Here is a 72,089-nt window from a genome sequence, read left to right as displayed (position 1 = left end):
GGTCAGTAGAGTGCCGGGCAGCGGAGTACTGGGATGGCTGGGCAGGCTGGGACTCTGGGGAGCTGGTGACGAATTGGGCTGAACTTGAAGATCAGGGGGAGGAGGGACCTCTTCAGTAGGTAACTGAGGGAAAGGTGCACCCCTACTCTCCCATCTGAAAAATGCCATGTAATGGGCAAATTCACGATCCTGCCTCCAATATTTAGCCAGTTGCTCCAGGAACTGTGGATCCTCATTAAAGACATCCTTAGTTACACCAAAGTCTTTAGATGAAAAGGGTAGGCCGGGCTGGTGGCTATCGGCCATGGTGGACAAACTCAGCAGCAGACCAAAAACAAAAATGAAAAAACAAACCTCTGTCCGCTGGGTCCAGACGGGTCAGATCATTCTGTCACAGTACGAGGCAGGAGGTTTTCGGACCCAAGTGCAGGACAGAGGCCAAAGTAGTGGAAATGCAGAAGGTTTATTACCAAAATCCAAGAATAAACAGGAACACGAGGAGAACGATATACTCTGGGAGTTCACTAGGATCAAACACAGTGACATACAACAATGATCTGACAAAGGAAATGAAAAACCAGGGGAGTATAATACACAAAGACACAGGTGAATTCAACAGATAATCAACACAATGATTGGCTAAAAGACTAACAAGACAAGGTGGAAACACTAGGGTAATCAGGGTACTGGTGAGACAACACAGGTAACAACAAGCAACAGAGGAAAACAAGGGATCAAAAATACTACAAAACAAAAGCACAACAGAAAATGTCACAGATCGTGACAATAGTATGATACAACTATTAATAACACATGAATATGTGGCCACTTTACTTAAAGGTCTCAAAACCTGGTTATAGCATATTATTGACGTTTATAAGACATTATTCCATTTAATAAACATAATGGTTATAATGCGTTATGACACATTACTACATTTCTATATGTGCCTTTATAACTGACTAAGTGATGGTAGTTATAATGTGCTGTTCCATTGAGCATAATAACGCATTATGACTAGCAGTTGCATTGCATTGCATTGCAATGCATTAGAAATGTGCTATAATGCATTATATAGACGACCTTAATATAACGTGTTACCAAAGATTCTATCACAGCAATAATTGTTTTCTATGTACAGCTCTGTCCCAACTTTTGTCACATTTGCCATTGACAATGAAAGGAGAATTGACGTCATGTGTCTGAGCAAATCGGCTTAAAGGACAACTTTATTTTGTTTCAACCAAGGTTCATGTTTTAGGTTGTTATTAGAGAAAGATGAGTGTTATTTTTTTTCTCATTTGCTGCTTTCTTTAGTTTTAGGAATTTTAGCTTTTTTTGACAGGGGGGCGGGGGCATTCGAGCATGGGGCGAAATATGTATAAATATGAATATTTTGTTACATTTCATAGCGATTTCTTTTTTTTATTATTTACTATTGTCCTACTAGACCCCTAGAAATTACATCTAGCCACAAAAGATCACGGGATCTACTGGATGTGTCAAACTGACTTATTGAGCCTATGACACAGTGTGGCTTCCCCCCCAGTAGGCTACCTTTCAGTAGATCCTGTGATCTTGTGGCCAGATGTAGTTTCTATAGTAAATACAAAATCACACCCGTGTCACAAACATACATAGGTTAACGTCACAGACATTGCTGTTCGTTGGAGTGGTTGCACCACTCAAAAAATAAATCGCTATATAAAAGTGCAACCAAATACATATTTTGCCCCATGCTCGAATGCCCCCACCCCCCTGTCAAAAACAGCTAAAATCCCTAAATGAAAGAAAGCAACAAATTAAAAAAATGTAACACTCATCTTTTACTTTCTCTAATAACCTAAAACATGAACCTTAGTTGAAACAAGAATTCATACATTATGAATAATAACCAGCAGCTTCCGTATCTATGTGTGTTTAATATAAGGGGGTCCCCGCGGAGGTTGGTGCGGTGGTCCGCGGCAATGTTCCCTCTAATTTGTTTTCGGTCTGAGTAAACACTCAAACCTTCTGAGCAGACATCAGAAACTGCTGAGCAAACATACATCACCTTGACACCAACTAGCCAAACATTAAATAATGCGAAGTGAGCGCCCCACACTTCACACAGGTGTGATTTTTTTATTTTTTTGCCAAATGGATTTTGGGAGTGAATCAATGAAGTTACATAAGGCTACGCAATACAAGTTACAATTTTCTTTTTTTAATATCAAGGTGGTAGGCTAGCAATTTTAGGAGCCTTTTCAGGCTGTGACCCCCCAAAGTATAAATCATATTTGAACTGGGGACCCCCCACCCAGACAAGCAACAGAATGGTTCCACAGATAAATGTTGTGAAATAGCAGATGTACAAGGTTGTTGTGAACTTGTAGATTGGCTATTTGCACAATATTGTTGCCTCCGTCTTATATAATAATAGGGCTGTCACTGATGACGCTCTTCTTCTTATGCTTAATAAGATCTACTACCATCTAGATAAACCTCAAAAGAAACGATATGCTCGGATACTCTTTGTAGACTTCTCCTCTGCGTTTAACACAATGAGGAAACTGAATATCAAAACAACTAAGGAGGTCATATTTGACCTTAGGTGCTCATGCACACCAGGACATAGTCATTGGCGGGGATGGGGTAGTGTTTGTGGAGGAATACAAGTACTTGGGTACAACGCTTGATTCCAAGCTGACATGGAATTCCAACACTCATTCCATCTATAAGAAAGGTCAGCAGAGGCTGAATTGTATGCGCAGACTGAGACAGTATAACGTGGAAAAAAATGTTATGGCACTTTTACATCGATCTTTTGTGGGGAGTGCATTGACATTTTGTTTTTTTGTTTCATGCTATGGCTCATTATCATTGGTTAATAAGAACAAACTTAAAATCAACTAAAATCATCAACATGTCCAGCAAAATAGCTGGGGTACGATTTGAGAGTATGACCTCAATGTATGAGACCCGGGTACTCAGGAAGGGGAAAGCTATTACTAGGGACAATTGACCGATTCCCTAACGGGTCTCATGGTCGCAGCCTACGTATTTCCTGTAGGCGGAGACGACACATCTGCGGTTTCCCCGCACCAAGCTTCTACTACAGTGAATGGAAAAGTGACCTGATGTTAGTCTGCCTCAAACGTTACTCTAGCATTACAAAGATGCCCAGAACAAAAAAAAAAAAAACAGAATGTCAAAATATCTACCGCGGTGGCTGAGAACAGAGCCATTGAGTAATGGTTGAGACAAAGCAGTGAAAGGTCCTGAAAGATACATAACGTCAGTCTTACCCAATACCCAATCTTTCTGATTTAGGAACACAAGGCTGCTGTACTTTATACCTCATACTAAGCATTAAAGTATGAGGTATAAAGTACAGCTGTCAATTGATTAAAATATTTAATCACGATTAATCGCATGATTGTCCATAGTTAATTGCGATTAATCGCAAATTAATCGCATATTTTGTATCCGTTCTAAATATACGTTCTATATACCTTAAATCAGTGGTTGTCAAGATTTTTCATATCAAGGTCCATTATTTATTCTGCATTTGAGCCACGGACCACCATTTGATGACATTTAGCCTTCCAGACCCAAACTAAAGAACTGTATTGATGTTGGTAACATTAGGAGAGATAACAGGCCAATGTTGATCAAAATAACCACCATGCATCTGTTGTTAATGGAGCTCATAGCTGAAGTTCAGGAGCAGGACCACACCTCCAATGCAGCTACCTCCACCTCCAATCAAGCCACCTCCAATCAGGCCACCTCCACCGCTATATTAATAGCCCATCTAACCTTGGCTCTCCCCTGTTCTCATTCTCGTCCCGCACGACAAGCGAGAGAACACTCACAAAGTACCACTCATAATTTAATTATTTAATTATTCGATCAATCATCAGCTATGGACCAGGACGACGTCCTCAGCCTCGCGGCATCAGACGAGGACATATTCGGTCCAAGCTCCGATAACGATCAGGAAACGCCTCATCCCAGCCCAACGACAACCAATCTGGCGTCCGCCGTTCACATTCCCCCAAACTCCTCTCTCCTCTTCCGGCAGCAAAGAAACGACAACACAAGCTCCTCCGAATCCACTTCAAACCCAGAGGCACCGATCCCCCCGCTTCTCAACAGAGAGCCGCTCTCGTGCACTCCACTCGTAGTTCTACTCATAGTCACCCCGCACCAGCTAGTAACGTATCCGACACTGTTATTTCAGATTGGACTGTTGTCTCACTACAGAAAGCTCTTAAAGCCAGAGGCATTCATTTCCACCGCTCTGATAACAAAGCTTCACTTTTCCTCGCACTCACGTCCAATAGTCCACCACAACACCGTTCTCGTTCCTCCCATCGTTCACTTCCTGGTGACGTCACTACGGCCACACCCCCCGCTGCCCCTGAACGTCATGACGTCACCACCCCCTCCAACACCATGCACCATTCCCAGCAGCATCACTCCCAAGCCATTTCTCCCACTAGCATTGGCCCCCAAATGTCCAACAGTTACCAGCCCCAGTAGCCGGCCACATTGCCACGTTAGCGCCCCCCCCGCTGCCCGCCAAGTTCGCGGACATCAGTCAGCCTCAGCAGGGACCGCCGGCACCAAGATGCCGGCGCCCCCTGCTGCCCGCAGAGGCCGCAAACAGCAGTCATCTCCAGTAGGGGTCGTCAGCACCGAGATGCTGGGGCCCCAGCCATTGGTGCTCTGAGCCTTCCGTCAGCTTCCACCGCCATCAGCAGCCTCAAATGCCAGCACCGGGATGCCAGTGCCCTCCGCCACCTCATTCCAAACTCTCCGGACGGACGAAACCACGATAAAAAAACTAAATCCAACCGATCCAGAGAGCTCTCCTCCATAGAGTTCACGTATGCTTTTTCCCTCTTCAGAGATGTCATTTGTACTCTGTACCCCGCTCGCCGCCAGGAACTAGACGACTACATGCTCATCGTCACAAACCTCGCTCTCCGCTTCGGAGGGGACGGTTTCTACAAATACCACATCCAATTCGCCTCCGAAGCCGCAGCCCGTCTCAGCCAGTTCAATGAAAACGTGTACTGGGGAGTTCTAGACAGCGAGCTCTACTGCCGCACCGGAAGCTTCACTTCCCTGCACTCTTTGTCAGGCTCCATCGCACCCGGCTTTCATCTGCACCATTCCAGCTCACGTCAACCCATTTCAAGGCCCGTCTAAGGCTTCCAACTCCCACGCTTCCGCCCTCACGCGCCTGTCAACAGCCCTTCCATCCACCCTCCAAGCACCGATCCCCCCGCTTCTCAACACTTCCGTCAGTCTATCTTCCGCTAATCCAATCATTAACGGAGTAGATAAAAAAGGCAGACCTACCTTCACGAAAGGAGGAAAACCCATCTGCAACAATTACAATGACGGAGGTTGCGGGATGTCTTCTTGCCGTTACCTCCACGTCTGTACTTACTGCGCCGGAGGCCACGCCTGCCCAGGCTGTGCCCACAACCCCATTAAGTTTGGTAAGCACCTCTCCACACCGGTCAATATTTCAGCGCTCGCAACCGCCCTTCAAAATCACCCTGATTCCGCTTTCGTCCAGTTTCTCATCCGTGGCTTCAGCGAAGGTTTCCATCCCGGCATCATAGCAGAACCTTCATCGTCCTTCGAATGCAAAAACCTCCAGTCCGGCTTACAGGAGCCGGAAGAGGTGCATCGTCTCCTCGTCAAGGAAGTAAAAGAAGGATTTGTGATCTGACCTTTCCACCTTCCTCCATTTCCCACCTTCCGCCCCCTTGGCATCACCACAAGAAAATATTCTGGCAAAAAACGCTTTCGACCTTCCTTCATTTCCCACCTTCCGCATCAGCCCCCTTGGCATCGCCACAAGAAAATATGGTCAACTGTGTCAAACGCCGCTGAGAGATCGAGGAGCACTAAGGCGGCATGGGTACCAGAGTCGGCTGTTAAAATGAGATCGTTGAGAACTCTGAGAAGGGCTGACTCTGTGCTATGGCCAGGTTTAAATCCAGATTGAAATTTCTCATGCAGACCGTGGGACAATACAAATGACTGTAGTTGAGAATATACGACTTTCTTCAAGGCTTTAGAAAGAAAGGGGAGCTGAGAAATGGGTCTGAAATTTGACAGGATGGAAGCATCAAGATTGGTCTTTTTCAGTAATGGGTGTACGACAGCATGTTTAAAGGTGCGAGGGACAGATCCGGAAGTGAGGGAGGAGTTAATGAGGAGGAGGACGCTGGGGCCAACAGCACCAAAAACCTTATGGGTTCAAACTGGGAGAAAGTGGCAAGACTGGATGGGGTGTCGTGGGTCGAAAGTGAATAGGTTGCCCTAAGGTCAGAGATTTTGGTAATAAAAAATGATTGAAAATTAGTGCAGAGGGCAAGGGATGGGACAATTGGAGGGGCATCGCGGAGTTTAGTGAGGGCGTTGAAAATATTAAAAATAACTTGGGGTTTATGGCTGTTAATGGTGACGAGATTGGAGTAGTAGAAGGATTTGGCAGCTTTCACTGCTTTTTGGTAGTCGGAGAGACAGCCTCGTTGGATGTCCAGGGACTCAGGGAGACATGGAGTTTGTCTTTGCACCATTTTCGCTCAGCGCGTCTGCTGAGGCGTCTGAGGGCGCGGGTGGAGTCATTTAGCCAAGGCTCGTGGTGTGCTTTGGCACGTTGTTTATGGCCAAAGGGGGCAACGGAATCCAAAATGTCGGTGCAGGTGGAGTTGAAGATGGCAAGAAGGGCATCGGTACTGAGGGCACAGATGGAATCCAGGGAGAAGAGCAACGAGGAGTTGAAAATCAGGGAAAACTGAGGAGCGGTTAAGGGGTTGATGTTGCGAGAGAGACGAGCTGGGGGATGGACATCAACTACAGAGCATGGGATGGAGGTAGTGAATAATATGGGGAAGTGGTCGGAGATGCAAGGGATTGGAAAAACATCTAAAACAGAGATGGAGAGGCCGAAAGACAGGACAAGGTCCAGAGTGTGGCCCTTTTCATGTGTGGGACCGGTGAAGTCTTTGACTAGGGGGTGTGATTCACAACAGACATGGACGTTGGTATCACCACAGATCATTATGTGGTCATATTTCTCTTCCTTATCCCTGAAAGGAAGTATCCAAATTCATTTAAAAAATCCTTAGATTTTGGGGACCGATAGACCAGGGCGAAGAGCACCGGGGGGAACAAATTCAGCTCGAATAACTGTAATTCAAAGCTGGAATAGGCTGTGGCTGGGGTCAGTCGACCAGATAGATGGGATTTGTAGACTGAGGCGAGCCCACCACCCGTGCCTGATGGCCTTGGGGAATTAAAAAAGGAACATTCAGGGGGGAGGAGATCAGGGAATTGTGTGTTATCCCCAATTTGTACCCATGTTTCAGTAACGAGCATTAAATCTAAATGGCGGTCAGTAAAAAGGTCTTTCAACCAGCGAGTTGTATGATTAATTGATCTGGTATTGAAGAGAACCATTCTGAAAGTGGAGGTGACTGGGCTAGGTGGAGCTATAAATCGTTTCAGGGGTCTGAGAAGGTTTGTTATAATTTTAGGTGGCCTGCAACTAATTATTGTTTTTATGTTACTTAAATTGCATAGGTGAGCAGTGGCATTGTTAGACGGACTGGTGTAGAAAACGGGGGCTGTGAGAGTGAACGTAGATGTTGGTCCGAGCCCATTGGAAGTTATGGAGAGTAAGGCGGAACTAATGTGATGTGAGCCGGGACCGGGGGGGCGTCAATCAGTGGGGGACAAGACGGCACTGTTGTGGTCAAGTAGGGAGCGAGCAGGTGGCGGCTAAGGGCTATATTGGACGCCAAAGCCTGGCTACCCCGTAAGTTCAGGAGCAGGACCACACCTCCAACGCAGCTTCCTCCACCTCCTATCAAGCCACCTCCAATCAGGCCACCTCCACCCCTATATTAATAACCCATCTAACCTTGGCTCTCCCCTGTTCTCATTCTTGTCACCCCTCCGCCCCACCCCTTTTCTCATCCTACTCCCCCTCTCTCTCACCCTCCTCCTACAGGTTCCTGGCGGGGGTCCGACGTGCCCGGGAGCATGCCGGATCCCCGAAGCTTCCCCACCTCGGCTCAAATCCCAGACGCCGTCGATGGCCCGTCGCGGGCCATCACCTCGTGGTGGTGTTCATGATGATCATGTCCTTCCTGTCATCAATAAACCTGTTAAATGTTTTCATTGGTGGTGTGGTCCTTGATAGTAAATAGCCACTCGCTCTGCATTTGCCAATGCTTGTTCAACTTCTTTCTTGACTTTTATGTGCAACACGTGTATCTGTGAAATGGCCTCTACTTGGTATGTGGGGTATGTGGGGTATGTGGTACCTCAGCTCCAATGTATGCATCATGAAATGAAAGCCATCATTCAAATCATCATCAAAGTCCTTTGCAATAAAATGGGCGAACGATTCCGTGATTGCCTTTGCCCTTGGCGAGTTGTGGGGAAGTTCTGACTGGAAAAACTGTGTAATAGCCGTGTCTTCTTTTGTGTTGTTGTGGGCGTCGCCCTCTAGTGACTGCTCGGTAATGCCACGCTTCCTCTGCAGATGCGTTTTCAGATTAGTTGTGGCGCTTTTGTATGGAACGGCTGTTCGACAAAGATTACAAATTGCCTTTGTTTTGTCTAGTTTCCCCCCCCCCCTCTTATGAAATCCGAAACTTTTCCAAACAAAGGATTTAAGACTGGACCCACCGCTATAAATAGTCTCTCCTGCCTCCATGCTGATACTCGTGTGTGGTGTTTTCTTTCTTGTTGTGTATGCTATTGCAGTTGCTCATGCAGTGTCGCCGGTGTCGCTTCTGTGTTCTGTCGCGTAGTTGCGTGCTAGTCATAAGCATGCGTCACTTTCCTGCGCAGGAAGTAGCAGATCTACAAGTTGTCTACCCATCGCAATGCACGGTGTTGTGGGCTTGTACATCTGTGTTTTTCCCGGAGTTACTGCAGTTGAATCGATATATAACTTTAGGATCGAACCAACGTCCGATACAGGCGCTATATGGACCGACATACGTGCATCGATGTACGTAGTCACATTGTTAATGTTAAAATCGATTATCGATCCATATCGATATTTTTTGACACCACCTTTGTGGGAGGGAACCTTTGTGCTACATCTTTCATGAAAACAGAAGTACGTCTCAAGTAATATATAGTCACTATGGCCCTCATTTATCAACCGTGCGTACGCCAAAATATGGGTGTACGCCGAAATTACCGCAATTTTCGGCATTTACGATTTGCGCCAACGTTTGAATTTGAACTTGAGCCAAGACAAAAACCACGTCTGGTCGGGAGCTGTCGTACGCTTTGTCCTCACCTGTTTTTCTGTCGTAGAACAGCGGAGCAGCATTGTTTGACCAGCTGAGAGGCTGTCACAGGCATCGAAACATATGTATTCACTCCTAAAATGTTTATATAAAACTGTATAGGTATGTATATGGGCTAAATGTAAAAAAGAAAAAAAAAGTAAAGGAATACATCAACGATGTGTCTTTGTGTCATATGAAATTAGTAGGAGATTTCCAACTTTACAAGCAAGCAATTAAAATCGCGCATTTAAAAACAATGTTGCAAGTTACTGTAGATGCGTAAGCCATTTAAACAGTGTTTTGCATGATGAGCGCATACATGCGAGGATTTGGTCTGTTCTGAAAATATTTCCATGACGGGACGTTGGAGAGTATAGTGCAGCACTGCAGCTGCGGAGAGTCCCAACATGGGTAGCCTACTGTAGCCTAATCTACAGCAGGCCGATGTCTTTCTGGAGTTACAGTATGTGCTATCTCCTCCTCGTTTAATAAACCCGACGCGTCGCTCGAATGCCAAATGTGCCGTGCCAGCGCAAGTGGGAATGCATCGGAGATAGTATAGGCTAAGCCAGCCTGCAGCCTACCACCACCACCACCACCACTGTCCAGTGCCACATAAGGCTACGGTTTTGGCTGCAATATTCATATAATTGACAGTTGACAGCGAGGCAATTTAAATAGACTGAACGTGCAAACTGCATGGTCAATTGAGTACCACAGACGAAAAACAGTCTAAGTCCAAATTTCAGACTGACCCCTCCACGAAAAGGCCTCGTTGTCCTGAACCCTTATCTATCATTTATATATTATGGATCAATAGTGTGGACTTAGACTGTTATTCGTCTGTGGTACTCAATTGGTCACGGTGTCACGGACGGACCACAGTGATAGAGAGACAGACAGGACAGGAGATGCACCTTGCAAAACAGCAGCGTGTGTGCGCGCCTATTTGTTATATAATTCATGGTTCACAGGTTCAGGTTTTCGTTCACTAATATATCTTGTTGTATATTAAATGAATAAAGACTTTAATAATTGAATATAGGCCTACAACTAACAACACAGTGACAGTTGCTTGCAAATTGCGATATGTGCGTGCGTGCGTGCGGGGGGGTGAGGCGGGCAGCAAGGGAAGCGAAGCAAGAGGAGAAACAGACAGGGTAGTCCTACAGCTTTATTTAATTCATGCAGGTTTATTTATTTAAGATACAACAAGTTGCGTGTGCGTGCGTGCGTCTGTGTGTGTGTATGGGAGGGGGGCAGGGGCAGCAAGGCAACTTAGGCAAGCGAGTGAAACTTTTTTTCTTCCTGTAACCATGGTTTCCAGGTCGTATTGCAGTTGTTCATGTCGCAAAAACGAGGGCGAGGCTTGATTTCATAGGGCGTGCCAGATTGATTTCAGCCGTCACATTTCTCACTGCTAGGAATGAAATTAGGAAGGATCAGGTGTCTGCGATCACTTTATAAATGCCGACCCAACGTGGGTGTACTACGAATCCTACTCGAATTTGGGGCAGAATTTACACTCAATTGATAAATGAGGGCCTATATGTTGTCTCTCCTGTAATAGATAACATTTCTAGATATGCTAATTTTAACAACTTTTCAGAGATATATAAATAGTCTGAGCTGTATCCCACAGATATATGATCAATAATAAGAGAGAACCATCAGTTTGAAGTAGAATGCTCCATTCAGATTTTGAGAATTGAGCATTTTATTTTTTATTTTATTTAATTTTATTTTTTATTTTCCATGTTTGTTTGTACTGTACATGTGTTTCTTTATTTTGCTATTGTTTTCTTTGGATTTTGTTCAAAAGATAATACAAATGTAAGTGACCAAAAAGAAAACACGTTTTTTGCTTGTAGATTGGCTATGTTTATTCCAACCTGTATGCAAAGTGGCCCTCTGGAGTGAGTGTGGAAAGTGGCCCTCTCCACAGTACAAGGGTAGAAAAATGTGCCAAGCAGTCCAATTTAATAGGAATCAATAGCCATTTTAAATCGGCAAAAAACCTTTTATGGCACATATAAGTACTAGTAGTATACGCCATTTAAAAAGACATATCATGGTTTGGACATCAGTTATACTTTGTTGTGCGTGGGTGTCGTGCAAAAAAAATGCTGATCTACGACAACAACAACACATTGCAATTCAGCGCAGTGTGTTTGTAGATCACACCTGATCGGTGGGCGGAGTTTTCCCACGACAATTCGGAAGGGACGATGAAAAATTTTTGTTTTATTTTCTAGTTAGCCTCCCTCTAGTCTACACTACAGCAGTGTGCCTACAGCGTGTCTTTGTCTTTCTCTTGTCAGTGATCCAGCATGATCATCACGGTAAACGTGAGACAGAAAGTTGCTGCCAACCTACCAGCCAGAACTTTCGAAGCAATAAAGCTGCTGCATCTCCCAGATGAAGTTCTGCAGCTAAGCTTCGATCCAATGAAAAGCAACTCATGTACTTCCTGGAAGATGCTGCAAGAGAGAGATCCTTTCACCTTCAGGCTGACAGCCCATTGATTCGCCGTGATGAGCATAGCACCTTTTGGACGGTGTTTATGCATTCGGTTACACATTTTTCCATTGTCAGAGCCAGTGATGGCGAAGAATGGTACTCATCCGTCAACCCAACAGCCTACTACTCCCTATGAAGCAGCTGGTGGACGGCGAAGATGTTGTGGTGATATTGTCGTGAGCTGACGAGCCAGGCTAACAAGCTGACCTGGATGCGGTCTGCACCTTCCTGACTGGGACTAGGATGTGTAACTCTAACTGAATTTGATGTTACTCAGGTGCGAGAATAAAATTGTGTTAAAATAAAAATTTAAAAAGAGGATTTTGGAGTCATAAAATCCACAACCAAGACTCATCAGAAAAGGATAAATGCATAAAGGCCCAAGAAGTACACAGTACAGAACCAACCCTAAGGCATCTTAAACCCAGAGAAAACAAAAAGAAAAACAGAATAAAATAAAATAAAATGTTAGGTTACTGACCCTAATATGCCACAAGGACTCTACAGAAAAGGCCGCAAATCAAAGTCCTCATTAAGACCCTTGGGGGCTAATGTCTCTAAAGTGTAGATCCAAAAAGCTTCTCGTTTGAGTAATAATTTGTTGATATCCCCACCACGTCTGGGCAGTTTAACCTGCTCTATACCCAGGTATCTAAGAGTTGAAACATTGTGTGCTGCTCTAGTGAAGTGTACCGCTACTGGGCTCTTGGGATCATGGTTACGGATGTTGGATCTATGCTCTGAGATCCTAGTTTTAAGGGGTATGTTAGTTTTGCCTACAGTATATAGGCCAAACCGCAAGGGCACTTAAGCATATAAATAACATTGTTGGTGTTACATGTAATCAGTCCCTTAATATTGAAACCTTTGCCCATGCGGGGATGAGTTCAAGTGGAACCGTCCAGTCCCCAGGTCACATCCATGTACACTCTGCTACGACTTCATGACCTCCTCGTGGCAACCTTTCAGATCAATGTGTTTTTTTAAGGAAATGCCAGTGATGGTTTGACCCTGCCCATACTATGAGGCATAATGAGTTCACAGGTTTCTGAGAGGGCTTCCCAACTCACTGAACTCCAACACAGCACCATCTATGTCCGGGAGGAATCTGCATAATTTTTTGGCTGAACGTGAACTGAACGTACTGTATTTCTGTTTGATGAACGTCATTGTGAACGCGTTCATTTCTGGCGTGTGTGAAAGTCACTTTCTCACGTTCAACTTCGTTCAAGAGTGAGTGAGCCTTTCAGGCGAAACCTCCGCTAAAACACACCCTAACCACTCCTTAATATCTAGCGGAAAACCCACCAATAAGTCCTTATCCAACACAAATTAACTAATCTTTCTCAGCCGTACAATTTCACTGGAGTGCGTAGAGCGCATATGCACGTAGACAGCAGACACATACAGTCCTACATGTCCCAACCCAAACACTGAGGAGGTAAAGTAAACGTGACGTTGTTGTGATTAAACATAATGTAGAAACTATAGTAAAATACGCACATCACTTAGTGGAGGTGTTGGGTTCAAAAAGTGACATAGGAATAGAGAAGGGAACCCGCACACTCATATGCTCCAAAAGATTAATTTATTGACGACGTTTCGAGACAAGGCTCTTCATCTGGTCAAACTCATTAAACATAATGTGCCACGAAAAATAGCTGTCCAAAATAGCTGTCCATGTCCATACATGATCGCCTCGTTCGGCCAACAAAATATATCTCCCTCCCTCCACAGAAGCGCAGTGATGCCTGATTTATTCTTCGTCATACACGTGTTCCATGCTGAAAATGGCTGATCTACAAGCTCACAACGCGTTGCGTCCGCGTTGTGAGCTTGTCGATCAGCTATTTTCAGCACGTGGAAATATGCAGGCTGTGAGAACCATAGAGTATATAAAAGGATAGAGACTGAACTGGCGTGAAGCTCCGCCCCCCCAGCTATTCATGTCAGTGGAAGTTGCTCAGTGGCGTTTTGAAGCACCCGGAAGACTGCCGGAAGTACCGTCTCAGAACATCTACTTCCGCATTTGACCACCAAATTTTGGTGGTCAAATGCGGAAGTGCAACCGAGCGCTCAATGTTAAAGCCCAGCTGCACGGGGTTTCCCGGTCATGAATCCACGGGTCCGCCTGTAGTCCCTCCTCCTACCACTAGGGCCCAGAGCTTCAACGTTGAATAGCCTCACTGGCCCCTTGGTGAGAACTGAGACCCTTCACAATAAAAGCATGCAGCTTTCACAAGTTGGCCTATAATAAAGACAAGGAAAAGGATTAACCCTTAGAAGAGCAATTGGCGTCTTCATCAGAATTCCGTAAATGAGCAATGACGCCAATTGGCGTCTTTCTCTTTTTTGATTAATCTAAACATATTAATATGCTCCGAAGCGCTGTTTAAATTCCTGAGCTTATATTCCAACTACATTACCCAGAAAACCCGTGTCACGTGACACACGTGTACGTGTTGCCATTGGAAGCTGGTCCCACCCCCTGTAAACAGTGGGGGCAGAGGGAGTCTTCATAGTTTTCATTGTTTTGCCTGTTTTGCCGTCTCGCCCGAGCGATTTTCTAGCAGAAAAAGTTGAAAGCAGTACTATTTATTTGAGCGAGTTTTGTGGTAGTAGTATTGATCCATACGCGTCCCAGTCGCCTTCTCCAGGCGGAGTAGCCCTGGTCCAGTGCTTACAGCGAGACTCGCTGCTCCCTCCCTCCTTTTTTCATTGTCTCCCCATCGTCGTCCGATGAGCTATACCGGGAAACCATTGAAGAAGACGATCAACCCGGAATGTTTTGAGGTAATCTTATTGTAGAAAATGCCCTTCTATAGTGATCAGAAATCATAAGATGATCGCTACAAATAGATGCTTGGATAATTACTACTACTAGTCAGATCATGACGCCAGAATGACTCACCACGATGGCCCCCAGCCATTAGCCAGCACCAAAGGTGCTGGCTAATGGGGGGGTTGGTGTCGGTCGGTGCATTGGTGCTGGCTAATGGCTGGAGGGTGGTGTCGATCGGTTGGTCGGTGCAGTACAAATGTATCGTAGCAGGCATGCACGCATGGCAGTACAAGTATTTTATATTGTAGCGTGCCTTATAGGCGATCTGATCTTTAGAGTAATGTTCGCTCCTTTTATTTACTGTCTACAAAGACGGAGAACAAACATGCATCGTTTACTGAAGCAACGCGTGGTTATAATGACCTTGCTACAAGGATCGGAGGGGGGGCGGGGAGTGAAGCTAACAGTAGCGTATTATATAAGATCTGTATGACGTTTCATTGACGTCTGAGCTTGCATGATAATCGCATTCATTGTATATTGTATACAATCATGATTGTACATTGTTTAGTGTGTCTCCGTGTGATGATGATGATGACGATGATGTCAGATAGCCTACGTCCCCCCCCCCCCCCCAACTGGCTATTGGCCGGGCTGACTACAGCTAAATGTTTATTTTTATATATTTAGAACTGGCATCAGATGAGGAGGAGGATGATGATGATGATGATGATGATGATGAAGACGAAGAGTCAAGACTGCGATGGAGTTCTCCGACACTGAACCGGATGCATTCATTCATTTCAGTTGTTGTTTTTTTTAAATTTAGCCTACACACACACACACCGTCAAGAACAACTGGAATGCAGTGGTTTGGGGACACTGGGGAGTTTGGGGACAACTGTTTTGTATGTAGGCCTATTTATTTTCTGTAATATTTATTATAATTGTATTATGTTAGTAGTCATAAAAAATAAAAGACGCTTTTACAATGAGTTAGACCTGTCATGGCTATTTTGTTCACTATTCTGAGGTTTATGGTTTGACTAAGCGAGTTTCAACTGTGATTTACTCTGTAAATCACAGTTGTAACGATGGTAACGATTGTAACGATGGTAAGAACCCAATTTTTTGTTATAATACAGTATACATTCAAGTCTATATTTTGATACATATCATGGGCACAAAGTCATATCAAAACAATGTCCTTGGATGTGTTTTTTATCAAAACTGTTTCTTCACAACAGGTTTTTGAGATACATGCATGAATAGACAAGGTACTGGTAAGACTATGTAAACATGGTATATATCAAAATGTGCGTTAGAATGTCTAATTTTACCCCAAAAAAGAATTGAGTTTATATGATGTTCCATTTCAGAGCTAGGGTTAGGTCAGATTGATCATGACTGACCATGCTATTTATAGATGGCAAAATATCTACAGTGGTACATGTGAGAAACTTTTTATTTTATTTTAATTGAACTAGACAACTCACCCTTTAAAATGAGATATTGCATGGCTATGTACGCCCAGCAGAAAAAAAGTTATTTAGAAAATAAAACTTCAACCGGGCATAACTTTTTTTGTTGTCCTAGAAACACTACCCAGTGTAAATGCAGGCTCTTTTAAATGGCTTCCAACACAAAAACTAAACATTTTATCAACTCAGTTCATTTTTTTCCTGGAAGCAGACAAGCCAAGCTTTCTCTGAAGGTCTTTCGTTGTCACACATTCACAACAGAGAATTTTCAATAAATCATTCAAAAACGCCATTCTGCCATAGAGAAGTCCACAAACTATATAGAAATCCTTGAAACTCTCAAAGAGTTAAGAATTAGGTGGCCTTTCACATTGCATATGAGCAATTTTTTTCTCCAAAATGTATTTTTTTTTAATATATAATAAGGAATTAATTTGGATAATGGTAATGGAGATATTGTAGAAGTTGTCACTTTATTAATCCCCCAAGGTTTTTTTATTCAATAAAGTGTGAGGTTCTATATGGCTATGGGCTGTGGTAATAATAATAATAATCGTCCAAATAACCGCCCTTGTCCAAATAACCGCCCATGGGCTGTTATTTGCAAACATGGTCAGCCTCATTTATATTATTATATAATAATGCCTCTCCAGTGTCTCCCCAGTGGCTGCAGTTTCTCCCCAGTGCCTCCCCAGTGCCTCCCCAGTGTCTGCCCAGTGCCTCCCCAGTGTCTCCCCAGTGTCCCCCCGAGTGCCTCTCCAGTGTCCCCCTGAGTGTCCCCCCAGTGCCTCCCCAGTGTCTCCTAAATAATGGCCCTGTGCTGGCCGGTGCAAAAATAAATAACAGCCTACTGCAAATAACGGCCTGGTTCCTTATAAACGCTCAGGGTCCGAATCGATTTTGCATATTAAAAGGGGAATTTCTCCCTAAACCTTTTTTTACAAAAGTAAGTTGATAATTATGTATATTGACCAAAAAAATATATTAAAAAATAAATACAGATATAGGGGAGCTGAAGCAGCAGAAGGAGCTGGAGCTGCTCCTGGAGGGGTCTAACGTCAGCTCATGTAGACCAGGAAGAGTGCAGTGTCAATGTAGCCTATGGAGTGTTGAATAAAAGCCCCTTTGACCTCGTTGTATAAATTAATGGAGGAGACCAGGCATGTCCTTATTTCTGTATCATTTTATTAAAGACAAAAGCTTAGTTACCAAATTCATGTTCAGTCCACTCCAGCAGTGCTAGTCATCCTGCCGAGCTGAACCTCACACCAGCGGTGCTGTCCCGCAGTGCCCGATCTTGATCTCTGCCTGCTCCCTGTCTCTGTCTCTCTTCCTCTTGCTCTCGCTCTCCCTGTCTCTGGGAGACCAAGCTTATGTATGGATTTGCGTAGCCTATGCGTACGCCTGTGCATGTATTGTACAAAACAGTGCGCGTGGTGTGTGAGCACGTGCACGCAGATTCTAAACATCATACTGAACAGGTGACCATTTCTAATTTCTATAGGATGTCAACACAGTGTCCCATTGATCACTATGGCCCTGCGTGTGGTGTCTCCCCAGACACAAGTCACAAGTACAGAGTACCATGCAGTCACCTGCATGCAGTCATCACTATGCACAGTATACTGCATACTGCAACAGTAAACATTAAACAATATGGAATATTACATGATGTGGTTCCAATACACAACATCAACAATGCATGTAGTGTTGCTGTCACATCATCTAGAACAGATGTAAACAAAAAACAAAAAACAATTGCGCGATTGAATAGGAGTTCTAGCGTTAGACCCCTCCAGCAGCAGCTCCAGCTCCTTCTGCTGCTTCAGCTCCCCTATATCTTTATTTTTATTTTGTATTTGTTTTTGGGTCAATATACATAATTATCAACTTAGGCCTACTTTTGTAAAAAAAAGGTTTAGGGAGAAATTCCCCTTTAACAGCCCGGGCTACTATTTGGTAATATACGGTAGTTCATAAAATAAATGAACTTTCCCAGCACTGCCAGAATATGACCTTTAGAGTGTGTAGGGAAATCAACGTGTTGTTGGAGACCAAAACTGTCCAGGCATGAAATGAAGTCCTTAGTGAGAGCATGATTAATATTGTCCATATGAATATTTGCATCACCTACCAAAATTATATTTGATGAGAGTGAACAAAATTGTGAGTGAGAAATGTAGTGAATTAATCAGTGAAATCCTTGTTTGGTTTGGGTGGGCGGTATATGTTGACTAAAACAGTTGGAGTGGGTCCATTTAGTTGTATAGCCACGGACTCGAATGAACGAGACACTGGCACGGTGACAGCTGAGACCTTCCAAGTCTCGCGGTGTAATATTGTGAGACCGCCTCCTCTGCCGGTGAGACGGGGTTGACAGGTGTAAACAAACCCAGGAGGAATAGACTAATTCAACTGAGAAAAGTCATCAGGATGTTGCCACGTCTCCGTTAGACAAAGAAAGTCGTACTTGCGGTTGAGGAGGAGGTCCTGCAGTAGTTGTCCCTTGCCAGTGAGTGAGCGGATGTTAAATAATCCAAATTTGACGTTGGACTGTTGGTTGGAGAAGCAAACGTTAGCCGACCTAGCCAGGTGAGCTAACACGCTGTGATCCACCTTCCTACGGATGGTTCTCCGAGGGTGACGGCGGGTGGAAGACCAGATGGAGTTGATAACAGTGGAGTCATCGATGTGGACACTTCGTCCGGCTCCGCGATGGATGTACCTCCGATGAGGAAGGCAGGCGTTGTCCGGGAAGTGGTGCAGTACAGGCGGGGGAGCAAGCCGGTGGAATCTAAACTGGAGGAGCTCCGCGCTCATATATTTGATCAGAGATGACGCTGGATATATCACTATGGACAGGATAGTCCACAGGAGCACAGAGCTCACAGGGAGTTTGTAGATCCACATGATGCACGGGCAGATGTACGTTCACCGAACAGCAGTAGCAGTGGCCAGGTAACTCAGGTGAGTAGAACGCCAACACGCTAACCATTTAAGATGGGGCCCACCGCTATAAATAGTCTCTCCTGCCACCATGCTGATACTCTAACTCTAACTTTAGGATCGAACCAACGTCAGATACAGACGCTATATGGACCGATCCAGACATACGTGCATCGATGTACGTAGTCGCATCGTTAATGTTAAAATCGATTATCGATCCATATCGACATTTTTTGACACCACCTTGGTGGTAGGGAACCTTTGTGCTACATCTTTCATGAAAACAGAAGTACGTAGTAATATATAGTCACTATATAGTTACTATATGTTGTCTCTCCTGTAATAGATAACATTTCTAGATATGCTAATTTTAACAACTTTTCATAGAAATATATAGTCTGAGCTGTATCCCAACCATTCTCTAAAGATATATGATCAATACTAAGAGCGAACCATCAGTTTAAAGTAGAATGCTCCATTCAGATTTGGAGAATTGTGTTTTGGCATGTGGTAACACACAGAAAGCTACCACAGATGCAATGCTATCACATTTTTCCTAGCACTAGGGATGTATACCTTCCCAAAAATCACTATGAGAATTATTTAGCCCATTGGTACAGATGACCCCAGATTTGGGGTCCTGGCTCACGGACTGGAATGAGGAACAACAGTAAAAGCCTATAGGAATATGTGATGTAACATGTATTTTATTTTTCCATGTTTGTTTGTACTGTACGTGTGTTTCTTTCTTTTGCTATTGTTTTCTTTGGATTTTGTTCAAAGATTAATACAAATGTAAGTGACAAAAAAATATATAGCTGATCTACAAGCTCAAAACGCATTTTTAGCTTGTAGATTGGCTATGTTTCTTCCAACCTGTATGCAATGTGGCCCTCTGGAGTGAGTGTGGAAAGTGGCCCTCTCCACAGTACAAGGGTAGGAAAATGTGCCGGCAAAAAACCTTTTATGGCACATATAAGTACTAGTAGTATACGCCATTTAAAAAGACATATCATGGTTTGGACATCAGTTATACTTTCTTGTGCGTGGGTGTGCAAAAAAAATGCTGATCTACAACAACAACAACACATTGCAATTCAGCGCAGTGTGTTTGTAGATCACACCTGATCGGTGGGCGGAGTTTTCCCACGACAATTCGGAAGGGATGATGAAAATAATCTTCTTTATTTTATTTTCTAGTTAGCCTCCCTCTAGTCTACACTACAGCAGTGTGCCTACAGCGTGTCTTTGTCTTTCTCTTGTCAGTGATCCAGCATGATCATCACGGTAAACGTGAGACAGAAAGTTGCTGCCAACCTACCAGCCAGAACTTTCGAAGCAATAAAGCTGCTGCATCTCCCAGATGAAGTTCTGCAGCTAAGCTTCGATCCCAATGAAAAGCAACTCAAGACCTGGAAGATGCAGCAAGAGAGAGATCCTTTCACCTTCAGGCTGACAGCCCATTGATTTGCCGTGATGAGCATAGCACCTTTTGGACGGTGTTTATGCGTTCGGTTGCACATTTTTCCATTGTCAGAGCCAGTGATGGCGAAGAATTGTACTCATCCGTCAACCCACCTAACAGCCTACTCCCTATGAAGAAGCTTGAACTGGTGGACGGCGAAGATGTTGTGGTGATATTGTCGTGAGCTGACGAGCCAGGCTAACAGCTGACCTGGATGCTGTCTGCACCTTCCTGACTGGGACTAGGATGGGTAACTGTAACTGAATTACTCAGGTGTTAAATGGTGTTAAAATGGCAACAAAAAAAAAACAATCAACTGGGACAAATGACAGGACATCAGGTTTACACCATCATAAACATCAAGTGAAACAGATCACACAATCAGAGAAAACAAAAAGAAAAACAGAATAAAATAAAATTAAATGTTAGGTTACTGACCCTAATATGCCACAAGGACTCTACAGAAAAGGCCGTAAATCAAAGTCCTCATTAAGACCCTTGGGGGCTAATGTCTCTAAAGTGTAAAAAAGCTTCTCGTTTGAGTAATAATTTGTTGATATCCCCACCACGTCTGGGCAGTTTAACCTGCTCTATACCCAGGTATCTAAGAGTTGAAACATTGTGTGCTGCTCTAGTGAAGTGTACCGCTACTGGGCTCTTGGGATCATGGTTACAGATGTTGGATCTATGCTCTGAGATCCTAGTTTTTATTTATTTATTGTATTAAGGATCCCCATTAGCTGGTGGCATAGCACCAGCTAGTCTTCCTGGGGTCCACACAAGAATAAACATTACAGTAGACATACAATTACAAATACACATTTGTTAAAGTCAGTATTCAACTTACATTAGTTAAGATAAAAAAAATAAAAAAAATTGCTAAGATTACAAGTTAGAGCATGAAAACAAAAAAACTAAAAACACACAACACTTCACTGTATCAAATGGAATTTTAGATGCTAAAAGTTTTAAGGGGTATGTTAGTTTTGCCTACAGTATATAGGCCAAACCGCAAGGGCACTTAACCACGTAAACACTATACTTAGTGAACTAACTTTCTGTACTTAAACACTATACTTTTGTTATTGTACAGTGAAAATAAGACATTGTGGCAGCCCAGAAAATATTAACCCATTAACACTAGCACGTCGAAGCGGTCTTAATGACCAATTTTGAAATTTTGAAGTGGATTTTCTTTGCCCATGAAGTCCTGAGAAAGTTCCCCTTGCATGACTTTTTCTAAATGTTCGATTCAAATCATCATCGTTTTTTTTCCATCTGAAACATTTTGTAAATATGATTTTAGGCATGCTTATACCTACTATATCTGCACTTTTTCGGTCAAATTGACCGCTGTCCCATTTTCTCCCCCGCAAGCAGTGATGTTCACACCTCCCTCCCGGCTGGAGACGGCCATTGTTCAAGCTAATGGGTAATTTGCATTCCAACTACTTCCACATGTAGGCAAACTTACATTACGAATGTACTCACAACATAGACTAAATGTTGTTTTAGAGATTATTTTTGTTATATGCGGTTTGCAGAAATAACAATGTCTGACTTTATTTTTCCCGAAACGGAAAAAAATATATGGTGAAATATGGTGTGTTGACTGACTGGCGTATTGTTTCCACCAAGCGCATAGCTCAATAGATATAAATAAATGTTGACTATACACGCCATTTTTATAGCATAATTATGTAAGGTGGTGATGATAAAAATAAATCAATTATCCTGGAATAATAAAGTTTATAGCATCGTGACTACGAGCTGTGCATGGTCTAAATGTTTTGTCAGTCAAAAGATAACAGTTCTGTCCGTCCTTCTTTGTCTGTAAACTTCCACGCGACCAGTGGAACTGATTTGCACGCATCACGGCTCTCTTTTTTTTCTCTCTCCCTCTCTCGTGGAGAGGGAGAGAATATATTCATGAATCCAAGTAACTGACGGTGAGGTATGCGGAAGTGCATTTTAGATTAGATTTTAGATTAGCTGTAGCACTACACTGCTATAAACCTCAGCTGCTGCTGAGATGCAGACCTCTGGCGTTGGCACAATCAATCAAATATATATTAATTACATTGATGCACCCTTGCCCCTTACCCATACACGTGTAGCCTATAATGTCTCCCCCTCTATATAAAAATGACAATATATAACTCTAATGTCGTATTTCGTCTGACTGGGCAATGCGCCTGGCTCTGGCTGTGGTATTTTATTGGCTCAATACAAAGTCGGACAGTGTTTTATCCGTTCCCAAACTGTGTTGGACCCCTGTTACCTCCTGACCGAGCTGACGCACCCCCAACTCCCAGTATTGTATTTGTTATTTGGTCTAAAATGATTTTTATATATAATCCGTTAATCACACAATCAAAGACCAAATAATTTGCAGGCAGTTGGCGTTAATTACCTCGCGCTGCGCAAGGGTATTCAATATAGCGCTCACACCGTCAATATAATTATAGTTTGGTAAACTGAAATGAAAAAGAAAAAATAAGTCGAGTTGTCCTGTCGAGTTGAAACGCTGCCTTGAATTAGTTGGAATGTGACAATTAGAAGACAATGGCAAGTCGTCAGCCCCCCCCGCCGCGGGGGGAGAGGTGTGAAGAGCATTAGAAGAGATGCAGGGAGAGAGTGGCCAATGGAATTGCACGAAAAACACGGTCATCATGACCGTTAGCCGTCAGAGTAGTAGTGAGTTTTGTTCAGACACGATAGTGTTAAGACCGGGAATGCATCTGTCACCTTAGCTTTTCTTTTTTTAACTAAAATCTTTGCTTCTGGGGGTCCCTGGAAGAACATGTTTTCAGATGGGGGTCCCTGGAACTAAATGTGGAATGCACTCCCCGTTGCAGTCAGAACTGCGGCATCACTCCCAATCTTCCGCCGCAGTCTGAAGACCCACCTTTTCAGACTCCATCATGGCCCATAGCACTTATCCTACCCCCTTAGATAGCACTTTTTAGACTTTGATAGCATTTGAAACAGACTTATAGCATGTCATGTAGACAGCACAATAATTGCATTGTATATAGTCATAGCACATCATAGTAGCCTACATATTTATAGCATAGTATAGTATATATTCATAGTTAATATGTATAGTGTCATTATATAGATATGTTCTAGTTACGTTCTTAGCTTACGCATGTTTCTTGATAAATGCATTTTATATATGTGATGTATTCCCATACTTTTGTTCCTGCCTAATGTAAGTCGCTCTGGATTAAGAGCGTCTGCTAAATGCCTAAATTGTAAATTGTAAATGTTTTCAGATGGGGGTCGGCGGCCAAATACAGATAATTTTGGAGCTCCTTGACATGGAAAAGTTTGAGAACCACCGACATAGAAACTTCTTTTCTTTTTTTTCTTCTTTTCTTTTCTTTTTTTTTTTTTAGAAAACTGTCATGATTTAGAACAGGGGTTCTCAACCCATGGGTCGCGACCCCTCGGGGGGGTCACCAAATTATTTTGGGGGGTCCCCAAATGATATTAAAAAAAACAACTGAATGGCTGGGAAATGGAAATTAAGAGTTTACATAGTACACATACCCGGCCAAAAACGTTGAGAACCTCTGATTTAGAAGACATTTGTAGAATATGGTCTCAGGTCTTAATTGGTTAAAGAAAGAGCACATGAAACTTACTGAGGTGTGGCTGGTCTTCAGCTTCCGGTTTAATAGAAACGTCTTCAGCTTCCTGTTTAATAGAAACGTCTTCAGCTTCCTGTTTAATAGAAATGTCCCTGGCTAAGTCTGGAGAGTTCATCTTCACCTGGGAGTGATGCATCATGGGTATTGTAGTTCTTATGAGTCTGGAGAGTTCGTCTTCACCTGCAGTCTGGACTCCGGTCTGAAATAAAGTGAATAAGGAAGGAGTGGGAAATTGGTTATATTGTTTTTTTTTTATTGGCCTAAAATATTGCCTATATACTTACATAAATTAATGAATCCACTTGCTGACCGGCTGTCGGTATTGAGCAATATATTTTATAGGGGTTCATATGTGACCATACCATTACCTATATAAGGCAAAATTGTCACGTTTTCATTATGCTTTAAGTAGCATGTGACGTGTCAAACTAGGAGTTGTCATGATATCGAGTTCATTCCAAGCATTAGTTTTGCACAAAAAAACACTCCTGGCGTCTCTACTTTCGGGGTGAGTCATCCACTAGTCCCCAGAGACAGAGAGAGCGCAAGAGGAGTGGTCACTAGATGGCAGTAGAATAGAGTGGTATTTTATTATATAGTTTACTGAATATTTCTACTTGTTTCTACTCTAGTTAATACAGTCATGTGTGAGTATGGTTCTAACTCCCCTAATGAGGGGAGAGAGGGGGGCTATAGTTGTTGAGTACTTAACAACTTGAGTACATATGGACAAAGTTTCAAACTTCCCTAATGAACATTCCACAGGAAGAGGCAATCACAGCTCATGTTATAACATAATATATAACAGTTATACTCTATGTGGTCGGTAAATCATAAGGTGAGCTGCGGTGTGCGCTCCGCTCAGTAGGATACAAGAGCAGTGACTACACAGATGTGTGTGGGGAGGCTAAATTGGGGAGAAAGGGTGGGGGTAAAAATGTATTGGCTACTGCAAATATTATTTGCAGATATATTTGCATAGGTACACTTACAATGTTTCATTTCTACAATGCTGTGCATTTTATTTCTGCAGGTAAAGTATAATGCAATATATTGAACAGGTCAAACCAATCAGACAAGTATTAATCTTAATGAATACACATACAAATATGTAGCCCAGTCTACAATTCATCCCTTAATTCATTTAGACTACTGGCTAAAATTCATGTAATATATAAATAGGTTAAAACATTTAAACATTATTCTAAATAAACCTGAATGCATATGGTTTAAATAGGGACAAATATATGGAAGAAGCCATGTATTAAAATAGGAAACTAATTCACAGTGCTTTGAGTTGAAACCTTGAAATTAGTGCATTAGGCCTTTAATGCATGGTTTGTTTGCATTGTACATTGCCCAGCACATGGTGTGCAGGCACACAATCTTGTTAGCAGAAGTTGTGTCAATCTCGTTTTCTTTTGTTTTTGATTTGTTCATGCTTAATTGACAGCCAATCGGGAGTCCAGTCTCAGGTGGAGGTGGGTTCTCAGAGCCAGCTAGGGAACAGGTGTTCTAAATCAGCCCAAAAGCCTCTAATCAGTCATTCTAACAGAGACAGGCAGAGTGAGAAGTCAGTTTGTTCAGTTGATCCTGTGTGAAGAGAAATAAGTTTGTAACCTTGGTTGACGACCAGTTATCCTGTTTGGTGTGAACTTTATTGATCTGCAAGAGGACACTGGCAATTGTGAGCATCACAGTGTGTTCCATTGGAACACACTGCCCTGCTGAAGAGTGGCTGTCTCTACTGTTTCTTCTTCCTGAGTGTTTCTTCTGGAGTTTGTTCTCCTGGAGTGTTTCATCGCTGCTGTTCCCTGTGCTGCATTCCCACCATCACGCAGCTAACCCTCACCATTCCCCCTCTAACATATCCCTGGACTCGTGAGTACTGTACATGAGCACGTGCACTTTTATTTTATGCTTGTGAAACAAGTGAAGCGGCCACTACAGTTTGTAGGCCACAACGCACCCAAGCCACGACTCAGGCCTGCAACGAGGGTTCGGTTAGGGTCACTAAAGAACTTTAAGTTGCAAAGTCAGGTGTGTGAGTGTGCGAGTAGGGCCCATAACTGTATGTGATCTGTTGTTTACCATTCTGCAATTATTCACATTCTGAATCCTTTTTATTTTATATTTCATACTGCATTGAGAAACATTCATTGTGTTTTGGTGTAAATAAATACCCCTGTCTATGCTAGGTATTTAAAACACATTCAGTGCCTAAGACGTCATGATCTTGTTGTGTCATAGCTCACAGATAATTCATGTTTGGTAATGAAACAATTCATGTATGGTAATGATATAATTCATGTTGGGTAATGCTTGTTTAAAAAGTAGTTAAAAGCTTGTTTAAAAGGTAGTTAAAAGCAAGTAAGAAGGTAAAAGCATACTTAAAGGTGTATAAGGTAATTATATTCTGTAACTTTATTTAGAGGCATCGTCTACTGAATTAAAATTACATAAGTACAGAGTTAAAAAGTTAATAAGTTAGACTACAGGTAGTCGCGCCAGTTCATTAAAACGAACTCAGGCCCCACCCAGAGTACTACTACACAAGAAACCTCATAGCTACCTGGGATGGGTGTTACAAATATATTAATCAAACCAATGCATTGGAGGAAAAAAAACACTTTAAATAAATTAGTAACAATTTAGTCATTTCTATGTTCTATTGATTGGACATAACAGCAACAGAGTTCAGTCAAACACTGATTCCAAAAGGGAGAACACAAAAAATAAGTCCTTGCGGTCTTGTTTCCATCCAGGCCTTATGTAATCAATTCATAGACATGATGCTCTTATCATCATACATCACTTTCCATGCTCAGCCAATCAAATCATCACAAATGTCATTCGGCCAATCTTTGGCGTCTTCACTTTTTCTGCCCTCACTTTTTATCCTCCATATGTACTTCAGCCAATCAAATCATTGTGTTTGTGTTCACACAAAGACAAAGCTGGGCATGAGGGGCTAGCGCCCATCAACAAAAAATCAATATCAATAACAACAACAAAATATATCATTACAGGAAATAATAAAACACTATATGTACAGAGTGGGAGAAAGTTAGGATGGGGGGGGGTGATCGCCTGTTTAAAGGAGAAGTGATAATTTCCTCTTCATTGGACTTGCTGAAAGGTGGTTTTCCAGGTATGTTTTAAAAGATGCAAGTGATTGCATTTTTTGAGGGAAGGGGCACTCCACGCCTGGGTGGCCGTGCTGTAGAAGGATAATTTACCCACATTTGTTTTGAAATGTAGGAGCAGTATAATAATCCATAACATTGTCCTTGTCTATCGACCTACCTACGAACATGACACCAAGAGGTAAAAGTCATTATTAATTTGATCCTCCCAGCAAACTCATTAATAGTGGATACTTTATTTATTTTTACCCCATGGTGTGAATGCAATGGTGTCTTAGCAAGTGACCGAGTTATTTAAACTTTGGTCACACCGTTTACAGTGGACATCTTTTTTTATGTCCTGTGAGAACTGTGGACACGAAGGTGTCTCTTCAGATTACTTGAATCGTTGAAACTCTTGTTAAACTCTTTTCACAGTTTCCACAGTGTGGACATACTGGTGTGTCTTCAGGTTACTTGACTCACTGAAACTCTTGTCACAATGTTTACATTGGAAAGGTTTTTCTCCAGTGTGGACACGAAGGTGTTTCTTCAGATTACTTGAAACGTTGAAACTCTTGTCACAATGTTTACATTGGAAAGGTTTTTCTCCAGTGTGGACACGAAGGTGTGTCTTCAGATGACTTGAATTGTTGAAACTCTTGTCACAATGTTTACATTGGAAAGGTTTTTCTCCAGTGTGGATACTCTGGTGTGTTTTCAGGTTAGATGATGAGGTAAAACTCTTGTCACAATGTTTACATTGGAAAGGTTTTTCTCCAGTGTGGACATACTGGTGTCTGTTCAGGCCACCTGACACTCTGAAACTCTTGTCACAATGTTTACATTGGAAAGGTTTTTCTCCAGTGTGGACACGGAAGTGTTGCTTTAGGAGAGATGAGTGACTGAAACTCTTGTCACAATGTTTACAATTAAAAGGTTTTTCTCCATCTCCAGTGTGGACACACTGGTGCTTCTTCAGGGAACCTGATTCACTGAAATTCTTGTCACGCCATTCGTCATCATCATCTTCACTGGTCTCCTCCCTATCATCACTGACTTCAGTGTCAGATTCAAGTTCAACTTCAACCTCAGAGCAGTGGGAAGATATGTCTCCTTCATCATCATCATTTTCTTTTTCACCTTTCACTGCTAGTAATGTCAACATTGACCCAACAGGCTGCTCTGGTCTTTGAAGTAGCTCCTCCTGTTCCTCTTTAAGCTCCTCCTGTCCCACTTTAATGTGTGGAGGCTCGGGTTCCTCCTGGAGCAGACTGGGGCTCCTCTCCTGTTCAGGAGAAACCTCCTCTTTACACACAACCATGTGTAGGATGTCTAGGAGCAGAAACATAACATGATGGTCAACACTGGATTCCTAATGTAAATCCATTCTCCTTCCATGGTCCATGTACAAAATGAGCCATTACCTACCACGATAAGATTGACTAAACCAGTAAAGGTTATTACTGTTCTGAAAGATTTTAGCAAAATACATTGTTTCTTCTGGAACAATATTTTCTAGTTTGCCATTGTTATTGTCCAGTGAAAATAAGACATTGTGGCAGCCCTACAGAACAGAAAATATTAAGGCATTAAGACCGGGAATGCATCTGTGTCACCTTAGCTTTTAACCGTTATTTTAAACCTTTCTTTAGTTTTGTTGCTTCTGTGGGGGCCCCCTAAAACTAAATGTTTTCAGATGGGTGTCGGCGGCCAAATACAGATCATTTTGGAGCTCCTTGACATGGAAAAGATTGAGAACCATTGACATTTATTTTAGAAAACTGTCATGATTTAGAAGACATTTGAAGAATCTGGTCTCAGGTCTTAATGGGATAAAAAAAGGAAGAGCACATGAAACTTACTGAGGTGTGGCTGGTCTTCAGCTTCCCGTTTAATATAAACGTGTTCAGCTTCCTGTTTAATAGAAACGTGTTCAGCTTCCTGTTTAATAGAAACGTCTTCAGCTTCCAGTTTAATAGAAACGTCTTCAGCTTCCTGTTTAACAGAAACGTCTTCAGCTTCCTGTTTAATAGAAACGTCCCTGGCTGAGTCTGGAGAGTTCATCTTCACCTGGGAGTGATGCATCATGGGTATTGTAGTTATTATGAGTCTGGAGAGTTTGTCTTCACCTGCAGTCTGAACTCTGGTCTGAAATCAAGTGAATAAGGAATTACTTCAGCCGGGGGTGTGGAGTTTTATTGGCCTAATATTGCCTATATACTTACATAAATCAATGAATGGTTTTATATGTGACCATACCATTACCTATATACGGCAAAATGTCCAAATTTCGTTAAGCATTATGTTGCATGCAAACAACACTCATTGGGCTAAAAACGGCCATGACCGTCATCACAAATGTGATGAGGTCAGCACATTTTGGGCACATTTGGACAAGTGGCTATTGCCGTTTTTAGCCCAAGGAGTGCTTTTTGTGGATGGAATGGATTCAGAATCCTTGCCTTATATAGGTTGTTAATGGTATGGTCACATATATCTTCCTATGAAAAACAATTGCTCATCACCGTCAGCAAGTCGACTCATGAATGTGTGCATATAAACAATATTTCCGGCAAACCCGTCCCACTTTAAACAAAAGAGGCCTGTTGGCTGCCAGACTACTATGGTGTTAGCCCAACTCTCCAACATGTGAATGTGGAGACAGGGGCGCTGCCTGGTGGACAAAAGTGGGGGGATAATTTTGGGCATGTGGTCATGTTGACGTCAGGTCCATTTGGGTGTCCACAGAGAGAAATTATTATTTAACCAAATGGACTCATTGGACTTTAGTTAACATAACTAACTATAATAATTTCATTTAACAATTATAAATGTTTTCACAATACATTGTTTTATCCTGCTGTTCTTATTTCAATATTATTAGCATAGGCTACACTTGTATTATGGCTTCTGTAATATTGGCATGATTGAAAATGAAGGCTCTTCTCTCAATTAATTTCTAAGAAAAGAAATAAAGGTTGAAACTTGAATGGTACTTTTACTACTTTTCTGACTTTAAGGGAAATTCAAGCTTTAGTGCTTTTCATGGTTTCGTCCTCAAAGTAGCTGTTTTTGTGTTGACTTGTGGTTTTGTTTGAAATGTTTCCTACCCATTCTACACATACTGTGAAATAAAAAATTCAATCAATCAATCAAAACAATTCAGCATGCATGCATAGATAGCAGCCACAGTTTCAAGTAGCCTACCTATCTTGTGCGACTGTGATTCCCCAAACAGAAGCTTTTCACTTTTCAGCACTTCATTAAAATCCAACTCAGTCAAGTCTTTGTCTATGTGCAAGAAAATCTAGAAGAAAATCGCTGCAAGCAGGAAGGCAATAAGCAATAAGAATAATATGCACAATAAGCCATAGAAACATGGTAGACTAAACTTGAGAAAAAGAAGACCATGGAATTGTGACAGGGTCATTTTTTTTATAGTAGGGGGCAGGGTTCTTGAAGATTCATACACTGAGTTGGCGGTGCCCGCATTTGAACCCATGACCTTGTGCTCCAAAGGCGGTAGCTCTACCTACTGTGCTAAAGGTATCCAGACACAATAAAAAATTGCCATAGCGCCCCCCCTTTGACCTATTGGAGTAAGACTGCTTTCAGTGCTATTTGGCATGACCCTCTACCATACTGTACAGTTTCAAAAGCATATTACGTTGTATGTATGTATTAGGGACAAAAGAAGAATTTTCACAAAACAGCAATTTTCATTGGCTCATAAAAACTTCATTTTTTCACTTAAAATAAATGTACTACGATTTCTTGTTCGTATATGTCCAAAGTTCACGTGTAGAAGTTTTTGTGCATTTTGATCAAAGATCCTGGTAGGAGATACATTTTAACTTTTTTTCATATAATTAAAAATGGCGGGTGATCTAAACGTCAGAGGTCAAAAGTCAGAACACAAAAGTTGTTCGGCATGAGGAGACACATATGTTTATCAAAGTGTCATTGCCAATGGTCAAACGGTTCATGAGATATGCACGTTCAAAGTTTGCATTTTCAATTGAGTGCTATAGCGCCACCATTTGGCCAATAGTCATGGGCTTCGCATAGTCACCATTTGGCATGGACCTCTACCAGATTCCCGCGTTTCACGAAAACCGACTGCACGGTTCAGTCAGAACTGCTATTTTTGGCAGAAGAAGAAGAAGAAGAAAAAAACAATAATTGACCAAAGTCACTTTGTGACTTCTTGGTCCCTTAATAAGTGACCAAAGTCACTTTGTGACTTCTTGGTCCCTTAATAATTAAATAGCTGAAAAAATAGCATTTTGTCCCTTCTGACCCCCCCTCTGGCGCCCCTGTGTTGAGATTATGGGATTCATGCATTAGGGAAGAAATCACACTTACTTCAGTTTACAAAAGGAACAATGGTGTAAAGTGAATAAGGTGAAAGTAAAAGTAACCAATGTGTTTTTAATGTTCCGCCTCAGTTCAACCAGCAAGGAGTGCACAGTGCAACCATTTCTGTGAGCGTAAATTGTAACAAGTAGGGATGGGAGATCATATTTGATCACATAGCCAGCCTTTATTTGACCTCGGTGAGGAGAGTGATCTAAGTAGGGCTGCTCAAATAATTACTATTTTAATTCAGGATTCCAACAAGAGTGTGTGTGTGTGTGTGTGTGTGTGTGTGTGTGTGTGTGTGTGTGTGTGTGTGTGTGTGTGTGTGTGTGTGTGTGTGTGTGTGTGTGTGTGTGTGTGTGTGTGTGTGTGTGTGTGTGTGTGTGTGCGTGCGTTAAAAAGTATATATTTTGAAGCATTCCATGTAACAATGATGCTCTTTGTTTTGTCTTGTGTTTTGTTATGAACACCCTCTTTTGCCGCTCCTTAAAAGCCCAGTGAGATGTTTAGTTCAGATCTAGCCCAGATGATTGAAAGAGTGCCACCCTTTGGTCAACAAGAAAAGTACAACCAATAAATCTAATTGGAAACACTTTGGTTTCAAGGAGTCTGGCGAGGAACAAGAAACGAATACCGTGTTAAGATTTGTTACAATGGTGTGTTATGGTTAGGGTTACATTTAAATGGTGTGTGTTAGGGTTACATTTTAAGTGTGTGTGGCCCACAACACAATAGGACATTAACCATTGTTACAATGGTGTGTGCACCACAACACAATAGGTAATTAACCATTGTTACAATGGTGTGTGCACCACAACACAATAGGTCATTCACCATTGTTACAATGGTGTGTGCACCACAACACAATATGTCAAAACCACTCTCAAAAAGCACCTACGGGCGGCTGTGATAAAACAAACAAGTCTCAGTGCTTTTCATGGTTTCATCCTCAAGTTTTTGTGTTTATTGACCTGTGCATTCCTTTGAAATGTACCCATTCTACATACTGTGGATACAATGTTCAATCAATCTAAAACCTCTCTCTCTCTCTCTCTCTATCTCCCCCCCTCCCCCCACCCAGAGCCATAGAGTGAGACAGAGTTACGACAACAGAGACTTTAGTTGTCACTGTACAATACTTTTATAACAGTTGTCATGTTGCACACATGCCAAAAATTGCTCTTATTTGCGCCGCCCTCGTTGAAAACAATGTATTTCAGACTCCAGCGTCTCCCTCTCCAGGCTGCATGAACAGTGCTCGAGCGCTCAGTTTTCTGCCCCCTCAATGTCATAACTCTGTCTTACTCTATGGCTCTGCCCCCACCTCTCTCTCTCTCTCTCTCTCCCTCCCCTCCAACTCAGCAGAGCAGGCAGGCAACAAGCCACGTAACCATGAGAGCCATGTTAAAAGACGAGTCAATAATATAAATGATAAATGTAGTCAAAACAAGGTGAATCAATTATTCTGATCTTACCTGCTGTGTTTCAGGGTTGAGCTGCTTAACGACCACACTGTTTTCAAACCTTTTACTTGTATTATTAAAGTGTTTTCTAATGACACTGCTAACAGCTAGCTGTGTGCCTGTGTGAGCACTGTTCTTTTGGCAAATCTAGTGAGCAAATATAAGACTTCCGGTGGACGATCTCTTCAAAATAAGAGTACCCTCTAGAGTATTGAAAAAAAGTTTAATTTGCACATTAAAACTACAAATGAAGCATTTAAATGATGCTATATGATGCTATAAGACACACATTATGTTTCTGTGTAAAAATAAGTAATTAAATAACGTAAAAAAGTTATCTAAATGGATAAATGCTATTCACTGGAGTGCATGGACTTTATAAAGTGGACACTGGACAAAAATCCCTGCTATGTATCGACTAGTGTGACATACGCACATGTCCGTGGAGACCTCCTCTACAACACCACACTGTCCGCTAAGCAGCAGAGGTGTAAAACAAAAATTGGCACGCCATACAGCGAGGTGAAACATAAAAAGATGTCCCATTTCCAGACTAAAGTCAACTAAAGTGGACACTGGACAAAAATCCCTGCTATGTATCGACTAGTGTGACATACGCACATGTCCGGGGAGACCTCCTCTACAACACCACACTGTCCGCTAAGCAGCAGAGGTGTAAAAAATTAATTGGCACACCATACAGCGAGGTGAAAGGTCAAAAAACATCCCATTTCCAGACTAAAGTCAACTAAAGTGGACACTGGACAAAAATCCCTGCTATGTATCGACTAGTGTGACATACGCACATGTCCGTGGAGACCTCCTCTACAACACCACACTGTCCGCTAAGCAGCAGAGGTGTAAAACAAAAATTGGCACGCCATACAGCGAGGTGAAACATAAAAAGATGTCCCATTTCCAGACTAAAGTCAACTAAAGTGGACACTGGACAAAAATCCCTGCTATGTATCGACTAGTGTGACATACGCACATGTCCGTGGAGACCTCCTCTACAACACCACACTGTCCGCTAAGCAGCAGAGGTGTAAAACAAAAATTGGCACGCCATACAGCGAGGTGAAACATAAAAAAATGTCCCATTTCCAGACTAAAGTCAACTAAAGTGGACACTGGACAAAAATCCCTGCTATGTATCGACTAGTGTGACATATGCACATGTCCGGGGAGACCTCCTCTACAACACCACACTGTCCGCTAAGCAGCAGAGGTGTAAAACAAAAATTGGCACGCCATACAGCGAGGTGAAACATAAAAAGATGTCCCATTTCCAGACTAAAGTCAACTAAAGTGGACACTGGACAAAAATCCCTGCTATGTATCGACTAGTGTGACATATGCACATGTCCGGGGAGACCTCCTCTACAACACCACACTGTCCGCTAAGCAGCAGAGGTGTAAAACAAAAATTGGCACGCCATACAGCGAGGTGAAACATAAAAATGTCCCATTTCCAGACTAAAGTCAACTAAAGTGGACACTGGACAAAAGTCCCTGCTATGTATCGACTAGTGTGACATACGCACATGTCCGTGAAGACCTCCTCTACAACACCACACTGTCCGCTAAGCAGCAGAGGTGTAAAACAAAAATTGGCACGCCATACAGCGAGGTGAAACATAAAAAAACGTCCCATTTCCAGACTAAAGTCAACTAAAGTGGACACTGGACAAAAATCCCTGCTATGTATCGACTAGTGTGACATACGCACATGTCCGTGGAGACCTCCTCTACAACACCACACTGTCCGCTAAGCAGCAGAGGTGTAAAACAAAAATTGGCACGCCATACAGCGAGGTGAAACATAAAAAATGTCCCATTTCCAGACTAAAGTCAACTAAAGTGGACACTGGACAAAAATCCCTGCTATGTATCGACTAGTGTGACATATGCACATGTCCGGGGAGACCTCCTCTACAACACCACACTGTCCGCTAAGCAGCAGAGGTGTAAAACAAAAATTGGCACGCCATACAGCGAGGTGAAACATAAAAAATGTCCCATTTCCAGACTAAAGTCAACTAAAGTGGACACTGGACAAAAATCCCTGCTATGTATCGACTAGTGTGACATACGCACATGTCCGTGAAGACCTCCTCTACAACACCACACTGTCCGCTAAGCAGCAGAGGTGTAAAACAAAAATTGGCACGCCATACAGCGAGGTGAAACATAAAAATGTCCCATTTCCAGACTAAAGTCAACTAAAGTGGACACTGGACAAAAATCCCTGCTATGTATCGACTAGTGTGACATACGCACATGTCCGGGGAGACCTCCTCTACAACACCACACTGTCCGCTAAGCAGCAGAGGTGTAAAAACATTTATTGGCACACCATACAGCGAGGTGAAAGGTCAAAAAACATCCCATTTCCAGACTAAAGTCAACTAAAGTGGACACTGGACAAAAATCCCTGCTATGTATCGACTAGTGTGACATACGCACATGTCCGTGGAGACCTCCTCTACAACACCACACTGTCCGCTAAGCAGCAGAGGTGTAAAACAAAAATTGGCACGCCATACAGCGAGGTGATACATAAAAAGATGTCCCATTTCCAGACTAAAGTCAACTAAAGTGGACACTGGACAAAAATCCCTGCTATGTATCGACTAGTGTGACATATGCACATGTCCGGGGAGACCTCCTCTACAACACCACACTGTCTGCTAAGCAGCAGAGGTGTAAAACAAAAATTGGCACGCCATACAGCGAGGTGAAACATAAAAAATGTCCCATTTCCAGACTAAAGTCAACTAAAGTGGACACTGGACAAAAATCCCTGCTATGTATCGACTAGTATGACATACGCACATGTCCGTGGAGACCTCCTCTACAACACCACACTGTCCGCTAAGCAGCAGAGGTGTTTCCAGACTAAAGTCAACTAAAGTGGACACCTGACAAAAATGGAATGGAAATGGGACATTTTCTTATGTTTCACCTCGCTGTATGGCGTGCCAATTTTTGTTTTACACCTCTGCTGCTTAGCGGACAGTGTGGTGTTGTAGAGGAGGTCTCCACGGACATGTGCGTATGTCACACTAGTCGATACATAGCAGGGATTTTTGTCCAGTGTCCACTTTAGTTGACTTTAGTCTGGAAATGGGAAATTTTTTTATGTTTCACCTCGCTGTATTGCGTGCCAATTTTTGTTTTACACCTCTGCTGCTTAGCGGACAGTGTGGTGTTGTAGAGGAGGTCTCCACGGACATGTGCGTATGTCACACTAGTCGATACATAGCAGGGATTTTTGTCCAGTGTCCACTTTAGTTGACTTTAGTCTGGAAATGGGACATTTTTTATGTTTCACCTCGCTGTATGGCGTGCCAATTTTTGTTTTACACCTCTGCTGCTTAGCGGACAGTGTGGTGTTGTAGAGGAGGTCTCCCCAGACATGTGCGTATGTCACACTAGTCGATACATAGCAGGGATTTTTGTCCAGTGTCCACTTTAGTTGACTTTAGTCTGGAAATGGGACATTTTTTTATGTTTCACCTCGCTGTATGGCGTGCCAATTTTTGTTTTACACCTCTGCTGCTTAGCGGACAGTGTGGTGTTGTAGAGGAGGTCTCCCCGGACATGTGCGTATGTCACACTAGTCGATACATAGCAGGGAGTTTTGTCCAGTGTCCACTTTAGTTGACTTTAGTCTGGAAATGGGATAGTTTTTGACCTTTCACCTCGCTGTATGGCGTGCCAATTTTTGTTTTACACCTCTGCTGCTTAGCGGACAGTGTGGTGTTGTAGAGGAGGTCTCCCCGGACATGTGCGTATGTCACACTAGTCGATACATAGCAGGGATTTTTGTCCAGTGTCCACTTTAGTTGACTTTAGTCTGGAAATGGGATGTTTTTTGACCTTTCACCTCGCTGTATGGTGTGCCAATAAATTTTTTACACCTCTGCTGCTTAGCGGACAGTGTGGTGTTGTAGAGGAGGTCTCCACGGACATGTGCGTATGTCACACTAGTCGATACATAGCAGGGATTTTTGTCCAGTGTCCACTTTAGTTGACTTTAGTCAGGAAATGGGATAGTTTTTGACCTTTCACCTCGCTGTATGGCGTGCCAATTTTTGTTTTACACCTCTGCTGCTTAGCGGACAGTGTGGTGTTGTAGAGGAGGTCTCCACGGACATGTGCGTATGTCACACTAGTCGATACATAGCAGGGATTTTTGTCCAGTGTCCACTTTAGTTGACTTTAGTCTGGAAATGGGACATTTGTTTATGTTTCACCTCGCTGTATGGCGTGCCAATTTTTGTTTTACACCTCTGCTGCTTAGCGGACAGTGTGGTGTTGTAGAGGAGGTCTCCCCAGACATGTGCGTATGTCACACTAGTCGATACATAGCAGGGATTTTTGTCCAGTGTCCACTTTAGTTGACTTTAGTCTGGAAATGGGAATTTTTTTTATGTTTCACCTCGCTGTATGGCGTGCCAATTTTTGTTTTACACCTCTGCTGCTTAGCGGACAGTGTGGTGTTGTAGAGGAGGTCTCCACGGACATGTGCGTATGTCACACTAGTCGATACATAGCAGGGATTTTTGTCCAGTGTCCACTTTAGTTGACTTTAGTCTGGAAATGGGAAATTTTTTTATGTTTCACCTCGCTGTATTGCGTGCCAATTTTTGTTTTACACCTCTGCTGCTTAGCGGACAGTGTGGTGTTGTAGAGGAGGTCTCCACGGACATGTGCGTATGTCACACTAGTCGATACATAGCAGGGATTTTTGTCCAGTGTCCACTTTAGTTGACTTTAGTCTGGAAATGGGACATTTTTTATGTTTCACCTCGCTGTATGGCGTGCCAATTTTTGTTTTACACCTCTGCTGCTTAGCGGACAGTGTGGTGTTGTAGAGGAGGTCTCCCCAGACATGTGCGTATGTCACACTAGTCGATACATAGCAGGGATTTTTGTCCAGTGTCCACTTTAGTTGACTTTAGTCTGGAAATGGGACATTTTTTTATGTTTCACCTCGCTGTATGGCGTGCCAATTTTTGTTTTACACCTCTGCTGCTTAGCGGACAGTGTGGTGTTGTAGAGGAGGTCTCCCCGGACATGTGCGTATGTCACACTAGTCGATACATAGCAGGGAGTTTTGTCCAGTGTCCACTTTAGTTGACTTTAGTCTGGAAATGGGATAGTTTTTGACCTTTCACCTCGCTGTATGGCGTGCCAATTTTTGTTTTACACCTCTGCTGCTTAGCGGACAGTGTGGTGTTGTAGAGGAGGTCTCCCCGGACATGTGCGTATGTCACACTAGTCGATACATAGCAGGGATTTTTGTCCAGTGTCCACTTTAGTTGACTTTAGTCTGGAAATGGGATGTTTTTTGACCTTTCACCTCGCTGTATGGTGTGCCAATAAATTTTTTACACCTCTGCTGCTTAGCGGACAGTGTGGTGTTGTAGAGGAGGTCTCCACGGACATGTGCGTATGTCACACTAGTCGATACATAGCAGGGATTTTTGTCCAGTGTCCACTTTAGTTGACTTTAGTCAGGAAATGGGATAGTTTTTGACCTTTCACCTCGCTGTATGGCGTGCCAATTTTTGTTTTACACCTCTGCTGCTTAGCGGACAGTGTGGTGTTGTAGAGGAGGTCTCCACGGACATGTGCGTATGTCACACTAGTCGATACATAGCAGGGATTTTTGTCCAGTGTCCACTTTAGTTGACTTTAGTCTGGAAATGGGACATTTGTTTATGTTTCACCTCGCTGTATGGCGTGCCAATTTTTGTTTTACACCTCTGCTGCTTAGCGGACAGTGTGGTGTTGTAGAGGAGGTCTCCCCAGACATGTGCGTATGTCACACTAGTCGATACATAGCAGGGATTTTTGTCCAGTGTCCACTTTAGTTGACTTTAGTCTGGAAATGGGAATTTTTTTTATGTTTCACCTCGCTGTATGGCGTGCCAATTTTTGTTTTACACCTCTGCTGCTTAGCGGACAGTGTGGTGTTGTAGAGGAGGTCTCCCCGGACATGTGCGTATGTCACACTAGTCGATACATAGCAGGGATTTTTGTCCAGTGTCCACTTTAGTTGACTTTAGTCTGGAAATGGGATGTTTTTTGACCTTTCACCTCGCTGTATGGTGTGCCAATTAATTTTTTACACCTCTGCTGCTTAGCGGACAGTGTGGTGTTGTAGAGGAGGTCTCCACGGACATGTGCGTATGTCACACTAGTCGATACATAGCAGGGATTTTTGTCCAGTGTCCACTTTAGTTGACTTTAGTCTGGAAATGGGATGTTTTTTGACCTTTCACCTCGCTGTATGGTGTGCCAATTAATTTTTTACACCTCTGCTGCTTAGCGGACAGTGTGGTGTTGTAGAGGAGGTCTCCACGGACATGTGCGTATGTCACACTAGTCGATACATAGCAGGGATTTTTGTCCAGTGTCCACTTTAGTTGACTTTAGTCTGGAAATGGGACATTTTTTTATGTTTCACCTCGCTGTATGGCGTGCCAATTTTTGTTTTACACCTCTGCTGCTTAGCGGACAGTGTGGTGTTGTAGAGGAGGTCTCCCCGGACATGTGCGTATGTCACACTAGTCGATACATAGCAGGGATTTTTGTCCAGTGTCCACTTTAGTTGACTTTAGTCTGGAAATGGGATGTTTTTTGACCTTTCACCTCGCTGTATGGTGTGCCAATTAAATTTTTACACCTCTGGTGCTTAGCGGACAGTGTGGTGTTGTAGAGGAGGTCTCCCCGGACATGTGCGTATGTCACACTAGTCGATACATAGCAGGGATTTTTGTCCAGTGTCCACTTTATAAAGTCCATGCACTCCAGTGAATGGACTTGGGCACTCCAGTGCATGGACTTGGGCATTTATCCATTTAGATAACTTTTTTACGTTATTTAATTACTTATTTTTACACAGAAACATAATGTGTGTCTTCACAATAACTGTAATGTAATAACAATACTAATAATGTAATGTAATAATTATTTAATTAACCACGCTTTTATTCTGAAAGCAACCGGATGTCTTAAATTTGCTAGCTCTCTGGCAGGAAGTTCTAGATTTGCCAAAAGAACGGAGCCGTGTGTGTGTGTGTGTGTGTGTGTGCCTATCTAAGGGTTGTGCGCATGCGCACCAGCCCTGCTGGAGCCTGCTGGAGCCTGCACGTGCAGGTACCGTGCACGTACCATAAACGGTCACTAGGGGGAGCCATGGTACAGTGTAATACAGTGGGGAGCAGCTATGGAACAGCTATAGAGCTGAAAACTCTCCCATAGAGATTTACTAAAATATTTATATAAATTATTCTAAGCCTAGAATCAGTCCATCCAGGATCCTGGTGAGTCATAGGCCCGAACGGAATACGCGGCCGCGGTGTTCCGACGAAAACTCCGCGGAATTAGCGCGGAATTGTAACACGTTCATGGTGTAGTTTACTTTACCCAGGCCATCGTAATATTAACCAGTGGATGCATCCCGCCCCTCCTCCCCTCATTCTCTACTGCTGACTAATATGTTGTGAGTTGGTCTGGAGGCTATGGACGAGAATATTTAATATAACTTTATCAAAAGCTGTCCTGTCGGATTTACTGCAGAGGAGCTGACTGCTGAGTGACTTCGGATGCATGGGGGGCCCGTGTTGTTTGCCAACACCCATGGATTACCTAAAGAAATGTCGAGCATTCTGAAGCAACAGGAGTGCGAGTGGTTTGGGAACTTTGGGTAAGTAGCATTTACATTTAGGCTAGCCTACTATTGTATTTGCTAGCTGGTTTGGTTAACATGCTGAACTAAATTAAAAAGAAATGTGGCAGCGTGGCGATCGCTCCGAGAGCTGAGAGAGAGAGAACGTGTGTGTGTTTGGAGAGACTGCATGCTACGTGCGTGCGAGAGAGAGCGAAAGTGTGCGTGTGCGTGTGCGTGTGTGTGTGTGTGTGTGTGTGTGTGTGTGTGTGTGTGTGCGACAGCGCGTGTGTGTTTGGAGAGAGCGTGCGTGCGTGCGTGCGAGAGAGAGAGAGAGAGATTCATTATTTATTTGTACGTTGTTTTATCTTGATTGTCTTGTTCCACTTTTGCTTTGGCAATGTAAACGTATGTTTTCTCATGCCAGGCAATAAAGCTAATTTGAATTGAATTGAATTGAATTGAGAGAAAACCTTTAGCTGAGACAGATGAAGCAGGAGCCAGGGACCCCATATAAAATTGTGTTGCAGATTCAACTTTTTAATAGATTTCATAGATAGCTTGCCCACTCTGTTTTGGTGCCTAGCTTTCCCTGGTGCCCAGTCTGCCCACCTTTCCCTAGTGCCCACTGTTTTGGTGCCTATACAGTACCTTTCCCTGGTGCCCAGTCTGCCCACCTTTCCCTAGTGCCCACTCTATTTTGATGCCCAACTTTCCCTGGTGCCCACTCTGTTTTGATGCCCACCTTTCCCTAGTGCCCACTGTTTTGGTGCCCACCTATCCCTGGTGCCCAGTCTGCCCACCGTTCCCTAGTGCCCACTCTGTTTTGGTGCCCACCTATCCCTGGTGCCCAGTCTGCCCACCGTTCCCTAGTGCCCACTCTGTTTTGGTGCCCTCCCTAGTGCCTTCATAGATTTGTTTGACAGCACCATGTCAAACAGTGCAGTGTTGTGTTGGATTCATGTTCAGTATTTTTAGACACCCACTTAGTCGCAGCATGAGGCATCGTTTGGGAACTTGTAGATCTGCTATTTTCGACTAATGTTACCCTCAGAATAGGGATGCTAGGGTTTTAACACATTGTCTTTGTTTTGCAGTACAATCTAGGACTGAAACCATGGCTGCCTGCCTCTCCAAGACCCATGTACTGCTGAGAGGAAGAAGTTTGTTTTGGATTTTACAAAGGCTCTGGTTGAGGCAGATATTCCTCTTGGCTGGCTGGCTAATGGACTGACTGACTGGCTGGCTGACTGGCTGGCTGACTGAAGGACTGACTGGCTGGCTGTTTGGCTGGCTGGCTAATGGGCTGGCTGGCTGGCTGGCTGACTGACTGACTGGCTAACGGACTGGCTGGCGGACTGGCGGAAAGCCACTGGCTGGCTGGCTGGCTGGCTTGTATGTTCATGTTGGACCCATTGTAATTTCATTTCACATTTGTTATTTGAATTGTACTAAAGAATGTTCATGAAGGAGTGAATTATTATTGAATAAAAATGGATGAAGTCGAAGATTTGACTAATAGATCTTAATTACTTTGTTGTGGTACTTTAAGGTTTATTTAGCATATTTAGAGTTATTTTTACTCTAAACACAATGATTATAGTCCTGGATAACTGTCTAAAACCTTAAAAGAAAAAAAAAACACTCCGCAGAATCCCGCAGATTTTCCTCCGGAGTCACCGCAGAAAAACAGAAAAAAAACCCGCAGATTCCGTTTGGCCTTCACAACACCTGATTATGTGAGAAAACAAACAAACAACAAGATTGTATATTTAATTAGGCCTAGGCCTATAATATATGATATGATATACTAGCGTTTTTCATTTTCATTTATTCACAGAATCAAAGGTTTTATGGTCATGATTCACCAGGATCCTGGGTGGCTTAATTGATTGTAGCTCTTTGGGTGCCAGGGGGTGGACACCAGTTTTGGTCCCGGGTGCCATTTTTCCCATTATAAATAAAAGAAAGAAAATGTAATTATATTGTGCATGTAATGTGCATGTCATAACCTGCACACCAGATTAGAGGAATTTTCAAAAACATGGATTAAAAATAAAAAAAAATTAAAAAAAAATTAAACTGCTAGGCTTAAAATAATTGATAGGCTATACATATTTTAATACATTTTCAGTGGGTCCAGAATAATCATCAGCCCTCTGGAACTATAGTGGACCTCTGGTAATTTTAAATATAAACTTAGAACCATTTGATGAATCAAATCTAACAATTCAATGTCAGTCTCTTCCACACACACTATACACTTTTCTAAATCTCACCTGCACAATATGTTGTTCTAATTTATGTTGTTTTAAAAAGTGCGAATAAAAAATAGAAATAATCCTATGCATCATAGGAATTGTATTATAGCAAATACAATACACCAATATATCCTTTATTCTTACTCCAGTAAATCCAGCTCTTTGCATGCCCTCCTTTCTTCTGTATACTTCCTGCAGTACAGAAGCATACAGATTTATTGATGAATTGAATATGGAGGACCCTGATGTAAACAGGTCTTAGTTTACAACACTGATGATGTGTCATGATGTTAACTGAAGAACTCTGGGAGAGTTGCAGTACCGGAACAGACCATTAGAGTAAGCATGTTTATTTGTACATTTCAACAAGGAAACATTAGAGCAATGTAAAGTATGTATTCACAATAAAAGGACATTTGAATACAATCACAACTAGTGGTTTAGAATAGAAAATAATAAAATAAAAAGCAAACTGAATGCAGACCCATAAACCTCAGTAAAAAGCAGCAGTAAACAGAAACCTCTTGGGTTTCGATTGCAAACAAAGTGTTGTAGATGTGACAGGAGTTGGGTTAGGTAGAGGTTCAGCCAGACTGTTGAACACTCAACATTGTTTTACTTACTTTTGTTTTTAATTCAAGACATTTTTCCCAAACATTGTTAACAATGCATTTTCTAAACTTCCAAAGTACTTTATCTAGGGATGGGCAATTAATCGGTCAGCAAATCGTATGGGCCGATGTTGGCCTTAAAATGCAATATCGGTATTAGCCGATATTATTTTATTAACAAAAATACTACATCGAAGCTGTTTATGTTCGGACATGGGCTCACATTTCAATAACTGTGAATCCCTAGTTTTGGAATAAAATTCAGTGTTTTCCAAAAAAATATTTTTTATTTTTTTTAATACAGACAGATCATTACGACATTGGTTTATATCGGTTATCGGCAATAACAGCAATTAATTATATCGGATATCGATGTCGTCCAGAAGTTTCATATCGCCAGGCAGGAACACACAGATGTAAAGCGGTGATTTCAAAGCACTGCAATGGGTCACGGACGAAAGAAGCTGAGAGAGCCGCCCCATACAGTATTTAAAACAACGTATGTAACCACGTATGTAACAACGTATGTAACAATGTAACCTGTGGGCCTGGGCCGTGGCTCAGCGGTCCAGGCACCTTGTCCGGTAGTCCGAGCCTGCCTGGCAGTGTGCCGCGGGCTCGACTCCCAATCCAAACAGCCCTCACTGCATGTCACTCACCCATCTCTCTCCCCCATTTCCTGTCAACCTACTGTCTGTCCCTCTATAAAAAAATAAAATAAAGGCGAAAGCCACAAAAAAAACATTCAAATATAACCTGTGCAAAACATCCAGCCGCGATCGCGATGATACATTATTTGTCTGGGGATCATGGATGCTTTGTAGTTTGGAGATCACTTTACTAGCGATGCTGCTGCGGTCTTGTCAGTCACACCGCACCCATCGCTACACCCCCACCCCCCTTAATATTTTTGTTCTGCACTGATCTCATAATTAGCCCCTATGGAATCGTCAAGATGGAAATCCGTCGACAGGATGGAGAACTTTAATCCCTGTGAATATACAATATTATATTGTATATTATTATTATTATTATATATTTTTATTATACAATATAATCGGTAGAATATTGAAATCGGCCATAAAAATGCCATATCAGTATCGGATCGGTCTAAAAAAAAATCCAGATTTATTTTCACAGATATTGATGACACAACAATAATGTTGCTTTTGTTTAGTGTGTTTCTAATGTTTGAAGGCAGCATAATCTGTAGAATATCAGAATCGGTATCGGCAGATATGACCCTTCAAATAATCAGAGGATATCGGTCATAATTTCATAATCGTGCACAATTTATGTAACCTTTTCAATGGAACTGATGTCTTTTATCGTTACGTATGAAGGTTTTTCCACAAAATGTACAACCCTAGGACCTTTCACCTGCATGAGTGGTCATGTGTGATTTTAAATTGTGTCTAAAGGCCAAACCACACCAAAGGGTCGGGTCGGGACAAGGTCAACCACACCAATGCAACTCATTGCAAATCAATGAGTTGGGTAAAGTAGTTAAACACATATACTTTCTCTAATAACCTAAAACATAAACCTTGGTTGAAAAACCCCTCAAAGTTGTCCATTAACGTAAAATAGACACTATAACTATTTGCTCAGACACTAGACAAAATATTCTCTATTCATTTTCAATGGGAATTCAATGTTTGTGTAGGACGAAGATCTACACTAGCTCCCCTCAAAAACAGCAACAGAGTTCAGTCAAACACTTATTCCAAAAGGGATTGCACAAAAACAAAGTCATTACGGTCTTGTTTCCATTCAGGCCCTATGCAATCAATTCATAGACATGAATAATAACAAAAATCACCCTTGTGTGATGTGAGGGGCGCTCTTATCACATCATACATCACATGATTCCATGCTCAGCTAATCAAATCATCACAAATGTCATTCCGGCCAATCACTTTTGGTGTCTTCACTTTTCCGCCCTCACTTTTTATAATGTAGGTATGTTACGGCTGATGTACATATAATAATATGTACATCAGCCAATCAAATCATCACTATGGTGTCAGCCAATCAAACTATCGTGTTTGTGTTCACACAAAGACAAAGCCTCGCAACAAAAAAAATCTATATCATCAACAACAAAATATATCATTACAGGAAAAAATAAAACACTATTTGTACAGAGTGGGAGAAAGTTAGGAGGGGTGGGGGAGTGCACCTGTTTAAAGGAAAGTGACCTGAGGTTTTTAAACTTTGGTCACACCGTTTAAAGTGGACATATTTTGTTTGTCCAGTGAGAACTGTGGACACAAAGGTGTCTCTTCAGATTACTTAAATCATTGAAACTCTTGTTACACGGTTTACATTGGAAAGGTTTTTCTCCTGTGTGCTGCATGACTCCAATACCTCTTCTATTATGCCACTCTCGGGGGGCCTTTTGTCCGACCACTCATAGGTCCGACGGGGCATAGGTCCGACGGGGCATAGGTCCGACATATATATCATATATTATAATTATTAATTAGATAAAGATCTATAACATATAATTAATTATATATCATAATATAATATATATTAATTATATATCATAATATAATATATATAATACAATCTCTCTCTCTCTCTCTCTCTCTCTCTCTCTCTCTCTCTCTCTCTCTCTCTCTCTCTCTCTCTCTCTCTCCCTCTCCCTCTCGCTCACCCCGCTCGCTCACTACGGCTTGTCGATACGGCTTCAAACCCCATAAGGAATTAAAGAAAGTCGATCGGTCTCTCCCTGTGTGGGGGAGGGGGGGGGGGGTCTTCAAAGAGACGCGCGTAGCCTATATTAATTATATATCATAATATAATATATATAATACAATCTCTCTCTCTCTCTCTCTCTCTCTCTCTCTCTCTCTCTCCCTCTCGCTCGCCCGCTCGCTCACTACGGCTTGTCGATACGGCTTCAAACCCCTATATAAGGAATTAAAGAAAGTCGATCGGTCTCTCCCTGTGGGGGGAGGGGGGGGGGTCTTCAAAGAGACGCGCGTAGCCTATATGTTGAATTGAAATAAATACGGTCGTCTGTCTCTCTGTATCGCTCGCTGGCTTCTATACCTTAATTCTCTTGGAGGGAGACCGCTCGCTGTCTCTCTCAGCCCTCTCTCTCTCAGCCCTCTCTCTCTCTCTCTGTGTGTGTGTGTGTGTGTGTGTGTGTGTGTGTGTGTGTGTGTGTGTGTGTGTGTGTGTGTGTGTGTGTGTGTGTGTGTGTGTGTGTGTGTGTGTGTGCGTGCGCGCGCGCGCGCGCGCGCGCGCGCGCGCGCGCAAGAGACGCATGTCACATCATACATGGCAATTTGAATTGAAATAAACTATAGGCTACTCTTGTGTGTTGTTTCTGGACAAGACCGTTATGGTAACCACTTAGCACATGATTTAATTTAACTATGAAATAAATAAAGACGAGAATAGGCCTGCGTAATGATCATCAGGTGATGGGCAATTGACGCGCTTATTCTTAAAAAGGTTGAACTCCCTGTAACGGGATAGACTATTTATGTGGGGTTATGCGGTCACTGTCACGCCATGAAAAGCTCACACCCGGGGACATAGGCTTTATAAGTTTGCAAATAATGTCCGTTATGCTTAACGGGGGTTAATTGGAAGAGGCGCGTGTAGGCCTATTACGCAAAATGGTGTCAGACCCCCAGGCTGCTGTGTGCGGCAATTTGAGTAAGGGCTACTATTTGGACATATAAACCATGGCTTCACAACTTAAGTGCTCCATTATTATTATTATTATTATTATTATTATTTCGGATGTTATCAGCCCTTAACAAGTTGGAGCACGCTGCCTTCGTCAGTGATGTGATTTAAATAAATAAATAAATCCTTGAAGTGCATGGGTTGTAGTGGCCTTTGCATGTTCCAAACTTAATAGCCTACCCAAATAAGTGTATATGAAAAAATCCCGTGGCACCACACCTGACAAAATTGCTTTTTTCTTGAAATAGGCTACACAAATTCAAGTCAACTTGTGAAATAATGGCTTAATAAATTAAACTTACTGTATGATAATGACATATAAATCACATATAGGCTACTTTTAAACATTAAAACATTTGTATTTAAAAAAGAAACATGGCTACAAAAATCACCTATTACAAATGTTTTAATAGCAAACATACAAAATAAGCTTAAAAAAATAATGTTGAAACACTGACACTTCACCTTGTGTCTTAACCCTGTAACCCTGTGAAACAGGACACAGTGACAGTGTCTTATATGCTGTTAAGAAAGCACGTAAAAAAACAAACATCACCTAGCCCGATATCAAAATGTATACAATAGCAAATTAGCATATAGCCTATACAAATTAACAATAAGCACCTTGTGTCTTAATAATGTATAAACTGTACAATTATAAAAGTAACCCAAAAATATAAAATATGTTTCTAAAAGTGAAACAGGACACCGTGTCATAGGCTATATTTATAATTTATGTATTTTTATTTTTATACAATATTTTATAGCGTTTTTTATTTTATTTTATTTACTATAGTCCTACTAGACCCCAGGAAATTACATCTGGCCACATATGATCACAGGATCTTCTGAATGTGAAGGGGGTACTATAGGGGCTGCCATACTTGTATAGCTCACAGTTGTGACCTCCCCCTTCACATTCAATAGATCCTGTGATCTTTTGTGGCCAGGTGTAATTTCCTGGGGTCTAGTAGGACTATGATAAATACAAAAATAAATCGCTATAACATTTTGTAAAAAAATACATGTTTAGCTCCATGTTTGAATGCCCCCCACCCCCTTGTAAAAGAAGAGCTAACATCGCTAAAACGAAAGAAAGCAGAATAACAACTTAAAACATGAACCTTGGTTGAAAGAAAGCACACATTTTGTAAAAAACAAAAATCACCTATAACAAAAGTGTAAATAGTGTAAACTAGAACTGCACTCTGTCTAGTGCTTATTTTCTTGTTGCACCCAAGTAGGCCATAAATGGTAGGCCAAGTAGGCCATAATACTTGTAGGCCATAAATGGCCTACTAGTGCACAAGCAGAGCGTGCAAGTACTAGTATAACTGGCTCTCAATGGTGACGTAATAAGGATTTGTTTCAGTGTCGAGTGGATTAAAGGAAATGCCTCTATATGTATATATGTAAGTTGATTAGCGGTATACTTTGGTTACTTGGGTCGTTTGATGCATATGTCCCGTAGCAGCATATAACGTGATGAAGATATGTTCCAATGCCAGGGTATAACTGGTATAACTGGCTGCCAATGGTGACGTAATAAAGATATGTTTCAGTGTTGGTATATTATGTAATTTGTAAGTTGATTAGCGGTATACTGTGGTTACTTGGGTCGTTTCATGCGTATGTCCTGTAGCAGCATATGACGTGATGAAGATATGACGTGATTAAAGGACATGTATATATGTATATATGTATATGTAATTTGTGAGTTGATTAGTTGTATGTATAATGGTTACTCAGGTCGTTTGATGCGTATGTCCCGACACTGAAACATATCATATACGTCACCATCGACAACCAATTATACCCTGGCATTGGTACATATCTCCATCACGTCATATGCTGGTACGGGACATGCTGCTACGGGACATACGCATTGTAGCACGCTCTGCTTGCGCAAGTAATTAACAGCCATAATAATAATAATAAACCTTTATTTATATAGCACCTTTCAAAACGAGGTTACAAAGTGCTTTACAAAAAATAAAATAAGAACAAATGCAGTGCACACCAAAAACAACAGTTTACAATCTTGGAGCAGCTGCCTGCGGAAGACCTCAGTGCTGTGAAAACAATAACAAACAATAACTAACAATAACAATAACAACTAGAAACAAATTTCAGGAAATTTGACTGGGTGCCTGCAGCTCGCCAAGTCTGTGCAGCATTTGAGCCACGGACCACCATTTGATGACATTTAGCCTCTCAGACCCTGTAAGGGTCCATTTGGTTGACGTTCAATGGGGTATTTTGTCTAAGTTTATTGCACATTACGTTGCCACCAACATTCTAATGCTAACATGCTAATACTAACATGCTAATGCTAACATGCTAATGCTAACATGCTAACATGCTAAAATGCTAATGCTAACATGCTAATGCTAATATGCTAATGCTAACATGTTAATATGCTAATGCTAACATGCTAATGCTAACATGCTAATGCTAACATGCTAATGCTAACATGCTAACATGCTAATGCTAACATGCTAATGCTAACATGCTAACATGCTAATGCTAACATGCTAATGCTAACATGCTAATATGTTAATGCTAACATGCTAATGCTAACATGCTAATGCTAACATGCTAATGCTAACATGCTAACATGCTAATGCTAACATGCTAATGCTAACATGCTAATATGCTAATGCTAACATGCTAATGCTAACATGCTAACATGCTAATGCTAACATGCTAATGCTAACATGCTAATATGTTAATGCTAACATGCTAATGCTAACATGCTAATGCTAACATGCTAATGCTAACATGCTAACATGCTAATGCTAACATGCTAATGCTAACATGCTAACATGCTAATGCTAACATGCTAATATGCTAATGCTAACATGCTAATTCTAACATGCTAACATGCTAACATGCTAACATGCTAATGCTAACATGCTAACATGCTAACATGCTAATGCTAACATGCTAATGCTAACATGCTAATGCTAACATGCTAATGCTAACATGCTAACATGCTAATGCTAACATGCTAACATGCTAACATGCTAACATGCTAACATGCTAATGCTAACATGCTAATGCTAACATGCTAATGCTAACATGCTAATGCTAATATGCTAACATGCTAATGCTAACATGCTAATATGCTAATGCTAACATGCTAAGGCTAACATGCTAACATGCTAATGCTAACATGCTAACATGCTAATGCTAACATGCTAACATGCTAACATGCTAATGCTAACATGCTAACATGCTAACATGCTAATGCTAACATGCTAATATGCTAACATGCTAATGCTAACATGCTAATATGCTAACATGCTAATGCTAACATGCTAATATGCTAATGCTAACATGCTAACATGCTAATGCTAACATGCTAATGCTAACATGCTAACATGCTAACATGCTAACATGCTAATGCTAACATGCTAACATGCTAACATGCTAATGCTAACATGCTAATGCTAACATGCTAATGCTAACATGCTAATGCTAACATGCTAACATGCTAATGCTAACATGCTAATGCTAACATGCTAACATGCTAACATGCTAACATGCTAATGCTAACATGCTAATATGCTAACATGCTAATGCTAACATGCTAATATGCTAATGCTAACATGCTAAGGCTAACATGCTAACATGCTAATGCTAACATGCTAATGCTAACATGCTAATGCTAACATGCTAACATGCTAATGCTAACATGCTAACATGCTAACATGCTAATGCTAACATGCTAAGGGGTCCATTTGGTTTCGCTCAGGGGGGCGGCCCGGTTCTGGCGAGCCGCCCCGCGTCCGAAACGGTTGAGAAATGACAGAGTTACGTGTTTCCCCGAATTCCTCTATTGACTTTCAATGTGTGTGTGTGCGTGCACATGTGTGCATGTGCATGCATGTGCGTGTGTGCGCGCGTGTGTGAGAGTTGGTCAGGTGACCTTGAATCATTAACAAAGTATCATTTTCACCTGGGCTAGTCTATGCAAACGCAAACAGTATTGAATGTTAAAAGCCCACTGACTGTCAATGACAGGTATGTCCGAACAAATTGCTCTATCGCAAAAAGTAAAAGTCGAATGCGATTTTTGTTTTCACCGTGAGTGACCCGAGGCATTGAGGTACGCCGTGTGCGATCGTGGTATTGGTACGATAAAAAACGTGGTTATAAGAGCGAGTTAAGAATTGTGCTTGTGATGAAAAAATTGCTGACTCATTCAGGCAGTTAACATGGAGTTTTTGACACATTATGATGGTACACCTGTCGCTTTCAGGGCTGTAGTTCACGTACTGTATGTATCTGGGCTTTGGTTGTGACATTGGGTGAAAGAGGACGAGTGTGGCTACAAAATTACCGAAACCCATGCGTGTAAAGTGAATATTTTGGCCGTGAGGACGATTTGTTCGGAGAATTTCGGTATAGTCTTCACATTGGCTTCTCACTCTGATCCGCTCTCTCTCTGGGCGTGCGACACTCTGAGTCGAGAATATTGCTCAGACCACACACACTTTGAACTGCCATAGCGGGCAAACCGTGCAACGTATTCGAATTCCGTCTGAACCACCACAAAGTCGATGGCCTCGTGTGCTGTTTGACGTTTAAATCGTGTTTCTACGTAACAGTATGCCCGAGCAATGTGGCTCCAAAGTAACGTGTCGTTTTCTGTTTTTACCCGCGTCTCCCCATCGACTTTGAATGGGGCATTTTCGCGTCGTTTATTGCGAATTACGTGGGCACGGTAACACGAATCGGAAAGAAAAGCACAAGCACACCATTCCCGGCCGAGCCGCACGTTTTGATGTATATATTGCGGGGCTTTGGCAAACCGTGCGGCCGGCCGTAGACGTCGAAGTTTCGCGTATTGATGATGATAATAATTAAGTATGCGTTTTAGATTTCAACCTGTGTTTCTGCCATTGCATGGCAGGCACCCAGAATAACAATAATAATAATATTAAAAACATTGGAATCTCGAATCAATCTCGAATAAGTAATTATGTCTATTTTATGACAGTAAGGGCGCTCATTTGTATTTTTTCTTGACTCACCTCATGTGAAGTGTTGTATCACATAACGCACGGAATCCCAGTACTGCCCCAGATCACGTTGCCCCCGCCGCAACTGTAATTTGAGGCGAATGATCTTGGTCTCCAAGCGCCGCCATTTCCGACGCATCGGTGGACCAGGTGATCCACGGCGGGCAGCCCTGGCAGTGTTTTCTGTCCTGGCTTGCTCATCCTTCAGGTACGAAATGAATACCCAGAGGTTTGGGTGCCGCCTCTCCAGCAACTGATTCCACCTGTGATGAAAGGCTAAAGTAGAAAAAAAATGACGTTTTCATAATGAGAAAATAAAACTGTTCAGACATCTCCAAATTGTATTTATATCTTTCAATGAAAGATGCCCGCCCGCTGAGCAATTTTAAATGGCCGTCTAAAACCATGTTATAACCGGTTTATATATATACTAGAACTGTGCCTGTGGGGCCTCTACAGCGGTGCCCGTTGGGCACTGGCCTATTGGAACGATGCAAGTTGGAAATGCATGCCCCACCCAGATATTATGTCTGTCTCCCTTTTATGCCCATATATGGAGTTCTGTGTCAGGTATGCCCAAATATGGAGTGTTGTGAGGTCAGAACAGGCAGCTCCATATATGGACGCATGGGCAGGGGCCCGGTCCAGAGCCCGGGCAGAGGCCTTTTTGGGGCGGTTCTAGACCGTGGGTCCGACCGACTCAACAATGGGCACTGCACCCCCTGCTGTGGTGTGGAACGCACGTGTCGAATTTGAAGTCGGTGGGGCTAACGTGGATTACACACAGACAGACATACATATACAGAGACTTGGTGCATTCAATCTTACATTCAACATGGTTGTTGGTCCTGTTTGAGATAGTTCTCATGTGGACGTTCCACAGTGTTATTGGAAAGCGGCACCCATCTCGGATGTAATTCCGCTCTACATAGATGAAGAAGTCCTCTAGGTCTTCAAATCTTCCCACCAGACGTCTTGTGGACCTCTTCTGGACCAGCCTCTGGAAGTTCGCCTGCACCGTATCCTCGGGCAGGTACCTGTAATACATGATTAACAGAAAGTAATTATTATAAATTAAACAGCTCTTAACCCAGGAAAAGGATAGCAATAACGTGAAATTAGACCTATAGAGCCCTATGGATAACATGAGACAGACTTTTCTGGTCCGTCCCATGGGTCACCATTTTACTCCCCAGACAAAAACAGAAATGTCATTTTTACAACATGGGACACAGGCCTATCACATTTTCACATACCCGATGGCCATGACCTTCCGGATACATTTCTGAAGTTTCCTGTTATTGTGATAGGGCACAACCAAGCCCAGCTCTTGGACGCGTCTCCACAGTGATTGGCAAAAATGGAAATAGCAGGCGCTCAGCCTGCTATCTCTCAGCTCTGCCTCTAGTGCGAGAAGGAGTGAAGACTCAAAGTCAGTCACAACTCGCCGTGGTTGCCATTCATTGCCCGTTAGCTGATGTACTTTCCTTTTCACATGCCTGAGAATACTCCGGTATTGGCCCACCGTTTTCTGTGTCGCCAGGCACATGACCAAAGGGATCACTCTCTCCATGAACATTTATATAAAATAATAGTGCAGGTATAGAGTGGCAAATCGAGGGGAAAAGTGAGTGGTAAAGTGAGTTTAATGTTGTTTAATGTCATTGAATGCAATCAAATAGGACTTTTCAGTTTGGATGTATGGACTGCCAAGGCCAGAAAGTACTTTTTTGCCACTCAGTAGGGGTTCCTGCATAACTTCCGGGTAAGATGATGATGTCATACCCTCTATTGCCTTAAAAAGCGTACAAACATGGCAATTGTTCACCCCCACCTGTAGTTACACAATAATAACAACTACCTATCCCTGGTCCCAAGAACCAGGGCTATATTTAGCATGAACGATTTTGACCATGAACACAATAATAATAATAATAACTAGACAAATTACAAAGTGTGGTTGCCACAGTTGCTTACATAGGCCCCTCCCACTAATATTGTCAGCCAATTACAATGTCACGTTTTGTTATGGACAAAAGGGGTCATTAAAATTACATTTTGGACAGGTGTACCTTTTCATACAAGGTTATTGATCCTAAGCCCCTGATTGCATTGTATGGTGTAGTCATACTTATAACATTGTATGGTGTAGTCCTATACAGGAGTCACCAATAACAACTCAAAGCCGACGCATTTACTACATGTAGACCTATATTAATCCCACAGGGTAAATTCTGTGCCATTCAAGAGATATCTCGTGTTTAGAGCTTTGTTTGTGCCAAACACGAGATTCTATTAATTTTTGTAATGTCTTTATGTCTTTATAAACGATTGTAAAACATAGATTGGTTACATAACCAACAACAGCCAATTAGCTGCTACAAACATTATGCAAAGCTTGGACAATCACAGCGGAAGTTCGATTACTACTACTACTAATAATAATAATAATATTAATAATACTAATAATAATAATAATAATAATGAACACTAAGTTAAAAGCTGGTATTTGGCCTGGGCCGGCTTAGCGGTCCGGGCACCTAAAGGCGGGTGTGTCGTGGGTTCGATTCCCGATCCTGATGACCTTTGCTGCGTGTCTTCCTGTCAACCTATACTGTATATCGATCAATAAAGGCAAAAAGCCATAATTACCTTCCATGTATGGTCAACAGCTGCAGATATGGCACTGGACAGCTTTTGAAAGTCCCATCAATGTACACTTCTCGGCATCTGTGAAGTGAGTCAAAGTTTAAGTTTAAATGGCACATTAACATCTAATAATTTAGTATCATAACAAAGTGAAGATAGTTAATAAACTTACTGGCCGAGGTTTCGGTAGTTTTGGTCTGTTGCGAATACTACGTAGCCCCAACCGTTATTAACGCGCGACAGAAAACGTTTACGTTTCCATGTCACAGCCCACGATCCCTCGATGACCACGTTGTCCACACGTGCGGGAATGGGTGGTAGCACTTGCCTCCTTTTCCTATTCATAATGGTGACAACCTTATGGAACTCGGGTAGAACCACTCCCGGCCTCGCCCTTCTCGCTTCTCTCACGGCTTCATTGTAGACACGTCTTGTGGGTTTCGTTGGGTCTTGTACGATCATATTCTGAAGCGTGTTCTTAAAGGTTGAACATTCAATTACGTCGCCCTCTGGCCCATGGTTGTGATGTGTAGGCACCACCGTCAACACGTGTATCGCGGGGTTCTGTGCATGGACGTCAAAATAACTCGTCTGGATGAAAACGTTACACGTCCTCCGCCAGCAGCACCAAAAAATCTTCTGTCCCTGTTCTTTATTTTTCTGGTATCTGTGTCCATCATGTATCAAAATCTTTCCACCGCGATTTCCACTCTGAATAAAAGCCATCTTTGATCAGGTAATGGAGTCGTGTGACGGTCGTCACCCATCTGTATTGCCAATTGGACACACCTGGTCAATTCCGATATACTTTTATAAACCAACCAATTTACCAAAACACCTTTACCCCACCCCCATAAACACCCGGGCCATTATTTAGAGACTTATAAATCAGCCTCATTAATTTTGTTTAATGAACCGAAAATAGAAGATCTATTACAATCTCTAGGTGTGTGAGCTTGCATTTTTTATTCATTTATTTAATTACCATTAATTAATTTAAAGGCGTGACAGTTAAAGCCCACAGAAATAGCTTGTTAGTGTATCCTTATGTGGGAATTTACCAATGACATTGTAGGCCTAGGCTATTACCCATTGCAATGTAATGGGGTGCAGGAATAATATATAATCATCATCATCCTCATATCATCATCATACTGTAACTCAATGTCTGTCTGAATGAATGTTTGAATGAATGAATGTGTGTCAGAAACACTGCCGTAGCTCCTCACTGCGTGCATGACCAATCGCTCCCACTTTTCACACAGTCATTGACCATGATAATATGGAGGTCTTAACGAAGCCCTTTTTACCCATTTAACAAAGTATAAATTAATAACGAATTTATTAGTGATTTAAATATTCCCATCCACTTACATGGGAAAATGCGCATGTATTTTTCTCTCAGAAACCGTCAGAACTACAGTTACAACACTTGGTTGAGTCATAATAATTATTCAAATGAATGTAATGATTGATTGATTGATTGATTGCTTGAAATATTTATTAACAGTTTGCAGATTTACAGTAGCCTACATTTCAAGCACAACTCAATACAAAGACTGTTAGTGGACGACCCAATAAAGCATTACACTTGTTTACAAGAGGGTCCATGTTCAAATCATCAAAACATTTAGAGACGTACAAATAGACACTTCTATATAGCCAAAGAACAGAACAGGAATTCATCATTCATCATTATAACTCTTTAAAAAAAACAAAAAAAACAACACAAACATATACAAGTAAAAATGAACGCAATTAACTATATTTATGGGGGATGGGGGGTGGGGCAATATCGGGTAAGGACTAGTGTAAAGAACTTTGCCTAAGCCTATAGCAACAAGCGCTTCCATCACCTGCATGATCATTACGCAGGCCGATCCATTCTCGTCTTTATTTATTTCATATAGTTAAATAAATAAATAAATAAATATGCTAAGTGGTTACCATAACGGTTTGTCCAGAAACAACACACATATACACAAGAGTAGCCTATAGTAGTTATATGCATGATGTGACACGCACGCACACACACACACACACACACACACACACAGAGAGAGAGAGGGGGGGCTGAGCGATACAGAGAGACAGACGACCGTATTTATTTCAATTCAACATATAGCCTACGCGCGTCTCTTTGAAGAACCCCCCCCCCCCCCCCCACAGGGAGAGACCGATCGACTTTCTTTAAGGGGTTTGATTCCTTATATATAGAGAGATAATTCGCCCTTGCTTTGTATACACCCAAACCCAAAGCCGTATCGAGAAGCGGTAGTGATCGATCGGGCGAGAGAGAGAGAGAGAGAGAGATATTGTATTATATATATTATATTATGATATATAATTAATATAGGCTACGCGCGTCTCTTTGAAGACCCCCCCCCCCCCCTCCCCCCCACAGGGAGAGACCGATCGACTTTCTTTAATTCCTTATATAGGGGTTTGAAGCCGTATCGACAAGCCGTAGTGAGCGAGCGGGCGAGAGAGAGAGAGAGAGAGAGAGAGAGAGAGAGAGATTGTATTATATATATTATATTATGAGATATAATTAATATATATTATATTATGATATATAATTAATTATATGTTATAGATCTTTATCCAATTAATTAATTAATAATTATAATATATGATATATATGTCGGACCTATGCCCCGTCGGGCCTATGCCCGTCGGACCTATGCCCCGTCTGACTTCTGGTATGTCGGACAAAAGGCATGCACTCGTGCTACACCACTGTACAATCCTTCCTGTATGAGAGACTCACTTCGAAGTAAAGCTCTCTGCTCTTCACTGACTACTCTATGTTTTTCGGTGGTTCTATTCATCATTGCATTGTTTGCAGTCACAGGATAAAGCACACACATCACAACATGCATGCTTTGGAGTTAATGGTTCAACGTCTACCCTATCAAACAGGGCTAGCAATTTCACCCTCCTACAGGATGACACATTTGTTACATAGTCTCTCGTGTTTTCTGTCAGTCCAACCATTTGTGATCCGTGGTAAAGAATGATGGAGTGTGCATCACAAACATCTCTTCCTGCTCTTCCAAATGCTTGCATGTATGACTCCATGCAGATCTCTGGGGGGGGGGGGCATAATTGACAACAATGTTCACCCCTTTAAAATCCACCCCCATCCTTAAGGCAGACGTTGCAATCACAACCCGGAGACAATGGATCACTCATTGAGTTGCTGTTGGATCTTGTCTGAAGTCTGGGAGTGAAACATATCGACAAGTCAATTCTTAGGAACAACGACACTGTACGGATATAACTCAACTTTGCCGTTTCATAGCTTTGCTTAATTACTGATTCCCCCTCCGCACGGGAGTATGACCGACGGATATGGTAACTTGTGATTTAAACACACACCGTTATATTACTCAAACACACACTTCCTCAAAGTTGCAATAATGCTCGCAAACAATCACTTAATTTTGGCCATTTTATTATCTATTATCTAATAACACACTCATTCACGTACAACACACTTCTACTAAACTGTGTACAGTATAAAGCCATGTTGCCATGTTCTGACCCGTGTTTCAAGACTTAGCCCAATAGTATCAACTGATTGTTCTTTCAGAGTTAGCGGATTAATTCACAGATATATATAGCGACTGCGTAAGCGTATCATTATGACTGTATTTAGAGCAGTTAAACGTACATACAGTATAACACATTATAAACACTCACAGCAAACGCATCATCTCTCCGTCTAGTCACATCGTTACAGAATGAACTAGGAAACAAACACATCCGCTCTAATGCACTGTGTAAAGCACGCCTCTTCCTGCTCCCTTCGTCTGACATACGATACTGTCTCATTCACCATGTCTCATAGTAAGCATCAAGCACCTCCCTTAGTATAAACACATTTACCTCCCAATTATCTTGATAATATATACATCCCTGAGATACTGTAATTGGTTGATAAGAGGATTTCTGTTCTTATAATAACACAGAGTATTTACTGTATAGACAGAGTGAACTTCTTGACCCCACTACCATCTATACATAAACGACACAACATTAAGTTACAAAATATAAACTCGACAAACACTTCCTGCAGGGAATACTGACTTCTCTCCAAGTAACGGCTTAAATACATCCCAGAAAAGTAAGCCACAATCATTGATTATCTTGCAGTATAGGCTATTACAACTTGTTCTGTGTTTGGCCCCTTACTTTCCAACTCCTGACAGAGCCATGCAAATGTCTCACACTCATTTTTTGAGCCACGGACCACCATTTGATGATTATGCATTTGATGTTGACACCCACAAATCGTGATTGGCCGGAATGACAATCACATCACGCAATGACATCACAATATCGTCATTACAACCAACGTAAGCGTCCTTTAAAATGATCTGTCCTATAAACAAAACACCATTTAGGAACTTGACATTGTAACTTCTGGATGTTAGTAGCATTTATTTGTGGAGGTGCAGCTATTTAAAATGTTGCACTGGACAGTACATCTGAAAGGAGGACGGGATCATGACTTCCATGCTGCTGTGGTAGTCGTGCTCAAGGTGTATTCCTTTGAGCGAGCTAAGCCTCTTAGCGAGAACAACAGTGATCAGATTGAGGTCCACATCTTCAACCAAGTGTCGTTGCGCTGGAGGATTTTGCCCCCAGAGACGACAGGAAGAGAACGCCCCCTTGAGGTTCCCTCCAGGCGTGAGGACCACACAGCTGTGATGATTGGAAACACTGTCTACCTCTGGGGAGGGTATCCTTACTGCAATGTGCTTTATGCATTTGATGTTGACGCCCACAGATGGTTCAATCGATTTCTGGAACTGTTCCAAAGGGGAGGGAAAACCACTCTGCCTGTGTCTTGGGGAAGGTCATGTTTATCCATGGAGGATACACCCAGCTGACTGTACGCACTAATGACATCTACAAGTTGGACACCAGCACAATGGTCTGGTCTTTAATCGACACCCGAGGAACTCCTCCACCTGTTTCATCCAGTCACTCTGCCACAATTATCGGGACAAAGATGTTTGTATTTGGCGGTTGGTCTGGGGAATCTCCAGATGTCTACTATAACACCATCAGAGTGTTTGACACAGAGACCAACCTCTGGCTGAGAACGCCTTCTGCACAGATTCTTCCAGAAGGACGCTACGGTCATTCTGCATTCGCCTACAATGGAGAGTTGTACATATTTGGTGGCATAAACTCAACCCAGGAATTCAATGACCTGTGGAAATTCAATCCAGAGACCTTCTCCTGGAGTCAGGATGAGCCGAAAGGGAAAAGCCCATGTACGAAGTCTTGTTGGATGGCCTGTTGCATGGGAGATCTTATCATCCTCTTTGGAGGACACAACAGATCTGATGAGTTGATCATCTTAGACTTAGTCCGAGTCTTAAGATGTTGTGCAAACTGTCAGTTATTCAGTACGGTCTGGAGCAGTCACAACTTCCACATGACACCAAGTGGGAACTGGCAGCCATGACTAGAAACAACTGAACCATTAACATCCAAAGAAAATACAAAACATCACATCTGTGTGAAGTGAGGGGCACTTTTATCATCATACATCAAATCCCGTGCTCAGCCAATCAAATCATTCATTTCCCGTCAGTTGTTGTGCCTCGTGACATCACATGATGTCATCAATATTAAGTCCATATATGGAGATCCCTGATGTCATCAATATTGGCAAGCAACTCTACATCTGTCCTCAAACCTCAAACCCTTAGATCTCCAGATAAGGAGCTGACCTGCTGACATTCCATATGAATTGATCCTTCCCCATCCACCCTTCCTCTTCGAAGTCTCCCTTTTGACTGATACCTGTCCATTTAAACTCTAGACGGGCCTTTTGACTGATACCTGTCCATTTAAACTCTAGACGGGCCTGCCCCAAAGTTATTAGCTCTCAACAGGCCCGAAAATGAAGGCCTGGCCCTACCTGGGCTCTCATCAAACCCTGTACACTCAAGAAACTCCCCCGCTGCCAGATCTCCATATATGGAGCTGACCTGTTCTGGCATTCCATATGTTGATCTCACCTAATCAAACCCTGTACACTCAAGACACGCTCCAAATATGGCCAGTACAGAATTCCTTCCATGTGTTGATCTGACCGCCCCATGCCAAAGCGCCAGCGCTCGCCCAGCAGTCTGCTGTCACATGACCTCAGGTGTCTTACTGGTTACATGTACATAATGATGTCATCATGCAATGACATCACAACCGATGTAATCGCCCTATAAAATGATCTGTCCTATAAATTAAACACCATTTAGGAACTTGACGTTTAACTTCTGGATGTTAGTAGCATTTATTTGTGGAGCAAACTGTCACTTATTCAGTACGGTCTGGAGCAGTCACAACTTCCATATCACATCAAGTGGGAACTGGCAGCAACAACTGAACCATTAACATATATAAAAATAAAAAAAATCACATCTGTGTGAAGCGAGGGGCGCTTTTATCATCATACAACAACAAATGATCCGTTTGGTTAATTTTAAATGCACGCACGCTGAGGAGACGAGAAGAGACGAGACTCTTCTTTTCTCTCTCCCACCCTCTACTGCAGCGTGCAGTCTCTCTCTGTATGTCTGTGTCTCTCTCTCTTTCTCTCTCTCGCGCTTTAATCATAAAAGGGTAATTGGTCAATACGTTATATTATTTCTATATAGTCCACATTTATGTCTGCTTGGCTCAGCAGGGTCGGGTCTCTCGGAATGTCGGAAATAATCGGATCTAACATAATAACTCACTTCGGAACGGGTCGGAATCAGATTAATTTTGGATTTCGGAACCATTTTTTTGGACCCGTGAAGAGCTCTACTAGTTAGGTGCCTTGCATGGTTTCTTCCGCCATCGGTGTGTGAATGGGTGAATGCAATGCACAATCTCTGTAAAGCGCCGTGGATAAAGGCGCTATAGCCTACGTATGAATGCACCATTTACCATTCATACCATTGATGTGTGAGAAGGTTCTGTCAGCATCCTGTACCCGCGTGAAGGCCCCCTGTTTGAACCTGGGGTCCAATGCTGCTGCCTGATTATATGAATAATTTCTTTCAATTCTGCTGAATCTGGTTTCCATTTCTTGAATCAAGTTGTCCACCAGGTTCTTAACGGGTTCATGTGTTTGGTCCGACGGAGCATTGGTCCGAACGACAACCTACCTCAAACCCTCACCCTAACCCTAACCTCCCACGGGGCAGCACACCTAAACCAATGCTCCTTCTAACCAATGCTCCGTCGGACCATAGTATGCCTCCCGTTCTTAACTGGATGTCTTAGTTGCACATGATGGTATTGTCCAGTCAACCTCTGGACCGTATAAACGCCCGGGGTCCGAATCGATTTTGCATATTAACAGCCCGGGCTACTATTTGGTAATATACGTATATAATAAGGAATTAATTTGGATAATGGTAATGGAGATATTCGCAAGGTAGTCACTTTATTAATCCCCAAGGGTTTTTTTTTCAATAAAGTCTGCGGTTCTATATGGCTATGGGCTGTGGCAATAATAATAATAATTTAAAAAAAAAGAACGAAAAATAACTAAAATAGTTAATTTTTTGGAACCATGAACTTTAGTTCAAAATGTTGAATTAGGAACTATGAACTGAACTAGTTCCTTTTTAAATTTCTGAACTGTGAACTGAACTAGTTCATAAAATAAATGAACTTTCCCAACACTGAGCACCGGGTACGTTTCGGACCGGGTCCAAATTTATGGACCTGTGCTGTGCTCTACTACACACCCTTCGCCAACCTGGGGAGAGCAACGGACAATAACTCATGCTTCCTTCATGCATGAGTGTCCAAGTCGCTCCTTTACACCTGGCAATGGGGAGTTTCCCTGGTTGGACGTAGCGCGTGGAAGGGACACGTTATTGCAACCAGTTCCTTTCCCCTGCATCAGGTGCCCCGGCTGGCCAGGGGGAGGCAGTTTTGAGACCAGGATTACTGCATGTTTCTTGTGAGGGTAGGGGACACGGGGAGAACATGCAAACTCCACACTTAAGGCCCTTTCGCCAACCCCGCCTCGGGATGATGCAGAGGAGAGGACACGCCGCCAGCGCCCACAGCGTCCCGAGCGGGAATCGAACCCAGCTGTGAGGCGACAGCACTACCAACTGTGCCACCGTGCCCCCCACACAATGCAAGGGTTAAGCACAGACACATAATTTGAAGGGAATCATCCTTCACCTACCATATACAGTCCCCCCCTATCCTATTCCTCCATTTATTAAATTCTACAATAAATGTAGGACTACCTATGTACGCTTAAAAACCTGCCGGACTGACTGAGTCTCCCAGTTCATTGTCCTTGATCAAGATCTGACTGATGGACTCAGCGGTGGCCCGACTTACGCCGGGGCTCCACTGGACGCGTCAGCGTTGCGTCTCCGTCACCGTCAGGGAATGTTCCCTTTTTAATCAATGAAGGGTGGCTCCACTGCCTATGATGCGTTGCGTTGTGTTGCGTTGCGTTCGGTGACTGCGTTAAAATTGCCCCGGTTCGTTTTTTGACCCGCGTCACACGCGTCCAGTGGAGCCCCGCCGTTAGGGGAAAGAGCTCCACCCACTTAGAGTAGTAGTCAACGAATACTAACAAGTATACATTCTGTCGACTGCTTCTGGGGAAGGGGCCCATGAGGTCCACCCCAAGCATCTCCCAGGCCGAGTGGCGACAGTCTGTTGTAGCTTCCCAGCTGGTTTCCTCCCTTCAGGCTTGTACTTCTACAAGTTCACAATGTGGCAGGATGGACGCAGGCAGCGCGTTTATAGATCTATAATAGCTTGAAGATCTGCTCTTGTTCTGATTAATTGAAAACGGTGGACCCTGCATTTAATCATGGTGTCGTCCACAGTAACAGAAATGTACTCATTCTGCATAGGCCCTACGGTGAAATAAAATGTTCAATCAATCAGTCAGTCAAATAGCAGATGTATATAGGATTAAAGTGGTTCATGATATACATGCGTATAGCTGAGGACTGCCTGGAGCCCCGTGAAGGACCCCTGTGGGCCCCTGAACCCCACTTTGAGAAGCACTGCAATAGATCACGGTTGTCATAGTGACATAATTCATTCTATCATTCATGGTTTAATCTAATCTAATCTTTAATTAGATTAATTTAATCTAAATCTGACTTCATGAAATAAGGAAGGGAAAAATCACCAGAAGATCAACCATAACAACGATTATTGTTGTTTTTATTATGTTATTTCAAAACATGTTGATTACACACAAATGGTAAATTTAATTGAATTATTATTTTTTGCAACAAATGTAAATAGAAATAAGGCCTCATTTCTGTGACCACAGGATATACGGCAGAGGAATAACTCTATAGTGGTTAATGAAATAGCACACAAAAACTGCAAATACAAATATAGATCATACAGTTTTAGCATGTGATTATGCTAGAAATAATCACATGCTATGCCTCCCCCCATGGAGCTAATCCCAGCTCCCAGCCCAAACTAATCCCAATTATCCTAAACTAACTTTAAAACTGCACTATGTGACTTTCTAACAACTTTTAGCATGTTATGTCTCACAAAGTTATACAAGTTATAAAACTAAACAGTACACTATCTTTAAATGCATGCAACAGGCATCAAGTAACACTCATTAAACAGCAATCTAGCTTTAGCATAATATAAAAGTATAAAACTAATCAGAAAACTAACTTTATCATTTTCTAAAAGTATAAAACTAATCAGAAAACTAACTTTAACAAAAGTATAAAACTAAAAAGTAATATAGCTTTAAGATCATATAAAAGTCATGAAACTAAACAGTAATCTAAGTTTAAAATCACACAAGAGGCATCAAGTAGCCTACCACTAAACAGTAATCTAACTTTAATATCTATACAAAGCCAGTGAAAGCAGTGAAAAATGCAACACGAATCATCAAACGTCAATAGTCATCATACATCCAAATTGCACAATCAAATTTGTATCCAATGAATTATAAGAATGAATAGTAGAAACGGCAGGCGTTCTATTCCTGGAAGGTTAGCATGCTATAACGGAATGGAAGCCATTGTTCTCGCGTTAATACAAATCTAAAGAAAAAAAAAACATTGAAATCTTGTTTGAAAAATATAATCTGCCTGACAATGATGACCTCAAACTGTCGTCTCTGCGATGTCACTTCCTGTGTCCACGCCCTCGTACTGTGGGTGCTCCACCTCACAGATCACACTGTCTACACACACACACACACACACACACACACACACACACACACACACACGTAATTACAATACAGCTGTGTTGCTTACATCACTGTGTACTATAAGGTCAGCCTTATGCAGCCTGTCATGTTTGTACCTCGCTGTAGTTCATTCAAACATGTAAACTCTGCACCAGATCGTTATGTTAGAGATCTAATATGATTCATACCCAGTACTTAATCAGCTCTGGTACCTGTCACTTGAGCTCCCCTACCTGTAGAGGCAGCTCCGGTACCTGTAGGGGGCGCTCCGCCACCCCAAATACAATACGTCTCTATTATTATTTTAATTAAATTTTCAAGTCAACTAGGCTTCTTCCTCATCATAGCTACTTCTATTTCCAGTACGATTCCAAAATAAAACATGGGTTGAAAAGACTAGTACAGAATTAAGTAGTAGTAGCATTATTGAGTTGTCATCGGAGAAGGAGGAGGCAGAGGAGGAACTTGGAAGAGAAGGACAACAACAACGTGCATGTATGTATTTAGCATTGCGTACTGATTCTGATGATGGGCCACCCTAACTTGTTATACTGTATCTAATATAACGTTGAGCCGCTGTGCCAACTGAACTGCAAATGCCTACTGTAGTTGTGTGTTGTGAGCCGGTGGGTACCATGTGTAAACTGCTGCTGCAAATATTGTTATTGATTGACTGATTGGAAGTATCAGTATTGTATTAACAGTTTGTAGAATGGGTATGAGTATAAAACCAGAAAAAGCTTAAGACTTTCAATTCATCAGAACGTGTAAAGACATCGAAAAACGTCTATATGCCTACTCTATTGTGTTCTGATGGGTGGGCTGTTGGTTGTGCTAAAGACATCGCATGTGCATGCATGTGTGTGTGCGAGCTCCGGCACCTAATAATTGACAAATGAAGCACTGTTCATACCCAGTCTGTCAGGATCTGTGTCCACGTCATCATAGACCTCCTGTGGGTCTTCCACCTCATAGATCACACTATCTGTAGACGCACACACGCACACGCGCACACACACACACACACACACACACACACACACACACACGCACGCACGCGCGCGCGCGCACACGCACACAATACAATTACAATAATTCCATTTCATATAGTATTCTGTCCATGTTAATTAAGGGAACAAGCCAGAAGGGCCTATGGTACCTTGTTGTATTTGTATGTTTTTTTTCTGGCTGTGCGAGCTCCGGCACCTAATAATTGACAAATGAAGCACTGTTCATACCCAGTCTGTCAGGATCTGTGTCCACGTCATCATAGACCTCCTGTGGGTCTTCCACCTCATAGATCACACTATCTGTAGACGCACACACGCACGCACACGCACACACACACGTAATTACAATACAGCTGTGTTGCTTACATCACTGTGTACTATAAGGTCAGCCTTATGTAGCCTGTCATGTTTGTACCTCGCTGTAGTTCATTCAACATGTAAACTCTGCACCAGATCTTCATGTTAGAGATCTAATATGATTCATACCCAGTACTTAATCAGCTCTGGTACCTGTCACTTGAGCTCCCCTACCTGTAGAGGCAGCTCCGGTACCTGTAGGGGGCGCTCCGCCACCCCAAATACAATACGTCTCTATTATTATTTTAATTAAATTTTCAAGTCAACTAGGCTTCTTCCTCGTCATAGCTACTTCTATTTCCAGTACGATTCCAAAATAAAACATGGGTTGAATGATCACATTTCAAGTACAAACAAAAACAACAGTCTTATTTTGAAATGTGTGCCCGTTTTGAGAGGAAATAGGTGGCTATGGAACCACGGCGTCGGGAGTCATGAGGTTGACGGTATCGGGTGCGTAAATAAAAACAACTCTTGCCTCGACTTTTGCAATTTGCATCTGTTGTCGTTCGTTGCATATGGAATATGGAACTTTCATACTTTTATGGAGCAATAGTTTAACTTTTGTTACTTGGAGTTTAGCCTAATTGGAGACAGCATGCGTTTTGTTTTCAATACAAAATGGTGAGTTCTTATGAACAGAACTGACTGGTTAACATTGCCAAATCTCGCAAAGACACCCGGCTTTACAGCATGGCTCAGAATCAAATATCATAACGCTTGCTTTGATGGGCCCGAAATAAAAAAAGACTAGTACAGAATTAAGTAGTAGTAGCATTATTGAGTTGTCATCGGAGAAGGAGGAGGCAGAGGAGGAACTTGGAAGAGAAGGACAACAACAACGTGCATGCATGTATTTAGCATTGCGTACTGATTCTGATGATGGGCCACCCTAACTTGTTATACTGTATCTAATATAACGTTGAGCCGCTGTGCCAACTGAACTGCAAATGCCTACTGTAGTTGTGTGTTGTGAGCCGGTGGGTACCTGTGTAAACTGCTGCTGCAAATATTGTTATTGATTGACTGATTGGAAGTATCAGTATTGTATTAACAGTTTGTAGAATGGGTACAGTTCAAACGAAAGTAGCCTACACAGGTCAATAGAAAATCTGACAGCTACGAGTATAAAACCAGAAAAAGCTTAAGACTTTCAATTCATCAGAACGTGTAAAGACATCGAAAAACGTCTATATGCGTGTTCTGATGGGTGGGCTGTTGGTTGTGCTAAAGAAATCGCATGTGCATGCATGTGTGTGTGCGAGCTCCGGCACCTAATAATTGACAAATGAAGCACTGTTCATACCCAGTCTGTCAGGATCTGTGTCCACGTCATCATAGACCTCCTGTGGGTCTTCCACCTCATAGATCACACTATCTGTAGACGCACACACACGCGCACACACACACACACACACACACACACACACACACACACACACACACACGCACACACACACACACACACACACACACACACACACACACACACACACACACACACACACAATATATACCTGTACAGTGGGTGTGCCGTATACGATGCTAATGTATGACAATCTGACTAGAATGTGGAACGCCTTTCACAAGTTTAACAATGAATGCAAACTTTCCTGCAGGTTGAGTATTGATGTAACGTGGCTTAATGTGTACAACGCTCTCTTCTTCAGAGGAGGAGGAGGAAGAGGAGAAAGATATTCCTCTCTGGATTCGTCTCAGAGCCGCTGCTCTGGCTCCAACTAAAACAACACACGGTGGTGGAAAAAGGTACTCACATGTTAGTACATTTTAGTTTTAGTCATAGTCTTTTGAATCATTTTCATTTAGGTTTAGTCACATTATAGTCACCTGAAATGTTCTAGTGTTTATCCAGTTTTAATATCATAAGATTTTAGTCGACTAAATAAAATGTGTTGGATCTCTTGTCCACTAGATCCTTCCCTAACATTTTTAGTCTAGTTTTTATTTGTTGACCATATTGTCAATATATTTAGTCATCATAGATTCGTTTTTATTTTGGTTTAGTCAGTGAAAAAGGGTAGTCGACGAACATATTTCGTCTTAGTTTTAGTCGACGAAAACAACACTGGTATCAATACAGCAATGTAGAAATACTCCGTTACAAGTAACTGGACGGAACTCAAAATGTATTAATTAGTAAAAGTACTGCTATCGGCATCAAAATGTACTTAAAGTACCAAAAATACTATAATTAGTATATATTATATTTGAATATACAATGAATGAGTGTGACACGCGCGCGTGCACACACACGTACGTCTGATGAACATATAAATATCACTCACCAGGAACAGTGCTTTCTGCTCTGCTTTCATTTGCAGGAGTCTGCCAATGAAAGCAGAGCATTGCAGAGCAACGTGCAGAGCTGCCAATCTCCTCGTATTCAACACCTTCAACATTCTCGTACTCAACAGCTTCAATATCCTCGTGCTGAACATCTTCATTCACTTTGTATTTCTGTGAACATCTGTTTACTGCATAAGAACACATATTAAGTTATACTGGTGCAAGAATGTAAAAGAAAAAGGAACAATCACTGTGGAAAAACTAGGGGCGACATGATGATACTATAATGCACAAATACTGCCCTCTTGTGACCAGACAGCAGCATTAATGCATCTGGATTAAAATGACTATAGTTTAAGGACACCTTTGTTTTTTCCCCCACCAATATTGGTTCATGTTTTAGGGTGGTATTGGAGAAAGTAAAAGAAGTGTTATTTAAAAAAATATATATTTTGCTTTAGCATTTTAGTTAGTTAGTAATTAGTTTTGTCTAACAAAGCGTAAATGCGAATTATTTAGTGTTATTTACTATAGTCCTACTATTAGGGGTGTAACTATATAGTAACTGCAATCGAAAAATCGATTTTAATTTCAAGAATCGAAGTATATCGAAATGAAAACAGCAACATTGACTATGTATCGTATCGTATCGTTTTGCAATGCAAATAAGCGGTATCGAATCGTGTTGCTGTGCAACTAATCGATTGTATCAATACTACATTTTTGTGCGGGGTATTTTGCAATTTTTCTGATGAAAAAAGAAAAAGAGGGGTTTAATGATTTAGTTTAAAATAATGTCAATGTATTTCAAATAGTTACTATAGCGATTTCAAATCATTGAATCGTATCGTTTCGCCATGATGAACCAACCAATATCGTCCATGTATCGTATCGTCAACCATGTATCGTGATACGTATCGTATCGTTGTTCAAATGTATCGTTACACCCCTACCTACTATAGATCCCATGCAGGAAATTACATCTGGTCACTAAAGATCACTGGATCCAGTCAATGTGAAGGGGGATACTAGCTATAGGGGGATTCCATACTGTGTGTTGTAGACCCAATAATATGTCCGTTTATTACATGGCTTGGTTGAATGCTTGATTCTGATTGGTCACCTTAACCTTCACCGACAGGGCGTTTAACCACCGAGGCGAAGGTGGTCATTGTTCACCTTCAGGGAGTTTAACCACCGAGGCGAAGGTGGTCATTGTTCACCTTCGGGGAGTTTAACCACCGAGGCGAAGGTGGTCATTGTTCACCTTCGGGGAGTTTAACCACCGAGGCGAAGGTGGTCATTGTTCACCTTCAGGGAGTTTAACCACCGAGGCGAAGGTGGTCATTGTTCACCTTCAGGGAGTTTAACCACCGAGGCGAAGGTGGTCATTGTTCACCTTCAGGGAGTTTAACCACCGAGGCGAAGGTGGTCATTGTTCACCTTGTTTAACCACAGAGGCGAAGGTGGTCATTGTTCACCTTCAGGGAGTTTAACCACCGAGGCGAAGGTGGTCATTGTTCACCTTCAGGGAGTTCCTTCTTTATTTTTATTTTAAAATGGTGAAGTCAGATTAATTTCAACTGTTATTTTCACTGCTTTTGTTCAACACTCTTGTATGATGAAACAGAGCATTAATTTACGAAAGATACACAAAGAAATGTAGATAATTATGGAGACACAAGGAGACACAATTATAATATGAAGTTACTCACAGCAAACACTCCAAACAGTGAAGAGTTTTCCCAGGAAGAGGCAGATGACAACCATGGTTAGAACCACAAGGACAGTGGCGGTCCAGATCCTACTAACGAGAACCTCAGGTGTGGGAGGAGCTGAAATCAGGTGATCAACCACATGGAACTTAGAGTCTGGATTTTAGCCGTGTCATAGGCAGGCCAACATTCAACGGAAATAGCCGATATACAAGCTCACAACGACAACGTGCCGCAAGATCTTAACGACTTCCAGTCCTATATGCTGTATATGATAGCGAGAAAAGAGCCGATCTACAAGCTTTAATTGTGGCACATTGCACATCTGCTGTCGTTGAAAATGATTAAAGACACCCTTTGAGAATTTCACTTATAATGACATGCCCAAAACAAACCTATACTCCTGTGGTTAAAAAGGAGTTGTTTACCAAAACAATGACTTGAGTTGCCTTGAATTGATGGACATGTTTTGTTTATTTTATTTTATTTTAAAGATATTTTTTTGGCGTTTTTTGCCTTTATTGATAGGGTACAGTAATTCGACAGGAGAGGGGGAGAGAGATGGGGAGTGACACGCGGCAAAGGCTGTCGGGCTCGGGAGTCGAGCCTGCGCCACGCCGTCCGGCTGGCTTGGCAGCCTGGGTGCCCAGACGGTTGAGCTAACCGTCCAGGCCGACATGTTTTGTTTTTGTCACATTCCTGAGCCAATCAAAATAATAATGACCGGTGGAGTCTGGGTAGGACATCTCCTACTGAGACTCCTATTGTCCGATTCATCAGCTATGCGACAAAAGAAAAAATACAAGGGGGGTGGGGGGGTAAACTCATAAGTGGCTAGATAAAATAGCGATTGAATAGCAAGGGAAAATTAATTCATAATTAATACAATGCATTGTTAGTATACTATTTATACGAAAGCAGGTGATTGGTACCTTCACAATAGATTTCAGCTGGTGTGACATTCTTACAAGACTGCAGGCTGACACATTCTCTGATGTCCAACTGATTGTTCGTACAATCCAGGGTCGTTTCCAGGTCCTAAAATCAAAATCAAAACTTGTCAAAGTGTCCAAAAGACACGTGAAGCGACTTTGAGTACTTCATAAAAGCATTATATACATATACATCTGAGGTATTCCTCCGCTTCTTTAATGAAGCAAAGAGTAAACAGTGTTCTACCTCCTCTGTGTGATTCAGGTCTGTCTTAAAGTCCTCTCTGGCGTCTCCACATCCGAGCTGCTTGCACATCAGGTTCTTGAAATGCTTCGTTAGGTTTAGGGGACACACATGATGCTCCGACTGATCTCCATGTTGGACCTGAAGTGTTCCTCCGCACTTCTCTGTGGTGTTGAACTCAATGCCACCTGTATTCACAATTAAACAGCTGCTTTAGTCACCTATACAACAAG

At 42.2% G+C, this 72,089-nt stretch overlaps 2 protein-coding genes across 2 annotated transcripts in view; both read right to left on the bottom strand.

The window, feature by feature from the left end:
- Positions 1-26,788: 26,788 nt before the first annotated feature.
- Positions 26,789-53,678, bottom strand: LOC306928809 (uncharacterized protein; the record flags this gene model as incomplete). Its single annotated transcript, XM_079509080.1, has 4 exons — positions 26,789-28,633; positions 29,164-29,371; positions 53,340-53,448; positions 53,668-53,678. The coding sequence occupies 4 exons, from the start codon at positions 53,676-53,678 to the stop codon at positions 27,720-27,722; spliced, it is 1,242 nt and encodes a 413-aa protein (XP_079365206.1). The 3' UTR covers positions 26,789-27,719.
- Positions 53,679-64,981: 11,303 nt separating this feature from the next.
- Positions 64,982-72,089, bottom strand: part of LOC306928808 (uncharacterized protein) — a gene marked incomplete at its 5' end in the record, with an annotated part of 11,012 nt that continues 3,904 nt past the window's right edge. The window contains 9 exons of the mRNA XM_079509079.1: positions 64,982-65,282; positions 66,205-66,276; positions 66,530-66,601; positions 67,965-68,032; positions 68,268-68,397; positions 68,965-69,153; positions 70,681-70,800; positions 71,613-71,718; positions 71,860-72,044. Coding sequence (XP_079365205.1) covers positions 65,203-65,282; positions 66,205-66,276; positions 66,530-66,601; positions 67,965-68,032; positions 68,268-68,397; positions 68,965-69,153; positions 70,681-70,800; positions 71,613-71,718; positions 71,860-72,044 — 1,022 coding nt within the window. The 3' untranslated portion in view covers positions 64,982-65,202. The remainder of the gene's footprint in view (positions 65,283-66,204; positions 66,277-66,529; positions 66,602-67,964; positions 68,033-68,267; positions 68,398-68,964; positions 69,154-70,680; positions 70,801-71,612; positions 71,719-71,859; positions 72,045-72,089) is intronic.

This window comes from Electrona antarctica, assembly GCF_951216825.1.
Source record: "Electrona antarctica genome assembly, chromosome: 8".
In the NCBI taxonomy this organism is placed as follows: Eukaryota; Metazoa; Chordata; class Actinopteri; order Myctophiformes; family Myctophidae; genus Electrona; species Electrona antarctica.
This window is presented reverse-complemented; position numbering and strand designations above follow the sequence as displayed.